Source organism: Phacochoerus africanus, chromosome 2 (genome assembly GCF_016906955.1).
Source record: "Phacochoerus africanus isolate WHEZ1 chromosome 2, ROS_Pafr_v1, whole genome shotgun sequence".
Taxonomy (NCBI): domain Eukaryota; kingdom Metazoa; phylum Chordata; class Mammalia; order Artiodactyla; family Suidae; genus Phacochoerus; species Phacochoerus africanus.
The window spans coordinates 118,754,609-118,826,697 of NC_062545.1; positions in this window are offsets into that span (position 1 = coordinate 118,754,609).

A 72,089-nucleotide genomic window follows, 5' to 3' on the forward strand; every position below is an offset into this window, starting at 1 on the left:
ATTTGCAAAGATTTTCTCCCATTCTGTGGGTTGTCTTTTCATGTAGTTTAGGGTTTCCTTTGTTGTGCAGAAACTTTTAAGTTTGATTTGTTTATTTTTGTTTTTATTGTCAGTACTCTAAGAGGTGGATCTGAGAAGATGTTGCTGTCATTTAGGTCAAAGAGTGTTTGGCCTATGTTTTCCTCTTAAGAGTTTTATAGTATCTGGTCTTATATCTAGGTCTTTAATCCATTTGGAGTTTATTTTTGTGTATGGTGTTAGGGAGTGTTCTCATTTCATTCTTTTCCATGTGGCTGTCCAGTTTTCCCAGCACCACTTATTGAACAAGTTGTCCTTTCTCCACTGTATATTTTTGCCTCCTTTGTCATAGATTAGTTGGCTGTAGGTGCATGGGTTTAATTCTGCGCTTTCTATCCTGTTCCACTGATCTATATTTCTGTCTTTGTGCCAGTACCATGCAGTTTTGATGATTGTTGCTTTGTAGTATAGTCTGAAGACAAGGAACCTGATTCCTCCAGCTCCGTTTTTCTTTTTCAGGATGTCTTTGGATATTCTGGGTCTGTTGTGCTTCCAAACAAACTTTAAAATATTTTGTTCGAGTTCTGTGAAAAATGTCCTTGGTAATTTGATAGGGATTGCATGGAATCTGTATATTGCTTTGGGTAGTATACTCATTTTGGTAATATTAACTCTTCCAATCCACGAGCATGGTATATCTTTCCATCTATTGGTGTCATCTTTGATTTCTTTCATCAGTGGCTTAGAGTTTTCAGAGTATAGGTCTTTTGTCTCTTTAGGTGGGTTTACTCCTAGGTATTTTATTCTTTTGGATGCAATGGTGAATGGGATTGCTTCCCTGATTTCTTTTTCTGCTGTTTTATTGTTAGTGTATAGAAATGCCATCAATTTTTGTGTATTAATTTTTTATCCTGCAACTTTGCCAAATTCGTGGATGAGCTCTAACTGTTTTCTGGTAGAGTCTTTAGGATTCTCTAGATATAGTATCATGTCATCTGCAAATAGCGATAGCTTTACTTCTTCCTTTCCAATTTGGATTCCTTTTATTTCTTTTACTTCTCTGATTGCTGTGGCTAGGACTTCCAAAACTATGTTGAAGAGTAGTGGTGAGAGCGGACATCCTTGTCTTGTTCCTGATCTCAGCGGGAATTCTTTCAGCTTTTCACCATTGAGAATGATGGGTAGCTGTGGGTTTGTCATGTATGGCCTTTATCATGTTGAGGTAGGTTCCCTCTATGCCCAAATTCTGAAGGGTTTTCATCAGAAATGGGTGTTGGATTTTGTCAAAGGCTTTTTCTGCGTCTTTTGAGAGGATCATATGGTTTTTATTCTTCAGTTTGTTAATGTGGTGTATCACACGGATGGATTTGTGGATATTGAGGAATCCTTGCATCCCTGGGATAAATCCCACTTGATCATGATGTACAATCTTTTAATGTATTGTTGGATGCGGCTTGCTAGTATTTTGTTGAGGATTTTTGCATCAATGTTCATAAGTGAAATTGGCCTGTAGTTTTCTTTCTTTGTGGTATCTTTGTCTGGTTTTGGTATCAGGGTGATGGTGGCCTCATAGAATGAGTTTGGGAGTATCCCTTTCTCTGCAATTTTTTGAAATAGTTTCAGAAGGAGAGGTGTTAGCTCTTCTTTAAATGTTTGATAGAATTCACCTGTGAAACCATCTGGTCCTGGACTTTTGTTTGTTGGAAGTTTTTTAATCACAGTTTCTATTTCAGTTTTTGCAATTGGTGCATTCATCTTTTCTATTTCATCTTGGTTTAGTCTTGGAAGATTGTGCTTTTCTAAGAATTTGTCCATTTCTTCTAGGTTTTCTGTCATATTGGCATATAGTTGCATATAGTAGTCTCTTATGATCCTTTGTATTTCTGTGAGTCCATTGTTACTTCTCCTTTTTCATATCTAATTTTATTGATTTGAGTCCTCTCTCTTTTTTGCTTGGATAAGTCTGGCTAGGGGTTGATCCATTTTGTTCATCTTTTCAAAGCACCGGCTTTTCGTCTCATTGATCTTTTCTATGATTTTCTTGTTTCTATTTCATTGATTTCTGCTCTGATCTTCATGATTTCTTTCCTCCTGCTAACTTTAGGTCTTATCTGTTCTTCTCTCTCAAGCTGCTTTAGATGTAAATTTAGGCTGTTTATTTGAGCTTTTTCTTGTTTCCTGAGGTGGGCTTGTATAGCTATAAACTTTCCTCTTAGAACGGCTTTTGTGCCATCCCATAGGTTTTGGAGTGTCGTATCTTTGTCATTTGCTTCTATGTATTTTTTAATTTCCTCTTTGATTTCTTCAGTGATCCATTGGTTGTTTAGTAGCATGTTGTTTAGCCTCCACGTGTTTGTGTTTTTTGCAGTTTTTTTCTTGTTGTTGATTTCTAGTCGCATAGCATTGTGGTCGGAAAAGATGCTTGATATGATTTCAATTTTCTTAAAGTTACCAAGGTTGGATTTGTAGCCCAGGAAGTGATCAATCTTAGAGAATGTTCCATGTGCACTTGAGAAGAATGTGTATTCTGTTGCTTTTGGATGGAATGTCCTATAAATATCTATTAAGTCCATCTGGTTGAATGCTTTATTCAGGGTCTGTGTTTCTTTACTGATTTTCTGTCTGGTTGATCTGCCTATTGCTGTAAGTGGGGAGTTAAAATCCCCCACTATGATTGTGTTATTGTCGATTTGTCCTTTTAAGGTTGTTAGCATGTTGAGTGTATAGATATTTAAAATTGCTATATTTTCTTCTTGGATTGATCCTTTGATCATTATGTAGTGACCTTCTTTGTCCCTTAAAATATTCTTCATTTTAAAGTATATTTTGTCTGATATGAGTATTGCTACTCCAGCTTTCTTTTGATCCCCGTTTTCATGAAATGATTTCTTCCATCCTCTCACTTTCAATTTGTATGTGTCCCTAGAAGTGAAGTGGGTCTCTTGAGGACACCATATATATGGATCTTGTTTTTGTATGCATTCAGCCAGTCTATATCTTTTGGTTGGGGCGTTTAGTCCATTAACACTTAAGGTAATTTTTGATATGTATGTTCTTATCGCCATTTTATTAATTACTTTGGATTTGTTTTTGTTGCTCTTTTTTCCTTCTTCTCTTGTTCTTTTCTGCCTAGAGAAGTTCCTTTAGTATTTGTTGTAAGGCCAGTTTAGTGTTGCTGAATTCTCTCAGCTTTTGCTTATCTGTGAAGGTTTTGATTTCTCCTTCAAATCTGAATGAGAGTCTTGCTGGGTAAAGTAATCTTGGTTGGAGGTTTTTTCCTTTCATCACGTTAAGTATATCATGCCACTCCCTTCTGGCCTGCAGAGTTTCTGCTGAAAAATCTGCTGATAACCTTATTGGGGTTCCCTTGTATGTTATTTGTTTCTTTTCCCTAGCTGCTTTCAAGATTTTCTCTTTGTCTTTAATTTTGGTCAGTTTGATTAATATGTGTCTCTGTGTATTCCTCCTCGGGTTTATTTTATATGGTACTTGTTGTGCTTCCTGGATTTGAGTGAGTGATTCCTTCCCCATGTTAGGGAAGTTTTCGGCTATTATCTCTTTGAATATCTTTTCTGTCCCCTTCTGTCTCTCTTCTCCTTCTGGCACCCCTATAATACGGATGTTGGTGTGTTTAACATTGTCCCAGAGTTCTCTGAGACTTTCTTCATTTGTTTTCAATCTTTTTTCTCTTTTCTGTTCTGCACTCATAATTTCCACTAATCTGTCCTCCACCTTACTTATTTGTTCTTCTGCCTCCTGTATTCTGCTGTTAGCTGCTTCTAGTGAATTTTTCATTATAGTTATTGTATTTTGCATCTCTTCTTGTTTTGTTTTATATCTTGTATCTCTTTGGTCAGTGTTTCCTGTAAGTTATCCACCTTTGCCTCCAGTTTATTTCCAATGTCTTGCATCATCTTCAGCATCAACAGTCTAAAGTCTTTTTCCTGGAGGCTGAGAATCTCCTCATCACTTAGCTGATTTTCTGGGGTTTTTTTCTTTCTCTCTCATCTGAGTTATAGTTCTCTGTCTTTTCATTTTTATATGCTTTTGGTGTGGTGACCTTTTTACTGAAAATGGAGTTGTAGCCTCTCTTCCTTCTGGTGTCATCCCCCCTGTGGCTGAAGTCTGTATGGGGGCTTGCTGTAGGCTTCCTGATGAGAGGGGCTGATGCCTGCCCACTGGTATGTGGAGCCGATTCTAATCCGTCTGGTGGGTGGGGCTTAGTCTCTGGATGGGATTAGAGGTGGCTGTGTGCCTGAGGGGTCTTTAGGTGGCCTGTTTACTGAGGGGCGGGGCTGCAATCCCACCTGGATTGTTGTTTGCCCTGTGGCTTCTCAGCAGCTGACTGATGGGTGGGGTTAGATTTTCCCAAAATGGCCACCTCCAGAGAAAGGCATGGCTGCTGAATATTCCTGAGAGCTTTGCTTTCAATGTCCTTCCCTCACAACAAGCCACATTCACCCCTGTTTTCTCAGGATGTCCTCCAAGAACTGCAGTCAGGTTTGACCCAGATTCCTATGGAGACTTTGCTTTTCCCTGGGACCCAGTGCACATGAAAGTCTCTGTGAGCCTTTTAAGAATGGGATCTCCATTTCCCCCAGTCCCATGGAGCTCTTGTGCACAAGCCTCACTGGCCTTCAATCCTGGATGCTCCAGGGGCTCTTTCTCCCAGTGCCAGATCCCCACACTTGGGAGTTTGTTGTGGGGCTCAGAGCTCTCACTCCTGTGAGAGTCTCTGTGAACCAGTTAGTTTCCAGTCTGTGGGGCTTCCCACCCTGGAGGTATGGGGTTGTTTATATCGTGAAATCGCCCCTCCTACCTCTTGATGTGGCCTTCTCTTTTTCCTCTGGAGTAGGGTATCTTTTTTAAGGTTTCTAGTCCATTTGGGTGAAGAATGCTCAGCCTTTAGTTGTGAATTTTGTTGTTTTTAGGAGAGAAGTTGAGCTCCAGTCCTTCTATTCTGCCATCTTAATCCGATAATGACCTTGTCTTTATTTACATCATAATTATGTCTATAAAAATCTATTTCCAAATACAGTCACATTAATGGATACCTGGGGTTGGGATTTGAATATACCTTTTCGGGGGGTGGGGTGGGGACAAAATTCATGATGGGGTGATACTGGTATTTAGTGGGTAGAGGACAGAGATGCTGCAATGCCCAGGGCAACTCATGAAAAAAGAATGATCTGAGCTGAAGTGTCCATGGTGATACAGTTGAAAAATACAGGTATACACTTATGTATGCTAAGGGGAATGGGATTAGGGATTTAAGTTGAATGGGAAAAGTAAAAGAGAGTGTTTTGGTAAGAATATTAATGCTATAATGCCATGAATTATATAATATGATAAACTCAATATTTATACTCAAGTTCCCCCCAGGCAAATACAAATTTCTTTTTTTTTTCTTTTTGCTATTTCTTTGGGCCGCTCCCGTGGCATATTGAGATTCCCAGGCTAGGGGTCGAATCAGAGCTATAGTCCCCGGCCTATGCTGGAGCCACAGCAATGCAGGATCTGAGCCGTGTCTGCAACCTACACCACAGCTCACGGCAACAGCGGATCGTTAACCCACTGAGCAAGGGCAGGGACTGAACCTGCAACCTCATGGTTCCTAGTTGGATTTGTTAACCACTGCGCCATGACGGGAACTCCCAAATACAAAAATTTTAGCCATATACCTTTGCTCTTTCAATGTCCTACTTTGGACCTTTTTAAGACCCATTATGTCTTTTATTTTATTTTTTTATGAATATACGAATCATTATATCTTTTATAAGATGCAGAAATGCACATGTTTTTCTCTCTAAGCCCATCTTTATTGAGGTATAATTGACAAACAAAACCTGTATGTATCTATTTAGGGTGTACAACCTGATGATTTTAAGATAAATCTACATTATGAAATAATTACTGCAGTTAGGTAAAATAACATATCCATCACCTAACATGGTGACTCTTTTTTGTGTGTGGTAAGAACACTTAAGATTTACTTTCTTAGCAAATTTTAAGTATATAGTATTAGTAACTATAGTTACCATGTTGTACATTAGTACCCCAAAATTTTAAACTTATGACTGATAATTTGTACCCTTTAACCAATGTCATTCCATTTCTACCACCCCCTAGTCTCTCGTTTGAACCACCATTCTACTATCTGGTTCTGTGAGCTTGACTTTTTTGGATTAGATATTCAAGTGAGATCATACAGTATTTGTCTTTCTCTGTCTGGCTATTTCACTTAGCATAATGTTCTCCAGGTGCATTCATTCATGTTGTTGTAAGGAAGGATTAACTTTTTTTTAAGGCTGAATAATACTTCATTGTATATACAAGAGTTATATATATATATATATACTTTTTCTTTAACCACTCATCTTTCAGCAGACCTTTAGGTTGTTTCCCTATTTTGCCTACTGTGAATACTGCTGTGGTGAACATGAGAGTACAGATATTTCTTTGAAGGAGTGATTTTATTTCCTTTGGATAAATACCCAGATGTGGGATTGTTGGATCATATGGTAGTTCCATTTTTGGTTTCTTGAGGAACCACTGTACTGTTTACTGCAGTAGTTGCCATGAATCACGTTTCTACCAACTGTATATGAGGGTTTCCCTTTCTCCACATCCTTGCCAACACTTGTTGTCTTTGGACTTTGATAATAGCCATCCTAACAGGTGCAAAGTAAAATCTCAATGTGGTTGTTGTGATTTACTTTTCCCTGATGATTAGTGAAGTTGAACATGCCTTTTGCTGTTTGTATGCCTTCTTTGGAAAAATGTCTGTTTAACTCCTTTGTCCATTTTTTAATTAGGCTATTATTTCTTTGGGTTTTTTTGCTATTGAGTTGTATGAGTTCCTTATACATTTTGGATATTAACTCCTTCTTAGATGGTGTGCAATTATTTTATCATTCTGTAGGTAGCCTTTTCATTTCGTTGATTATTACTTTTGCTGTACAGAGCTATTAAGATGGTGTAGTGGTACTTGTTTTTTGTTTGTTTTGTATTTTGTTGTGTTTTTGCTGTCATGCTCAAAAAAAATCATTTTCAAGGCCAATGTCAAGGAGCTTTCCCTCTGTTTACTTCTTGAATTTTTATAGTTTTAGTTCTTACATTTAAGTTTTAATCTATTTTGAGTTAATTTTTTTGTGTGTGGTATAAGGGTCCAGTTTCATTTTTTTTGCATATAGATATGCAGTTTTCACAGCACCATTCATTGAAGATGCTCTCCCTTCTTTCCCCATTAGCACATGGTATTCTTGATTCAGGCAATAGATTTTTATATTAGGGTAGTATAATATTTTATCTAGGTGTTTTCAAGATATTCCCCCAAATTTGCAATATTTTCTTGGCCTCTTTGTCAAGACAAGTATAATGAGCCACTTCCTTATTAATAGTGTTTTTAGCCTTTAATGATTCTTGGATTTCTTTCCTATTTAACCTCAATTTAGAGTTCATCATCTTATTGGTGTATATGGGTTCATTTTATTTAAAAAGATGTCCTTAATACTAGACCACATTGAGTTTCACTTGCCAATTTCATCCCTCTTACGTGATTTATTCCTATTGGCTTGACATTTCACTACCTGGAAGAATTTAATATCTTCTGCAAATTTGGCTATAACATTGTATATTACCTTTCCAGATCTCTTATAAAAATGGTACATAATAAAAATATATGGAGAAATCCACTGTTAAATTTCCCCCAAAGAAGGATCTATTTATTTATTTTAAAAATATTCTGCTGTAATATATTTTTTAGTCTGTCAATCATATGTCTATGCTGTTGAACTCATAAAATACTCTTTTTTTTTAAATGAATGTATACTTGAACTTTAAATTTTAGAGCCTTGATTTTCTTTTTCTTTTTTCTTCTTTTTGCTGCATTAGCAGCATGTAGAAGCTCTAGGGTCAGGAAGCAAACCTGTGCCCACAGCAGTGACCAGAGGCCCAGCACTGACAATACCAGACCCTTAACCGCTAGACCACCAGGGAATTCCTGTTGCTGTTGCTTTAAATAGTCTTTGACATGAAACGTTCTCAGAAGTTTCTTTAAATAAGTTAGGGAATTCTCTTTTGGTGCAGTGTGTTAAGGATCCAGTGTGGTCACTGCAGTGGCTTGGGTTGCTGCTGTGACATGGGTGTGATCCCTGGCCTGGGAACTTCTACATGTTCTGAGCAACCCCCCCCCCCAAAAAAAAAACCCCAAATAAGTTATACTTATTTTCTTGCTGTCCATGTATTTTAAAGACCCTGGTATTTGAGCTTTAAAAATAACAGTATTAGTTTTCATACTCTCTACAGCCTACCATATAATTTGCATTTTCCAGTAAGTTAACATTTCATTTGTATTTACTATTAGTCTAAATTCCCAGTTTAATTTGCCTATGAAATAGTCTGTTTTAAGGTCTAACATATATGTTGTTATGACCAGTGTCTGTTCTGACTGGCCAGGACCTAAGCCACACTACTTGTAAAATATTCTGAGTATTTCCCAGGCATATATAGATATAACTTATGCTTGTGAGTGAGGGAAACCAGCTGAAGGAAGCAAAATTAATAGCAACAAAACTATTACAGTAATATCTAATTTTTGATGAGTGATACATGCCAAGCAAGGCACTGTGTGCTTTAAATTGTATAATCTTGAGTTCTCAAAATAACTCTTTATTGTACCCATTGTATAGAATAGTAAAGGTAGGGAAGATGTGAGACCTACCCAATGTCACATAGCTAACTGGTGAGGAACAGATTTGAATCCAGTCTATTTATCTCCCAAATCTGTGCTCTTAAACTTTATGCTGTTGCCATTTATCAAGCTAAGCTATGTTAAAGAAACAAAGATGTAAAGACGTAGGAAGCACATGTTTCCTGCTTTTCTTAGAGGAATTGGAATAGGAAAATTCATTCATCTTTGGCTGAGTAGGAGTCACATTCTAATTTTTCTCAGCAGGCAAAACCTTACTAACCTCCCTTTCCCCTGCTTCCTATACCTAAGGGTGTAGCCTGATGTTCCAGTCAAACAGATGTTTTGTGTTCCCCATTCACATTCTGTAATTTTCTTCTTATGCATTGTTAGTCATGCCTCTGTCTAGAAGGTCATTTCTAACTACAAAAGTCTCCAATTCATCTTTTGAAGTCCATGCCAAGAGTCAGTTCTTCCATGAGAGGTTTTCTCTTATGATGATTTTTCTTGAGTGTCAGATTGTATGTCTCTGCTCAGTTTTTCTTTTTCTTTTTCTTTTTTTTGTCTTTTTGTCTTTTCTAGGGCTGCACATGCAGCATATGGAGGTTCCCAGGCTAGGGGTCTAATCGGAGCTGTAGCTGCCAGTCTATACCAGAGCCACAGCAACTTGGGATCCGAGCCATGTCTGTGACCTACACCACAGCTCATGGCAATGCTGGATCCTTAACTCACTGAGCGAGGCCAGGGATAGAACCCACAACCTCTTGGTTCCTAGTCAGATTCATTAACCACTGAGCCATGACGGGAACTCCTCAGTCTTTTCTTAACTCATAATTACTGTTGCTCTTTGTGTCAGGAAGGAACAAGACTACTGAATTTAAATTGGCTGCTATGAAAAAATACCAGGAAGCACTTACTTCACCAAAGAGAGAATAAGGGGAAAGATTTACAATGAATTTGCCTTTTTCCTGTCAACCAGCACCCTCTTAAGCAGAACCTGAGGGCATGTAAATGTGAAATGTTATTTCAAGTGACTAGACATTTATTTAAGAGTGATTTTTTGCTTTTAGCAGAAATGGTGAACAGAGTAAAGTACCTCCTTAAACTGTTGTAAAGTATTTATTGTGAAAGAGCAGCTTGTAAGGTGCCAGGAATTAACTTCTCAGGGAATGGCTTTGGAGACTTTCTTCTTTAATTATAGATTAAAGCAGACCTTGGCAGTGTCCTTTTGGATCAATATGAAATACAGAGCATAAATCAATACTAGTACACAGTACTAGTGTAGAAATTCTTAAAAAGAAAATGAAAATGAGAAATTGTCTTAAAGAAAAAATGATTTTTCCTTGACAATGAATCCATTTTAACCAAATTAAAAATTAGTGCTCTATAGGTGCATCTGTGCTTAGATTTCCTATTTGTTCATCAGGATGTGCTTATTTTTCTCTCTGCTAAAATAGCCCAGGATTAGAAATCAGGGTACAATTCTAGTTATGCTAATAATTAGTGGGAAATTAATTTCTTAGGTCCTGCTTTCCTTATGTTTAAGAGAGTTGGATTAGATGACTTCAAAGATTTCCCAGTTTTTCAAATGTGTTATGATCCTTTTATAAGAAAGATCTTTGAAATTTACTGAGTCCAAAGAGTTATATTATGATATGGGAAATCATTGAGTTGAGAGTAGGGAGAGTTAGTAATTAAAAAAAAAAAAGGTGTAAGTGTTAACTTCAGAGTAGGGAGGAAAAGTTGGTGTAGAGAAAAATATCAATCCAATTGGTGGAGATGTTGAAACTTTTACTTACACTGAATTTCATACTTGACAAAAAATTTTTGAAACTGATCAGGGCCCTGTGGGGCTCCTGGGCACAAAAGCTTTTGTGTGTCCCCCTTTTCTTGTTTTTAGGAAATGGGCCTCATTCAGCCTCCATGACCTTCCCTAGTTCCAAGGGGCAGATTCACATAGTTGCTGATCAGGGAAGGAAGGGGATGCAGAGACAAGGGAGAACAGTCATGAAACAATAGTATGGTCTTGGGGCAGGATCCTGATTCCCTCTCAAGGGATCACAAGATGACATAGGCTTCTTATACACCTAAGAGAAACGTTGTATTCCTTATGCTTCTTTTAGAAATGAATACTTTAAAAGTGAACAGTTTAGAGTCCTTTCTTGTCCTTCTCTCTGTTTAATTGCACCCTAAACACAATTGCCTGTAAGCTAAAGATTAGACACCCTGAGCACAATTGCCTGTGGGTTAAAGATTATTAGCACATGATGTTTTTCAGGAACTTTCTTAGTTTGTTCTAATCTCTCATCAATATGCCCTTTTCACAAGTACTGTTATTGTAGGTCTTAGGTGGAAACTAAAATGAAGGCCTAAAAAGGAGTAAGTCTGCATGACTCATTGACCCAGATCCAGACCTACAGTCTCTACTTTATTGCACCTCCATAGGTAGAACAACCAAGCCCATGAAGTGGTTGATTTCCCAAGGACACAGACAGCCCCAAGGAGAAAGTTAAATTTTTATACCATGATCTTAACTGCCATCCCAGACCTACAGAGCTCAGCACCTGACTCCCTGTCTATAAAACCTGATTTTCTCTCCCAATAGCGGGGGCTCTGAGTTCTTCTTGCTTAGTGCCTTTGGCCACTCTGCTGGTCAATAAATCTTGCTTGAAGATAGCACTGCTCAGGTCAACTGTCTTTCTTTCCCCAGCATTCTAACAGTAGGCAGTAACCCAGAAGACCATCACCAGGATCATGCTGAGATTTCCTGATGAAAACTTTGATAATTAAGATGCCCCCAAAGAAAGAAGAATGAATGTTTGTCCCAATCCTTATTCCTATCTGAAAGCCTGTTTTTCTCCTTTTTCCTATAAAACTCCCCACAATTCTTCTCAATGGAGGGCACAGTATTTAAGGCATTAGCTTGTTGTGGCCTCCTTTGCCTGACAAAGCAATTAAAGCTATTTTTTTCTCCTTCATCCAAAACTCTGTCTCTGACTTTCTATTTAGCACTGGTGTACAGAGGCAGAGTTTTGGCAACACTTTCAGGTAAATGTTATATTTGAAGCTCTTAATAAGGAGTTCCAGTTGAAAGGCAATTGGAAGCATTGCTGTTTTCTGAGAAGGATGACATTTTAGAGATGATGCTTGAGCAATTTAGTGACTTCTTAAGAGAGTATTTGTAAATCATTTAGAACAATGCCTGGCATATCACAAGTGTTTGTGAAATAAAACAAAATGGATGTTTTAGTGGGAAAAAGGGGATGCAGGGTCTGGAAGTCACTGCTATCAACTTTATGTTAGAGTAAGTGAGACTTGTTTCCTGAAGGTTCTGAAGGTACTTGTATTTCTCAGGCTCCCCCGATTTCTTCTCTTAATTTTCATTAGGAAATAAAACTTTTTTTTTTTTTGTCTTTTTGGGCCGCTCCCATGGCATGTGGAGGTTCCCAGTCTAGGGGTCTAATCGGAGCTGCAGCCACTGGCCCACGCCACAGCCACAGCAACACAGGATCCGAGCCACGTCTGTGACCCACACCACAGCTCACGGCAATGCCGGATCCTCAACCCACTGAGCACGGCCAGGGATCGAACCCGCAAACTCATGGTTCCTAGTCTGATTCGTTAACCACCGAGCCACGACGGGAACTCCCCTATTTTTTCCAAATTTCTTTTTGAAAAACACAATATGGAGTACAGAGAATTGTAGGGGACTGTGCATATACTGCATAAGCTTTTATTTTCAAATGAAGTAACTCGAATAGTTTTAGTGAAATTTATGTACTGTTTACACGAAGGCTGGATAATAAAGACATTTAACTATGAGTCAAGTGCCTTTGTTTAGTCCTTGCTTTGCCATCAAATGATTTAATGTGATATTGGGCAAATCATGTGATTTTTCTGAACCTTAATTAACTCATTTGTGAAATAGAAATAATAACTAGTCTCCTATCTCATGGAGCTGTTATTAGTGATTAGGATAGCTCTTGGCATAGAAAAAAATGCTTGGGCAAATATTTCTTGAATGAACAAATGAACTTTAACTTAAATAATGTGTAGATATATGCACAAATTTATAAGTAAAAAACATTATTAATGTAACAAAGTTCCTGTAACAAGAGATTCCTGACCCTCCTCTAGGAAAAAAGAATTCTAGGTTTCACTGTTTCATTTTAACTCCTGCTAGAAGCCTAATTTCAGGGTAGTATGAGATGTCAGCTTCTTTGCAAAACTGCCAGTTGCCTTAAGCAAGATGATATTTGCTGGGACAATAGGAGACAATGAGAAAGAAAAGAAGAAAGTTTTTGTGTGGCGTGTGGAATGTATGGAATGTGAGGGTGAAATAGTATTGCTTGTATTTGAGTCTTGGCTGAATCACATTTTTTTTTTCCTGTGGGACTTTAGACAATTTCTTAAACTTGCATGCTTTGGGTTTCTCTTTCTCATTTCTAGAAGAGGATAATAATCATATCTACCTTAGTGTTTTATGATAAAAAGCATTTATCAAGATAACCTGACATCTAGTAAAGGTTCTGTGTTAGATACTTTTATTATTTAAAGGAAGGAAAATTAAAATTATAGACTCAAGATAACAGAATTAATGTATCTTAGTGCCTAGGATTTAAAAGAGGTTAACAAGGAAGTGTTGATCAGGGACACTCAAGATGGGGACATTCTGAATTTGGGGCATGTCTCACAAGATGCTCAAGAAAGAAGAGAAGAGTTTGGACTATGTATCAATGATCTGTTTCTGTATCTTAGTCCTTATTAAATTTAACATAGCTTTGCTCTCATTAGTCAGGGAGTTGATATGTAAAGAACATGGAGAATTATGGTGGAAATGAAGATTTTGGATCTTTTGGCACATTGGGATGGTCCAAAAGGGGAGGTGACTCTGACAGGAAAGTCTGATACTGTAATTTTTATTATTAATTTTGTTCAGTTTCGAGCAAAGAAGCGATCTAAAGAGTAGTCATGTGATAGAATTTTAAAGTTCTCTTTGTGGGCTATTCTTTCCAATCTTGCCTCACTCTACCTACCTAGGATTAAAATAGTATCTCTACTTCATATATAACTAATTCATTCACTCATTTAACCATTATTAATTGACCAAGTACTGTTTATTTGGACATTTGTGATGCATCAGTAAACAAAACTCCCTCTTGGAAGTGACATTCTAGAAGATGAATTAGGACGTGAGAAGGTAGGTAATAAACAGTGTTATAATAAAAAAGTAAATTATACAATATACTAGGAGGTGGAATTATTGAACAGAGAAATACTATAACAGGGTAAGGGGTATTGGAAATCAGGGGGCAGTTTGCATTTTTAAACTGGATGGTCAGAGTAGACCTCAATGAACAGATGAGACATGAGTTTACTGAGTTAGCCATTTGTATATTTGAAAGAAAAGCATTCTAGGAAGAAGGAATAGCCAATGCAAAGACCTTGGGGGTGGAGCCTGCCTGGTATGTTTGAGGTATAGCAAGGAGACCAGAGCCATGGCAGCAGAATTAATGAGAGGGAGAGAAATATGGAATGAAGTAAAGTGCTGTAGATCATGAAGAGCCTTGTAAGGATTGTAAGGATTTTGACTTTTAATCTAATTAAAATCAGGAGGAAAATGATTTTGATTTAGGTTTCAAAATGTCCCTTCTATTTGCTGTATTGTATATATGTAGTCAAGAAGAAGAGCAGAGCAAGGATTCCAGTGAGGTGTTATTGCATAATCCAGACAATAGATGATGATGGTTTGAAGGGTGTTAGCAGTGGAGGTGGTAAGAAGTGGCCATATTTTGGATATATTTTGAAGATGTATCAATAGGTTTTGCTGGAATTCTCATTGTGGCTCAGTAGGTTAAGAACTCAACTAGTATCCATGAGGATGCGGGTTCTATCACCAGTCTCACTCAGTGGATTAAAGATCTGGCATTTCCGTGAGCTGTGATGTAGGTCACAGATGTGGCTTGGATCTGGTGTTACTGTGTCTGTGGTGTAGGCTAGCAGCTGCAGCTCCTATTTAACCCCTAGCCTGGGAACTTCCATATGCCATCCATGGGTGCAGCCCTAAAAATACCAAAAAAAAAAAAAAAACCAATAGGTTTTGCTGATAGGTTAGATATGGCAAGTGATAGAAAGTGAGGAGCCAAGAATGGCTTCGTGGTATTTAACTTGAACAACTGAGATGGGAAAAATTGAGGATAAAGCAGCTTTTGTGGCAGAAGAGCAAGGGTTCAGTTTTGGACATGCTCTGTTTGAGATGTCAATTACATATTGAAGAAGGCAGAATTCTAAAAATGTCTCCATCCTCCAGATCTCCTGCCTTGATTCCTGGCACTGTGAATATGATATCTTGCCTGTGAATATGTTACATTACTTGGGAAAGGGATTTTGCAATTGCAATTAACTGTACTGTTCAGTTAACCTTAAAACAGGGAGATTATCTTGGATTATCTCTCAGTGTAATCACATGAGCACTTTGAAATCAGAATTTTCTCTGGCCAGTGGCAGAAGGAAAAAGCAGAAGGGGAAGCCAGAAATATATGAAGCAAGAGAAGATTTCTACATGCTTGAAGATAGAGGAGGGAATGTTCATTGTATCACTATTTACAATAGCCAAGGCATGGAAGCAACCTAAATGTCCATCAACAGAGGAATGGAAAAAGAAGATATGGTACATATATACATGGGATATTACTCAGACATAAAAAGAACAACATAGTGTCTTTTGCAGCAATGTGGATGGACCTAGAGATTATCATACTAACTGAAGTCAGTCAGAGAAAGATGATTATCATATGATATCACTTATATGTAAAATCTAATAAAAATGATACAAAGAACTTCTTTTTAAAACAGAAACAGATTCAAAGATTTCGAAACCTAGCTTAAGGGTACCATAGGGCAAACCATGGTGGGGAGGGAGGAATTAGGAGAATAGGAATAGCATATACACTACTATATAAAAAAATAGATGATTAATAGGAACCTACACTATAGCACAGGGAAATCTACTGAATAATTCGTATTAACCTATGTAGGAAGCAAAATGGATGTATATATATATGTATAATGATCCACTTTGCTGTACACCTGAAACTAACACAACATTTTTTTAAGTCAACTATACTTCAATAAAGTTTAAAAGAAGAATGGAGGAGGTGATGCAATGATGAATGTGGGTGCTTTCTAGAAGCTCAGAGCAACTCCAGACAAACAATCAGCAAGGAAACAGAAACATCTAACAATTCTAAGGAATGAATTCTGTCAACAACCTGAATGAGCTGGAAACTAATTCTTCCCCAGAACTTCCATGTAAGAGCTCACCCCTGCCAACACTTTGACTTGGTTTTATTAGATCTCAGAGAACCCAATCCCAGTTCACACAGACTTCTGACCTACAGAAACTGTGAAATAACTCTTGTTTTAAATGGCTGTCATTAGTTATTTTTTCTGCTGTAATAGAAAGCTAAGGCAGACATAGAGGTGATGTCAGGTAAGCAGTTGGTTATATAAAAATGTTATTCAGGAGTATATTTGGATGACAGATATCCATTTGAATGTCACTGGCATAAAGATGATATTAAAAAATCATATGACTTTGATAACCACCAGAGTAAGAATCGAGTAGAAGCTTCGACTAAAGAATGAACCCAATCTATATTTAAAAGTTAAAAAATTTTTACTTTATTGTAGTAAGCACACAACATGAAATCTCCTTACTTAACAGATTTTAAAGTGTACAATACAAATTTAACTATAGGCACAGTGCTTTATGGAAAATCTTCAGATCTTACTCATTTTGTACTGCTGAAGCTTTGTGCCCGTTGATCAGCAACTTTCCATTCCCCCCTTCACTCCCCCTGGCAAACCACAATTCTGCTCTCTGCTTCTATGAGGTGGACTATTTTAGACACCTCATATAATTGGAATCATACACTTTTGACCTTCTGTGATTGACTAATTTCACTTTGCATATTGTCTTCCAGGTTCATCCATCCTGTTGCATGCTGTAGGATTTCCTTCTTTTTTAAGGCTGAATAACATTTCATTATATGTATAAACCACATTTCCTTATCCATTCATTAACTGATGGACATTTAACTTGTTTCTACATCTTAACTATTGTGAATAATGCTTCAGTGAACATGAGAGTGGTAATATCTCTTTGAAATCCTGATTTAGATTCTTTGTTGGATGAATATCTGAAAGTGGGATTACTGGATCATATTGCAGTTCTATTATTTATTTATTTACTTATTATTTTTGTTTTTGCTTTCTCAAATATATTGGATTTCTTTTTAAAATTTTTGATTGAAATGTATGTGATTTATAATATTGTATTAATTTCAGATGAGCAACAGAATGATTCAGTATTTTTATAGATTATACTCTAGTTATTACATATTAGTGGCTATTATTACAAAATTTTGGCTACATTCTCTGTTCTGTACAATATATACTTGTTGCTTACTTATTTTATATATAGTAGCTTGTATCTCTTAATCTTCTACCTCTATCTTCCTCTCTCCTGACTTGTAACCATTAATTTGTTCTATCTGTAAGTCTGATTCTGTTATATTCATTTGTTTTTTTTAAATTTATTAGATTTCAAATATAAATAATAATATTGAGTTTTTCTCTGACTTCTTTTACTAAGCATAACACCCTCTAGGTTTGAATGTTGCAAATGACAGTCTTTATTTTTTACGGCCTAGTAATATTCTGTTGTATGCATATAGACCATATCTTCTTTATCCATTCATCTATTAATAGACACTTTGGTTGCACCCATATATTGGCTATTGTAAATAATACTGCTATGAATTTCACAGTACATGCATTTTTTTGAATTAGTTTTTTTTTTTTTTTTTTTGCATATACCCAGCAATGGAGTTTCTGGTTCATATGGTAGTTCTACTTTTAGTTTTTTTTAAAAAATGATACTATTTATTTATTTACTTATTTAAGGTATAGTTGCCATATAGTATATAAGTTTCAGGTCTGCAACATAGTGATTCACAATTTTTGACAGTTATATTCCTCTTGTAATTTTAAAATATGGGCTATATTCTTTGTGTTGTATAATATATCTTTGTAGCTTATTTGTTTTATACATAGTCATTTTATCTCTTCAATTTCCTACTCCTATCTTTCCCTCCCTGCCCCTCACCCCACACTCTCCTCATCCATAACCACTAGTTGTTTTCTGTATCTGTGAGACTGTCTTCTTTGTTACATATACTAGTTTATTATTCAGATTCCACATGTAAGTGATAATGTACAGTATTTGTCATTCTCTGACTTATTTCACTTAGTGTAATATCCTTTAAGTCCATCTATGTCACAAGTGGCAAAATTTCATTTTTTAAATATAGCTCAGTATTCTATTACACACATACACACAAACACAAACACACAGACACATACCACATCTCCTTTATTCATTCAACAAATTCACCAAATGGGTAACTGTGTTGCTTCCATAGCTTGCCTGCTGTAAATAGTGCTGCTATGAATGCTGGGGTGCATATGTCTTTTCAAATTTGTTTTTTGTTTTCTGCAGATATATAACTTGGAGTGCAATTGCTGGGTCATATGGTAGGGTTTTTTTTTTTTTTTTTTTTTAGTTTTTTGAGGAACTTCCATACTGTTTTCTATAGTGGCTATACCACTATAGAATTTTGCCAACAGTGTACTAGAATTCCCTTTCTACGCATCCTCACCAGCATTTGTTATTTGTGTTCTTTTTGATGACAGGCATTCTGAAAAGTGTAAGATAAAATCTCATTGTGGTTTTGATTGATGATCAGCTATGTTGAGTCATCTGTATGTTTTCTTTGGAAATATTTATTCACGTTTTCTGCCAACTTTTTAATTGGGTTGTTTGCTTTTTTGATATTGAGTTTTAAGAGTTGTTTATATATTTTGGATATTGACTCTTTATTGATCACATCACTTGAAAATATTTTCTCCCATTCATTAAGTTATCTTTTCATTTTGTCAATAGTTTCTTTTGCAGTGCAAAAGCTTTTAAGTTTGACTGAGTCTCATTTGTTTATGTTCACTTTCATTTCCTTTTCATTAGGAGACAGATTCAAAATAAGATCATGGAGTTCCACTCCTAGCTCAGTGGTTAACAAATCTGACTAGGAACCATGTGATTATGGGTTCAATCCCTGGCCTTTCTCAGTGTGTTAAGGATCTGGCGTTTCCATGAGCTGTGGTGTAGGTTACAGACGTAGCTTGAATCCCATGTTGCTGTGGCTCTGGCACAGGCCGGCAGCTACAGCTCTGATTAGACCCCTATCCTCCATATGCCTACCTCCAAATGCCACGGGTGTGGCCCTTGAAAAGACAAAATAAATAAATAAATAAAAATAAAAATAAAAATAAAAATAAAATAAGATTGCTATGATTTTTGTCAATGAGTGTTCTGCCTATGTTTTCTTCTAGAAATTTTACGGTTTCCAGGCTTATATTTGGACCTTTAATCCATTTTGAGTTTATTTTGTATATGGGTGTGAGAAAATGTTCTAATTTCATTCTTTTACACTAAGCAGTCCAGTTTTCTCAGTACCATTTATAGTAGAGATTTTCTTTTCTCTATTGTATGTTCTTCCTTCTGTCAAAATTGACCTTAGTTGTGTGAGTTTATTTCTAGGCTCCCTATTCTGTTCCATTGATTTATGTGTCTATTTTTGTGCCAATACCACCATACTATTTTGATTACTGTAGCTTTGTAGTATACTTTGAAGTCAGAGAATATGGTATCTTCAGGTTTGGGCTTTTTTTCCTCAGAATTGCATTGGCTATTTGTGGTATTTCATAATTCCTTATTAATTTTAGGATTATTTGTTCTAGTTCTGTGAAGAATGTAATGGGTATTTTGATGGGGTCACATTAAATCTATACATTGCTTTGGGTGGTATGGCCATTTTAACAATATTAATTCTTGTAATTCATGAACATGGGGTATCTTTCCATTTCTTTGTATAATTTTCAATTTCCTTCATCAGTACTTTATAGTTTTCAGAGTAAGTTCCTTTTACCTCCTTGGTTAAGTTTATTCCTAGGATATTTTATTCTTTTTGATGCAATTTTAAACAAGATTGTTTTCTTGCTTTCTCTTTCTGATAGTTCATTATTAGTGTATAGAAGATTTTGGAGTTCTTATGTATGTATCTTAGGATTTTCATATGGGGTTACCTTGGCATACATATATGGTTGACCTATAACTATATCTAGCTATTTTAAACTAATAGTCTTTTAAGTTCCAACACAGTCTAAAATATTTACATTTTTTTTACTCTTCCCTCCATATTTTATATTGTTGATGTCATATTTTACACCCTTGTGTTTATCCCTTAACTTTTTTTTTTAATTTAATTTTATTTTCCCACTGTACAGCAAGGGGATCAAGTTATCCTTACATGTATACATTAAATTTTTTCCCCCCACCCTTTGTTCTGTTACAACATGGGTATCTTGACATAGTTCTCAATGCTACTCAGCAGGATCTCCTTGTAAATCTATTCTAAGTTGAAGATGTCATAAAAACACTCCCTACAAATAAAAGCCCAGGACCAGATGGTTTCACAGGTGAATTCTATCAAACATATAAAGAGGAATTGGTGCCCATCCTCCTTAAACTCTTTCAAAAGGTTGAAGAAGAAGGAATACTCCCAAAGACATTCTATGATGCCACCATCACCCTCATTCCAAAACCACACAGAGATAACACCAAAAAAGAAAACTATCGCCCAATATCATTGATGAATATAGATGCAAAAATTCTCAGCAAAATCTTAGCCAACCAAATCCAACAACATATCAAAAAAATTATACACCATGACCAGGTTGGGTTCATCCCAGGTTCACAAGGATGGTTCAACATACGCAAATCAATCACTGCCATACACCACATTAACAAAAGAAAAGTCAAAAATCATATGATCATCTCAATAGACGCAGAAAAAGCATTTGACAAAGTCCAACATCCATTCATGATCAAGACCCTCGCCAAAGTGGGTATAGAGGGAACATTCCTGAACATAATCAAAGCCATTTATGATAAACCCACAGCAAATATAATCCTCAATGGGGAAAAATTGAAAGCCTTCTCACTCAAATCTGGAACAAGACAGGGATGCCCACTCTCACCACTGCTCTTCAACATAGTGTTGGAAGGCCTAGCCACAGCAATTAGACAAACCAAAGAAAGAAAAGCATCCATATAGGAAGAGAAGAGATAAAACTGTTCCTGTATGCAGATGACATGATACCATACATAGAAAACCCTAAGGACTCAACCTTAACTTTATTGTAGCTGCAGTTGATTTTATAGTTTTTGTCTTTTTTTTTTGGTTTGTTTTCAGTGAGATTACTCCATATGCAGAAGTATTTTTGATGTGTTTGTTGGGGGAAGTGATGTTAGTATCCTCCTACTTCACAATCTGATCTCCTCTCCCTAATTCTATTTTTAATTTTGGTGAGAACTTCCATACTTTTTTTCTATATGTACTGTTTTGCATTCCCACCAACAATATGCAAGGTTTCTAATTTCTCTGCATTCTTACCAACACTTATCTTTCGTTTGTATTTTTTTTTTTTTGGTAATAGTCATCCTAATGTTTATAAAGTGATATCTCTGTGCGGTTTTGATTTTCATTTCCCTGATGATTGGTGATGTTGAATATTTTTTCATATACCTATTGGCAATTTGTATGTTTTCTTTGAAGAAATGTCTATTTACGTCCTCAGCTCATTTTTAAATCAGGTTATTAGTTTTTGTTTTTGCTATTGAGTTGAATTCCTTATATGTTTTATAAATTAACAAAACTATAGTAGCCAAAACAGTATGATACTGGCATGAAGACAAACATATGGACTAATGGAAGAGAATAAAAAGCCCCAGAGTAAAAATTAATACATATACAGTCAACCAATCTTTGATAAGGCTATAAATAACCAGAAGGGAAAGGATAGTCTCTTCCACAAAAGAACAAAATGGATATTCCTAGGCAAAAGGATGAAATTAGAGTCTTATACCATGTACAAAAATCATCTCGAAATGGATTAAATATTTAAATTGGAGATCTGAAAACTGTAAAAATCCTAAGGCAAAACTTCATGAAATTGGTCTTGACAGTGATTTCATGGACATGACATGAAAAGCATAGGTAGAAGCAAAAATAAACAAATAGGACTACATCAAAATAAGAAATTTCTGTCTAGTAAAATAAATGACCAACAGAGTGAAATGGCAACCTATGGAAAAGGAGAAAATAGTTTCAAACTATATATATGGGACCCTCCAATAGTAAGAGGTAAAGGAGAAAAAGGGAAGCCAGCAAAGGAGATTGAAAAGGAGGGAGCAGTGAGGTGGGAGGAAAATCAGGAGATTTTGGTGCTTTAGAGGTCATATGAAGAAACTATGATGGAATAAAGAGTGATGACTGTATCAAATTCTAATAAGTCAATTAAGATGAGGTCTAACAGTTACCATTAAATTTAGCAATGTGGAGTTCTTGGTAATCTGCTTAAGAGCAGTTCTGGTAGAGTGATGCAAAGAAGACTAACTGGAATGGGTTGAAGAGAGAATTGAAAGAGAAATTAGGAACACAAATTATGGAGCAGTTTTTTGAGTTTTGCTGAGAAAAAGTCAAAGAATTAGGCAATAACTTGGGAAAATGAGTTGATATAGACTTTTTTTTTTTTTTTTAGATGGGAGAATAATGGTGTGTTCGTGTTCTGAAAAGAGTCAAAAGAGACATAAAAGTTAATGAGGGGGAAATTCTGGAGAAGTATATCAATAGATGGAGTGGAGTTTAGTGTGAAATTGTAAGGGAAAGATTTGGATACGAATATATATGTCTGTCTTCACAGCTGAAAGGCAGAGGATGCTGGGATGATGCTATTATGTGGACTTATATCTTAGTTGGAGCTTGAGTATTTCAATAACTGGTAGCAACCTGGTCCAGCATATGACTGTTGGAATCAGTGATTGAGCTAGGATGAAGGACAAGATGATGGGGAAGAGAAAAGGGAGGGAGGAAGAATTAATGTGGCAATTAAGGGCAAGGATGACACCAACAGCATCCCTAAATCCAGTGGTTTGATGGCTATGGGAGAAAAAACAGGCTCCATTGTGAGAGCTTTATAGAAGTAGCATCCTCATGGAAGATAGGTTTTAGTCAGAACAAGATAAGAAAGGAAGAGGTACAAAGTGGACAGAGGGCATTTTGAGAATGACTGATTGGATTACAGAGAGCAGAGCAGATTGATTTCAGGAGTTAGGCAAGGGTGGAAAGCAGGGAGAAATAGGAGATGTGTAGAGCCTTAAGGATTAGACTGTTGGTAATAAGGGAAAATCTTGGAATCTGGGGATTCTTATGATGACATATAATCAAAGATAAAGGGTTCAATTGGATTAGTGTGTGTGGATTCAAGCAAATATCAACAGCAAAGCTATGAGTGTTGGGGAATAGAAAATGCAATTATTAACATATTTTTGTCCATATCAATACAGCCTTCAGCCAAGCTAAACACAGCATAATTTACAATAAACAAACAGCCCTCTCTTGCACAATAGGAGTCTGTTAAAAATGCCAGCTCCCCAGTGGAAAGTCACCAGTGGCTCAGCTCCCTAGCAAAATGTCAAATACTTGGCTTGATTCTAACTGGGAAAAAAGCAGGAGAGCAGAGTTTCCTCTCAAGCCATTTATCCCTCTGCCAGTTTATTATTGCCTGTGATGTTTAGACAAGATATGACAGGAGATGAAAAAGCCTTGTGGGTGTGAGTGATCCTCCATTCTCCTAGAGGAAGGGGATCATTTCTAGGCAGTGACATCCAGCCAGGTATGAGGTGCTGCAGAGAGCCCAGATGGATGCATTTCTAATTCACTGGGAAACCTTCCAAATTTAACAGTTTCCAGCAGCTCCATGAGAAGTTTGTAACAATCTTACAGCAAAAACTGAAGGTGAAAAACTTCCTTGGGTGTAAATGCTCTCGAGTGTGTTGATAGACCAATTATTAAGACCAAGAGAGGCCTTTTAGATCTTGAGAGATCGTCTGGCTTCATAGCATCCAATGCTTTATATTTTACAGGGGAAGCTTTATTATATCATATATTTAGATATCTTATGAGGATCCACACTGTACATAAAACAGATAAAATGAAACTGCATTGGGAGGTTTTTGAGATGCTTCTGAATTTCTACTGAATTTCACTTTCTGAGTGTTCATGAGCAACTTCGGGGAAACTTAAGGGATTATGTAACACACAATTTTGACAAACATTGATCCAAAAGCCTTCTCTTGGCTTGGGTTCCTTTAATAAAAAGCATACTCTGTCACAAAGATACAAGCACAAATTGTTTATTCAGGAGGTGATTCCAGGAAGTGCATTTAAAGTGAGACCAGTTATCAAAGACTGTTTTTCCTCAGTCACATTCAGCTGCACTGGGGTAGCCATAGTGTAGATGGCAAGTTGGATTTAACTGGTACTGTGGTTTTGGTATAGCAAATGTAATGACATAAGAGAGGGGCAAGGAAGATAAGAAGGATACAAAGGAGTGAATTGGTTATAATTATTTACCATAGAGTAAGGTGGGTAAGAAGGGAAGAGGAGATATCAATGGATGAGGGAGAATGAGATATTTGTAGCATCAATGAATCGAGGATTTTATCTGGGGTCTTAGTATTGTTGGAGTCTGGGTACCAGAGTGTGTGAGCTGGAAAGGTTTCACGGAATGAGATGCATGAAACTGAGTTCATGGAGGGGTTGCAGTAATGACAAGGTCATTATGCATATGGCCTTGGAGTGAGTGGCTGAGGCAGGATGGAAGGAAGGTCATTTGAGGACAAGAGTTTTAGCAACTGAAAGGTTAAGGATATTGGAATCATCTATGTATATAAGGAAATCTTCTTGAATTCAGATTGGGACAGTGTTGTAAGGAAAAGAATGTAGAGCAGAATATATCAATATATGTACAAGGTAATTTCTGGGTGACAGTTTATACTTTAAATTTATTTCCTGTACTTCATGTATTACTTTTGTAATCAGAAGTAAATGATTAAAAAAGATAAATTGTTTCACTTGGGCTTCAGTCAGGAAAACAGGAATTTTATATAATTTTATGCACATACTTGGATGCTTATAAATCACTCTGAGCCTAGAGGAGTCAAAGTCAGGGAGTCAGCCATCAGTTTTCAATTTTGCCATGCTCCTGTTGTCCAGGGTCAGAATTCTGGTACCTAAGATTCAGGAACCTGCAGGAAATTACTGCTAACTTCACAGCTTTTTCACATCCTGAGATGAATAAATGGCAAGGGAATGCACAGGCTCTTGAAAAACTTATTTGTGCAAAGCTGACATATCTGGTGCTACTACTGAGGGAGAAGAAAATGCCTCCTGTACTCTTCTCACATCTCATGTTAATGTATCTCACTGGCAGAATGTAAATCACATCCATCTCTCTGCAGGCAGGGGACTCTACAACCTGTAGTTCTGAGTGTCTTGCCCCTGTGATATGGGAGAGCATAGAAGAGGAACAGGAATGAATGCTGATTGTAGAACAAAACAATACAAAACAAGAGACTAAATAACATCCAGCATAGCAAACATTGCTTCATAGAGCTAAAATGCATTTCATGGCTCAGGTCGCACTGTCCTTTCTTCATCTTGGGACTACGTCTTTTTAAGTGAATTTCTCCCAGTCTTGTATTCAGTTGAGTCCAGAGAGAAGGCTCTTTTTCTTTCTGGCATCCATTTTTGTGACTGTAGGATCCAGCATCAATGAAGAGGTTTCTTAAAAACTGCATGTTTGGCTTTGCACCTTTACTGGAGTGCTGCGAACACAGATTGTAGGAGTCAGAGTGGGCAAAAAAGGATACTATCCTCCAAATTTTGTGGACAAGTGCTGTGATTGCTGATTAAAATTTTGATCTAAGAGGTGCAAAGAGGCAAGCAGCCATTGTTGCTCTACCTCCCCTGACTACTGCAAGCCCAAACAAAACCAACCCTGCATGTGTGTATGTATACATGTGTGTATAGGTGTGTGTGCTCATGCACAAGTGTCTTTACCTCATAAATATTCTCTAGGTTAGAAGAAAGGAATGTGTTGAGTGTCATTTGAAGAAAGTTACCAGTGTATCTAGATAGAGTTTAAAGGATCAAAGCAGTGACGTGAAGGAAGCCAGCAAACTGGGCCAGGATGTCAGGGGTACCTTTGCAAAGAAGGTAGAACTTATCTAGGCCTTGAAGGACAGGGAGATAGAAAAACAGATAAATAGGGTATTGGAAGACTAGAGTGTTAGTTTTGGTTCTGCACTTTACTAGCTTGGTGACTGGCTGTCATTTGGGCTGCTCACAACCACTGCCATTTTCTTCCTTTGGACTAAGCATGAGGATTGCATTTCTCTAGCCCCTTGAATTTGGATGAGGCCATGTGACTTCCTTTGCCAATGAAATGTGAGTGGAAGAGAGATCTGTCACTTGTGGGTAGAAGCATCAATTTGCTAGCGCCTGAGGCCTATATTCCTTTTCCTTGCTGTGGTCATCATGCAAGCATGAGGTGAGATGGGGACTCTGTGTGTCTGGGCCCCTGAGAGATTATGAAGAGATGTGTTGGGCAAGGAATGTGAGAAAGAAATATACCTCTGTAGTGTTCAGCCACAGGGAGTTTTGGAGTTCTTCTTGCAGTGGCATAACCCTGCCCATCTTACCTATTAGAGTGACTTTGGCCAAGCCCCTTCACGTGTGGGAGCCTCAGTTTCTCATGGGTAAGACGAAAAATTTAGAATAAATAGATTGTTTTCAAGAATTTTTCTTTTCCAGAATCAGATTTCAGAAGAAATTTGCCAGGAAACCTAAAGTATAAATGGATGCAAACTGAGCTACCTGACTCTCATTGAAAACCACTGGATAGAGACCTCTAATATTTTGTGCAGCTCTTGCATATGATAAGTCTCTTGGATAGCCCAGAGTCTGGAAATTCTGATCAGCCTGCCCAGTGTCTCTCTCATTGTCCCAAATCTCACCAGCATGAATGTGGGTACCACAAACTAATTTACTACAGCTGGGAAAGGTGAACATTTGTGATTCTGGTTACAGAAAAATGTGTGCAGTCTGACCTCAGTGGCTTTTTGGTTTCCCCTTGACACAGCATGACAGAGGCAGATAAGATGACCTATTTCTTGCCAGGAAACCAGGCATGTGACTGGCAGATAATGCTGAAGATCTGCCACTGAATTCCATGACTGATGCTAGCGTGGACTCAAGTGACATCTGCAGGGGAGAGGCTGAAAAGTCCTATCACTGAGCATGACGATATTTCAGAAGCTGGTGAAAGAACTGTTAAATAGTGCAGCCTCTAAGGGTATCAGTGATTTGGCTGGGTGAGAAGGAAAATGAATTTTGAACTTTTGGTAAAAGAAGGGGGCTGCATAACTCTTGACACCTCTCTTCCTCCACTAGTCCTCAGTGGTAAAATTATTGCTGGATTCAGACAACCTGGGTTTTAATCCTAACTCATCTACCACTTGACCATAGATGTATACCCTAATCACTCTGCCTCCAGTTTCTTCAGTTGTAAATTGGAATAATAATACCTACTTGACCAGGTGAGTGTGAAGATTGAATGAGATGGAACATGTGGAACCTACTTCTTTTTCATTTACCCCCTTGTTGTCTCCCATTCTCTTTAGTTTCCATCCCTTTGTCAATTCCTATGATGCATCTTTCCTGTTTAATATATCACTTATATCTTCAAAAGTGTTAGATGTTTATTTTTTGAAGTTCTGTGGCATCCCTTTGCACTTTTAGGTTCAGAGGACTTTGGAAATTTCTATCCTTCAATATTTTTTTATCTTTTAACAGCCAGGTGTGGCATATGGAAATTCCCAGGCCAGGGGTCAAATCGGAGCTGCAGCTGCTGGCCTATGGCAGAGCCACGGCAAAGCAGGATCCGAGCCCCATCTTTAAGCTACACCACAGCTCATGGCAACAATGGATCCTTAATCCACTGAGTAAAGTCAGGGATTGAACCCACATCCTCATGGATACTAGTCAGGTTTGTAACCCTCTGAGCCACAATGGGAACTCCCTCTGTTTTCAATTTTCTATAAGATGTTCATCAAGTTATACACTCATAGTTTAAATCCTGTTGGGATTTGTGTTGTTTCCATCACTGACAATGTCACTTGTCAAAGTATCACCCACTTGTGGTTTTATCTGACAAACATGTATCAATCATCTTCTGCACATAAATTGCTGTATTAGGGAGCCATGGATGTTTTTTTCCTCTCAACATTTTATTATGTAAATTTTCAACAGAGAAAAAATTAAAATAATTTTATAATCAACAACTGGCTTATACAATTACATGTCTAAACACATCTATTCTTCTATCTCTCCATCAGCCCCTCTCACTGTTGCCCTGAATACTTGAGCATGCATATCAGAAACCATGGAAGGTTTCTGAGCAGGAGTGTAGTAAGACTAAAGCTACATATTATATAAATGTCTCCTATGAAAATATGAATGTGATGGTGCTGGTCCTAGTGATCATGCCCTTCTCACTGCCTCTGTCCTTCTTTCTCTTCTTTTAGGAGACTCGGTCAATGTCTGATACAGTAGGAAAAGCAGAGAGTTTCCATAAACTGAATGGGAGAGAGAAGGAAGGTGCTGATCTGACAGCATGCTTTCACACATGTACTGTAAAGGTAATATTGGTATGAGATTGTGTGGCATAGGACTCAAAGTTCCTGGGCTTAATTTATCCAGGTCATCATTTTCGAAAGTATGTAGTTGCTGTGTTAGGAATTTTATCTCTATTATCTCTTGTTATCTTCACAGCAGCCCTTTGAGTTGGCATTACTTCTCCCATTTCTCTGATGTGTATACTGAGCATGACAATGTTTAAATCACTTGCTTGAATTACTTGGCTGGAGGTGGTATCACTGAACTTGGACCCTAGAAATAATGTTCTTCCTTTTCATTGGCTGTTGTCCAAAGCTAGCACTTATTCAACTTCTTGCAAACCACGGTGCTTCAGAAGGAAGTGTTATAGGAGCAAAGGAAATCAGCAAAAATTATGCCTCTTCTAATAGATAAATTATAGGAACTCACAGTCCCATGGTAGTGATTATCCAATGTTCCTTTCAATCTGTAGACACTGGTGAGGAAAGATTTCCCTCTTGGGCAGTCTACAGATTTGCTTTTGCTGGCATGGATATGTATCTCTCTCCTGGCCTGACCCCTGCTGATCTGATTGGCCTCTGTTCACCAACAGTATTATTTCCCATCCATCTAAGGCACTCACTGCCCTTCCTGATTAAACCATAAGAAGTCCTGAAGATTTTCAAACCTCATTGGGGACTATAGTGCTTTCCCACTGCTCATGTCCTAGTAATATGAGGTCAGATTAGAGACTTGCTCCTTGAGGCCAATCCTCTCAATTTATGCATCAACTCTATTTCTTTGGTGGTAGGAGGTAGGGAGAAATAAGGAGAGCTTGTTACTTTTGAGAGATTTACATATGCCTCTTTTAAAAAATGGTTAAAAACATATAAAATGAAATTTACCTTCTTGTACCATTTTAAAGTACACAACTCAGGCATGGAGTGCTTAGGGTCGAACCTATCAGGACAGAGGGACCTGCTTGACTAGCATGTGTGTGGTGTGTGAGGTGGAGAAGTGTTGAGAAGGAAAGAGGGGTTTGTGACTGAATGCCTGGCTTAAGGATTCCCTAGGTTCAGGTGGAGCGGAACAAGCCTAAATAGGCAGCTGCAACATAAGCAGTGACTTGGAGCTGATCCACTGTCTGGACTATTTTTAGCAATGACGCACCGTGACTTTGCATTCTTCCCTAATATAATTGACGGCCGCAGGAGCCCACTGGGAACAACAGCTACAGCTAAGGACTCTCTGCTTTCCAGATCACATCATCTCATAATCCTTTTGAGCAAACCATGAAGCATTTCTAGGCTTGTGAGACATTTCAAACTCTACACAATATTTTCCAAAATGTGAGGGGCAAAAGAAAAATGTGATTCAATATTTCAACATTAACTCTATATGGGAACTTTTAACCAGTCTCTTCAGTCCCCTTAAAATCCAGTAACTAAATAAACAAATGCCAAACTAGAGCAAAATCGCAAAATTTTGTGTTTGCCAGAGTTAATAAAGAAAGGAAAATAGTACCACACTTAGCATAAATTTATTAGCCTCTAGGCCCACTGTTAAAACTATAGGATAGGCAGTTACTAAATAAAACAAAATAATTAATTTGGTGTTCTTTTATAAAGGGATGCTGTATCACAGATATTGTAAGAATTCATATCAAGATTACTAAGAGATGATAGTTGCCTTAGCAACTCTAGCTAGTTCTCTTCAGAAATGTAATAAGAAAAAAAGATTACAGACAAGTTCAGGAACTCCTAGAATGCCAAATCTGATGAAAATGCAATGAAAATTTAATTGCAATGAATACTTAGAAAATGCCTGTGGGAATCACAGGTTAATCATAAAAGCTGAAAGAGCTCAAGATTTTTATTTTATAGGCAAAGAAATTAGTTGCCTGAGAGGTTAAATGTCCTGCCTAAGATCACATCCCATGTAAGTGGCTTCTCTTGAATTAATCCAAATCTTCCAACTCTTGCTCCAAATTGTTTATACTTCCTGGACTATCTTGGTACTCTCTATCCCTGACCTAATGCTAGATGCTACAGAAACCCCCAAAATGAATAAAACCCACTGATGGCCAACCAGGAACTTACTAGAAATCTCTTGCTAGGATGGCCATCCTTAGAGAACAAATTCTGAACTATCATCACCTTATTCCCCATGAAGACCTGAAGTCCAATAACCAGAATATGCAGACTTTAGAAAACACTTCACCAGTGGAACTGGTTGAGGACCACTTCCTGTTCCTAAGAGTCTCCCTTGCTGGAATCCTGTCACTCAAGGACTAACTAATGAGCTAGCCTGCTCTGGTAGCCCCAGTATGGATAAAGAGTTGACTCAAGGTAAAGGAAAGCCAAATATATGGAGAGGCAAGAGGGAAAATAAGTTTATTTCATTTTTGTTATAAACATGTACTGATCAAGGCACTAAGGATACTAAGTTGAATAGTACGTATTACCTGCCTTTAAAGATTTTTTTTCATTGTCTCAGCTTTTATTACATTTTCAATAGTTATTTCCCCAATGCAATTTTTATTCTACTGTACAGCATGGTGACCCAGATACACATATGTATACATATTCTATTTTTGCACATTATCATGTTCCATTGTAAGTGACTAGACATAGTTCCCAGTGCTATGCAGCAGGACCTCATTGCTAATCCATTCCAAAGGCAATAGTTTGTATCCATTAACCCTTAAGCTCCCCAACAACCCCACTCCCTCCCCCTCCTCCTTGGCAACCACAAGACTATTCTCCAAGTCCATGATTTTCTTTTCTGTATAAAGGTTCATTTGTGCCTTATATTAGATTCCAGATAGAAGTGATATCATATGACATTTACTCACTTCACTCAGTATGAGAATCCCTAGTTCCATCCATGTTGCCATAAATGGCATTATTTCATTCTTTTTTATGGCTGAGTAATATTCCATTGTGTATATATACCACATCTTCCTAATCCAATCATCTGTCAATGGACATTTGGGTTGTTTCCATGTCTTGGCTATTGTGAATAGAGCTGCAATGAATATGCAAGTGTATGTGCCTTTTTCAAGAAAAGTTTTATCCAGACATATGCCCAAGAGAGGGATTGCTGGGTCATGTGGTAGTTCTATGTATAGATTTATAAGGTATCTCCACACTGGTCTCCATAGTGGTTGTACCAGCTTACATTCCCACCAACAGTGCAGGAGGGTTCCCTTTTCTCCACAATCCCTCCAACATTTGTTATTTGTGGACTTATTAATGATGGCCATTCTGACTGGTGTGAGGTGGTATCTTGTGGTAGTTTTGACTTGTATTTCTCTAATAATCAGGGATGTTGAGCATTTTTTCATGTGCTTGTTGGCCATCTGTATATCTTCCTTGGAGAAATTCTATTCAGGCCTTTTGCCCATTTTTCCATTGGGTTGTTGGCTTTTTTGCTGTTGAGTTGTCTAAGTTGCTTATATATTCTAGAGATTAAGCCCTTGTCAGTTGCATTATTTGAAATCATTTTCTCCCATTCTGTAAGTTGTCTTTTTGTTTTCTTTTTGGTTTCCACAGTCATCAAGCCAGTGTGGTACTGGGACCAAAACAGACATACAGACCAATGGAACAGAATAGAGAACCCAGAAATAAACCTAAATAAACCCTGTCACCTATGGTCAATTAATCTTTGACAAAGGAGGCAAAAATATAAAATGGGAAAAAGACAGCCTTTTCAGCAAGCATTGCTGGGAATCCTGGACAGCTACATGCAAACCAATGAAACTGGAACACAAGCTCACACCATGCACAAAAATAAACTCAAAATGGCTGAAAGACTTAAATATAAGATAGGACACCATCAAACTCCTGGAAGAGAACATAAGCAAAACATTCTCTGACATCAACCTTATGAATATTTTCTCAGGTCAGTCTCCCAAAGCAAAAGAAATAAAAGCAAAAATAAACAAATGGGACCTAATCAAACTGAAAAGCTTTTGCACAGCAAAGGAAATCAAAAAGAAAACATAAAGATTTGAATTAAATAATAAATAGGTAAATGTAGGAGGTGATAAACCAGAGGTAGAAAAAGAGGCAGAGGTGATCAAAAGACATAATCAATAGAGTTAAAGGGAACCAACACGTGGAATGGGAGAGGTGGCCCCAGGGCCACCACCTCTGCTGGCTGCTCTGCGCTTTCACTTTACCCACCTCCCCCTGTATCCTCCATACAATACCACTTACATAAACACACACGCCACAAAGAAATCCCACTTTACCACCCCTCCAACACACACACACACACACACACACACACACACACACACACACACACACACACACACAGGTGCTGAGAGATATAATGCCTCACTGAGCATCTGTGTATGAAATAGGAGGTCCATTGGCAAGGGCAGCTAATTAAAGTGACTAAGGTGCTGTGAGGGACCTGTAGGCCTCCCTCACCTGTCTCTGTCCACCACCTGTCTCTGTCCATCACTTCCCTCCCTCCACATTTCCCCACATTTCTCCACATTTCTCCACATGTGCTCCTGCTTGTAGTATGTTCTTAAGGCCTTTGTTACTACAGTGCTCAGAGTTGACCACTGAATTGAGAATTACAGCGTCTTATTTTGCTGTAAAATACTCCACCAGAGCCTAGTGTAAATCATGATGTATTCAAGGGGTGGCCAGAGGCCAACTGAGTCCACTCTCCTTCTTTGATTCTCTGAATGCTGAATCTGGCTATAGCAGTGCTGCCTGACAATTTAGTTTTCCTTGGGTGATTGACATTCCTGCTAGGAGTTTCATCAGCCAGTGTTTCATCAGACATTCCTCTTAGGAGTTTCATTTTTTGTACTTAAGGGCAATATTTTAGGAGACTTGAAGAAGTGGATCCCTTCCTAGAAATTTTAACTCCTTGTCATTCTGCTCCAGTTGTCCTAGAAGGCCAGCTTTGTGGATTTGGGGCTGTGTGTGTAGGTGGCAGATGAGAGATTACATGTCACCTGTGCATGAAGTCAGTTTCATTTTGCATAAATTCATTCATCAGATATTGAGTGAGGGGTGGTGGAGACTCAGAGCACACTGGAAAAATCATGCATTTTAAAATTTCAACATTTTTATGCCCCCAAGGCAGGGGGGTTGAATGTGACAAAAACAGTTTGGCCTATTCTCTACAGTCTTGCATAGATGGTGTCTTGGCTTCCTAGGGCTGCTGTAAAAATTATTATAGACTGAGTGGCTTAAAACTAGAAAAACTTATTCCCTCACAATTATGGAGGCAAGAATTCCCCAATCAAGGTATTAGCAGGTCCACATTCTCTCTGAAGGATATAGGGATGATTTTGTTCCATTATTTTTTTCTTAGTTTCTAATGTTGATATCACTAATGGCCATCAGAGAGTACATTTGACCCTTGAACAGTGTGCAGGTTAGGGGCACCAATCCCCGAGTCAAATATCTTCATATAACTTTTCCTCTTTTCCATTTGAACTACTTATAGCCCGTTGTTGACTAGAGGCCTTATTGATAACATAAATATTTCAGTAACATGATTTTTGTATGTTAGATGTCATATTATACTTTAGTCTTAAAGTAAAGCTAGAGAAAGAAGTTATTAATAAAATCATAAGGAAGAAAACAATACATTGATAGTACTATAGTGTATTTATTGAAAAGTTCATATGGTTTGTTGTCAAAATGAATCATCTGTCAGTACTTACATCAATATTGTCTTATAAAGACACTGTAAGACGTTACACATATTACTAATACTAGACATCAAAACTGAAAAGATAATGTGAAAAGGAAGTTCATATTTATTTATAGGTGTAACAGTTCACGCATTGATAACAAAGAAGCATATGATTGCTCTATTTTAGCCTAGTATAATCTATATGATTGCTTCTATATATATTGCTAGGCTATATAGAATCCTAGACTCTAAAGTAATGAATGGTTATAAAATTTTTGTGGCACATGGTATTACAGTCATATTTATAATACAGTATTTGAAACATTGTTACATTAAAAAACACTTATCTACAATGGTAGACTGATACACATTTTATGCAATTATGAAAGAAAGGGCATACTGTACAGTAATGTAATTCTTTGAAAGTGAAGTTACAAAACAGAAGACCAACATGTTAATTTTACATTAATTTTGTGCCTATGTAAGGATAAGTGATTCTCTTCGATACAGGTTTTGCATGTGATGTTCTTTATGCTGACTACTTAGGTGATGATGAAAATGATGAGAGAAGAATACAATTCTTGCTGCATAGTTGTTAGATTTTCACTTAAAGACACCCATAAACATTCCAACAGATATGTTTATTAACTGTATGGCAGGATAATTATTTTCATTAAGTTCAAGTGGATCATTATAAAGGTCTTCTTTCTTCATGCTGAGTAGGCCGAGAAGGAGTGAGAAGAGGGGTTGGTCTTCTTGTCGCAGGAGTAGCAGAGGATAAAGAGGTGAAAGACATGGAAGGTGAGGCAGGTGAAGCAGGTACTCTTGGTATTACTTTGTGGAACTATATTGTAATTTCTGTCTGAGATTTTGCTTTTTGATTTCTCAAAAAATGTTTTTGTATGGTACCAATCCTTCTGCTCTTTGCTTTCGTTTCAGTGGCCGTATAATAAAAGGGTCCATATTGTAAAAGAAGCCAAAAACAGACTTGAATAATTGGAACTCTTCTGCCAAATTGTCTAATGTCAATTTGTTTTCTGGCACTGCTTCTTCTGTGTCTTCTTCCTTATTGCCTGGCACTGGTTTGGAGGCACTCATCTTTGTCAAGTTGTCTTATGTTAAATCTCTCTGGTGTGGTGTTTATTAGCTCTTGAATTTCTTCCAAGATTCTTATCTTGAAATCCTTCATCCCCACTTTTTTTTTTCCATATCCACAATATATTATGTGATTTCCTTGATTGGCTCTGTTGTAAATCCTCCGAAGACATGCACAATATCTAGACACAGTTTTCTCCAGCAGGATTTGATTGTTTTGGGCTTCATGGTTTTCATGGCTTTTTTCTATAACAAAGATGGCATTTTTCAATGGTATGATCATTCCAGACTTTAATGATGTTCTGTGAGGATTCTCTTTCATAGCAATGTCAGTCTACAGAGCATCATACATAATGAACCTTAACTTCCTGGCCTAGAGGCTGATCTAGAGACAAGTTTGGGGTCAGGTAGACCAATTTTCTGCCCTCATTGTGGTATTTATGGGGTTCTGGAAGGCCAGGGGCATTGTCCAATGTCAAAAGGCAGTCCCTCCTGGCAAGGTACTGCCTCACTTTAGGAACAAAACATTGATGGAACCAGTCCAGGCAAAGTGTTCTTTTTGTCCAGGCCTTCTTGTTGTACAACCAGTAGATATACATCTGGCATTTATCTTTTCCTGTAAAAGCTTGGGGCTTAGCAGTTTTATAGTTGAGGTCAATCTTAATCATAAACCCAAGGTATTTGTACAACACAGTAGTTAGCCTACCCCTTCCTGCCTTAAATCTTGGTGCTTGCTTCTCTTCCTTACTAAAAAATGTCCTCTGTGGCATTTTTTTTTTCAAGATTAAGGCACTTTTGTCTGCATTAAAAACCTGTCAGGCAGTTATCCTTTCTTCTTATTTGTTTTCTTAATGGTGTCTGTGAACTTGTCTGTTGCCTTTTGGTTGGCAGAAGCTGCTTTTCCTGTTATCTTGACATTTTTAAAGCTAAACCTTTTCCTAAAAATATCAAACCATCCTTTGCTGGCATTAAATTCTCCAGCTTTGGAAACTTCACCTTTCTTTTACTTTGAGTTGTCATATAATAAGTTCTTTTTTTTCTCTGATTGTATAAGTCTATAGGTATGCCTTTCTTATAGCAATGCTGCACCCACATGAAAGCTGCATTTTCAATACAAGATAAAATTATATTTTTTAAAACATGTAAGGTTTTTGTGCTTGGTAGTGTAGCTGCAGTGATGGCTTCACAAATTTCCTTTTCTTTCTTTCTTTTTTCTCACAATGGTCCTTATGCTGGATTCATTTATCTTGAAATGGTGGGCAACCACAGACGCAGACCTCAATCTATGGTGCATATCAGGCAATTCAACTTCTTCTTGTAATGTCAGATTTTTCTCTGCTTCTTGGGACCACTTCCAGCATCACTAGTGGCATTTCATGTGGGCCCCATGGTTTACAGTAATGCACTAAACATAATAAAAGTATGCAAGAAATGTGAGGTCATTTTTTACTGTGAGATGCAATTTCCTGGAGAGATGAACTGCTTTCATGGAGATGATTCATGTCACATGGCACCTGAAGTGGATACTTGGAACACCTAAGCTCTGTGCAATAGGGAGAGGACTTGGCTATGAAATTATTACAATAGTACAGTATGTCCTACAGTTAACTTATGCAGTTATGATTTAATACTGCATCTTTATATTTGTTTATATTCTCTTGATTGTGAATGGTGCCATATATGGTCTATTAAATGTTTGTGTAAGTTTTGATAAATTTTGACTTTATGTAATAGAATTGTGTGTATTTTATTATAGTGAATGATAAAGTAGACTTGCATCTCCATATATTTTATGCAGTCATAACATACCTACCCTTTCCTTAATTTTTTGATATTTCTAGGCTATGTGGTTCATCTGTGAGTTTTTTTCAAATTGTTGCAAATCTCCAAAAAATTTTCTAATATATTTATTGAAAAAAATCTACGTGTAAGTGGACCCATGCAGTCAAACCTATGTTGTTCAAGGATCACCTGTATGAGAAGATATCTGCTGGCTCATTATTTTTATACCCTGGATTTTGAATTGATTGTCTTTCTAGATCTAGAGAATGGATTGCCTTTAACTATTTATTAGTCCTCTTTTTGCCTAATGTTCCATCCTTGGCTTGGCTGGCTAGTGTGTGTGATCAAACTGTCATGACTTTGTTAAGCATGGTGGAATCCTTTAAACACTCTATGAAAAGAAACAATTGCTATTATTTTATATTCAGTTATTTGTCCTAGAGCATTGATTTTTCAGTACTTAGCACTTAGTACTAAGCTTGAAACATATAAATACTCAAAAATAGTTCTTGAGTGAATGAATGTACTCTGCATATTAAATACTAAGTATTTTATCCCATCACCCTTATTGTAAAAATAGCTTTTTTTAAAATCCACTTCTGGAGAAAAATGTGGAAGGGTTGAAATATTTACACTGATTATTTCAAAAGATAGAATGAAGGGAAGGAGATAGATTCTTTTTTTTTTTTTTTTTGTCTTTTTGCCATTTATTGGGCCGCTCCCGCGGCATATGGAGGTTCCCAGGCTAGGGGTCTAATCGGAGCTGTAGCTGCCAGTCTATGCCAGAGCCACAGCAACGCGGGATCCGAGCCGAGTCTGCAACCTACACCACAGCTCATGGCAACGCCGGATCATTAACCCACTGAGCAAGGGCAGGGATCGAACCTGCATCCTCATGGTTCTTAGTGGATTCATTAACCACTGCGCCATGACGGGAACTCCCAGGAGATAGATTCTTAACTCTTCCTTTTTTTTTTCATTGTTACAAAGGCAATTAAATTAAATAAATTGAAAATAGTAACAATGAAAATTCTCCAAACTCCAAAACAGACCTAGGATGAACCATTAAAGGCAGCTAGGTTCTAGACTGCCTGAGTTGATGGGTTCCAGATACTTCCTGAAGTTAAGACTATTGCTGAATAATAATCCTAAAAAGGGAAGAAGGAAAAACAAGGAAGAGAAAGGGTGTGGTGATGGAAAAAGTGTACTCATGGTTTTACCTCCTCAATGCTACCATTATAGTGAGAAGGGAGCCCAGACCAAATGTAGACAAATGGTTGTGGCTGTGTGCCAATGAAGCTTTATTTACACTATCAGGCAGCCAACTGGATTTGGCCCATATGCTACCATAGTTTCCTCAGCCCCTTTTTAGAGAAAGGAAAGAATTTGAAGTAAAATTGGCAGCAATCTGGAACTCCACCAGTCAGAACTGCCTTGGGACTAGAGAAGTTACCTGCATTCAGGTACCTCTGGTGATGTACTCTCTTGTTCCTCATGATGGCTCTAGCTATACCAGTGTGAGTTGCTGGGACTGCAGGTGAGGGTTTCTGTTAGCAATGGAGAATCAAGCATACCTTTTTTTGGGGGGAGATATATGACTACTAATAAATTCAGTCAGATAGTTAAAAATTTTAACTAATATTCCTTACTTTGGACATGTTATACAAAAGTGAATTTAGCTGTACCGATCATAACCTCCTCATACACAGCTGATGATCAGGTAAAGCCAAGCCAATCTCAGTTTAGCTGCTTTGATATCTACTCATTTGTCATTTTCCTGTGGGTCTTTTGAGGGGTTTATAGCATTTCTATGTAATGTCTTCGTGTCTGTGGCTTTGCTGACCTCCTTGCAGAACTCCTCGTTTGAATCTGCTCTGATGCACTCTTTATTTTGGGCAGTTTCTTGCCTGCTCTGTCTTTACTTGGGCAGCATCTCTCCTACTACTTTCGCTCTTCCTCCTGTTATTGTGATTTTAAGTTGACAGCCCATAAGCTCTCATCATCCACACCCGTGGTGCTATATTTGTGTGTGTGTGTGTGTGTGTGTGTGGCTGCTTTCTCATGGTACTTACTTTAGGTAGTCTTTCTTTTTTGCCTCGCACGACAACACAGGCATATAGATAATGGCTCTGGGACTCTCTTAACAAACTCCATAAAGAGTAAATGACCATTTATTTGTCCCAGTATAACCCATAATATGGGCTTCTATTAATGATCTTTAAAAGCAAAAGAAAGACTCTATATTGTTCTGATCTCCAGGATATTGCTGAGTTTCTTCATTTCAAAGCAACCTTGAAAGATAAGATCAGGAGTTCCCATCGTGGCGCAGTGGTTAACGAATCCGACTAGGAACCATAAGGTTGCGGGTTCGGTCCCTGCCCTTGCTCAGTGGGTTAAGGGTCCGGCGTTGCCGTGAGCTGTGGTGTAGGTCGCAGACGCGGCTCGGATCCCTTGTTGCTGTGGCTCTGGCGTAGGCCGGTGGCTACAGCTCCGACTCGACCCCTAGCCTGGGAACCTCCATATGCCGCGGGAGCGGCCCAAGAAATAGCAAAAAGACAAAAAAAAAATAAGATCAAAGGGGTTTGTCAGCCCTCTGACTGTTAGCAACTGTTGAAGAGCTGTTCACTTGTAGTTCCTTACTGCTGTCCTTACAGCTGCTTCTCCTCTCTGATGCTCCCTTGCAGGGGTGAATTTAAGAACATAATTGTTCTGACACTGATATGCTGAAGCCTGCTAGAGGGTCTCCAGGGTCTTGGTTTGTTTACCATATAATATATCCTCCTGCAAAAGAACCTCACTCACCCTGAGAAAGTCCTAACAGAGGTGGAAAAAACTTTGTTTGTAATGATGTGTTATAAGATGTTAAAGATGCTCACCTTCCAGTAGAGTTCCCATTGCTGATGTTATTTGTGTGGTTATTGGTTTCTTTGAATGCATTAAAATCACAGTGTCTTGGTTGCCAATATACACCAAAGAAGGAGTAATAATGAAATATTTACCAACCAGCTTTTTCATGCTTGTTCTCTGGATTGTTTTATATGTGGGCAATGCGATAAAAGGTCCATGGCATTGTGTTTTAGATACACTTAGAGGAGGATAAATATTTTACAAATGCAAAGCATTGGAAAATTTATGAAATGGTCTCCTTGGTGCTGATCCCAGAACATGACCAAAGAGAAGAACAGCCTAATCTGAAGTTTCTCTCTTATCCTAATGTTTGGAAATGAGCTAAGCAACTAACATTGGCTGAAAAGGAGTGTAAAACTCTGCCCAAAAGCAGAGTTCCCTCAGTCTTGGAAAAGATGTAAAGCTATTTCAGGTTTCCTGTGTTGACCACTGTACTCCATTTCATAGGCCTTGACTTTAAAAATTTGAGCACCGTGTCAGGAGTGTTTAATTTAGTCAGCTTCTTTAAGAATGGAGAAGAAATTAGAAATCATAAGAGGTAATAAGTGTGCCATATTTTTTGCTGTGGTCAGGAGCAGTCAGGAATAGGAGATGAGGACCCACGGGGACTACAGTCTGGTGAACTAAAAGTCTCAAGGAATGGAGACATCCCTTGAGAGGAGAGACCTACTCTTTATGGGTTTGACCTTACATGAGAGGTGTGGGTTGGCATGTTTTCCGGAGTGGAAGAGTAATCTTCCATCTAACTTTATAATTAGACTGTGAGTACCTACAAAGAACATCTAGGGGGATAACAGGTACCTAATTCTTGTAAGAATCATAGAAGAAGTCCATGGCATTTAGCCATGTGGATCCCTATGGTCAAATCTGTCCACTTGAGATATGCCTTCAAGTCCAGGTGCAGGATGCTATGGGACACTTCCTTGAGGTAAGGGTTTGCCTGATAAAAGAACTCCAGGTTGAGTGAGTTAGTAAGGGGCGTCAGTCTCACAGAATAGTGTAATGAAAAGCCACTGGACTCCTCTGATCTTAGAATTTTAGATCTGGCACTGCCTCATAGAAGCTGTGTGGCCTTGAACAGTTTACCTTTCTGGATCTCACCTTTATTCCTTTCCTGGAAAATGAGGGAGTTATATTACATAACTTACAAGATATTTTCTAAGTCTGGGGTTCAATAAATACTGAAATTTTGGATTTGAATAAAAAATTAAAAGTCAACAAGCAAAGAGAAGTATGACTCCTTGAAAAATGCCCCACAGGATCTCTGGTTAACATAACCCTTAAGGAGTTCTCTCCTTGGCTTTCCTGGTTGTTAGTTGAATCTTAAGTATTTTCTGTGTAAGTCAAGCCCTTCTTCTCTGAAATCTGGAGAATTGCTGAGCAGATAGCTCCTCTCCAGTCTCCCCAAATTATGATTTTAAATGAGTTGAGTTCCTATGGTCAAAACTTCCCAGTCAACCCTCATGTTACAACCTGTGTCAGAATTTGTCATTTAACCATTGTTGTCATTTGAGGTCTAATCAAGGCACAAAGTACAAAAGAAGCTTTTATATTACAGAAAGTATAAATGTGTAACCCCTGAGCTGCTGCTCCTTGCTTCTACATTCATGGTAGACACAACCTCGGAATCTTCCTCAACATAGCATCCCAATCAATCACTCCCAATTTAAGTTGAAACTCATGCATTATCCATATTCTTCACCTTAGTATTGCAATGATATCTCTGACAATTGCTTTTAACTCTGTATTCCTAAAACATACTGGTTGCTGACCACAGGGAACTTAGCCTTCTGCAACCCTCACTAAGATTTCTTTTATATGTATCACCACATGGCCAGCTTTGTTTTGCTGTTGTCTCTGCATAAGAATGATGCCTGTCTCCAACATGACTATTAGTCCCTACCCCATGGGGAAGCACACTACTTCCACTAACAAATATCTGTCTATGCCCAATTGATATATATCAGCTGGTGGGAGAAAAATTGCTGCCAAATGGTTTCTATGGTTTCAAAGACTTAATGAAATGCTTTGTTACAGAAAGATGGTGTTTTCAGTAGAACACAATGGCTTTTCTGCCATGTAGCCTGCAAATGCTTAGTAGTATTCAGATATAGCAATGAAAACACCTGAAACATTTTTTTTTCCATTTGGAGAAATTTCCAGATGTCATTTCAACATTGTTAAATGGATCAGAAACTTTTTTTTTTTTTTTGGTGGGGGGGACAGAAACTCAACTTAAGGTCATTTTTGACCTTTACTTATTTGAAATCAAGTCAAAAAAATATTCTAAAATTCTTTATCCAACAATAACAAATACAGAGTAGAAGATGTCAGTTGCTGAGATGGATAAAGCAACATTCCCAAACTATGTGTATTTTAAGTTTATCTCTTTCCCTATAGTCATAATATGTCTTTTGAATTATGTTTGTATGTTAATTTTCAATGAGCCATCAAGAAAAGAATAGTTGGTATGTTTTGGAGGAATAAAAATAAAAGTAGATTTTTCTAAATCCAGAAATTCTCTTTACAAAGGTAGGAATGCTGTCAAAACTCAGCCTCTGTCCACAGTACCAAATAGAAACACAGAGACAGAATTTTTGGTGAAGGAGAAAAAGATAGTTTTATTGCTTTGCCAGGCAAAAGAGGCCTTAAAGACTGTGCCCACTTTGGGAAAGATATGGAGGTTTTTTATAGTTTGGGGAGTGGAAAATAGGGCTGCAGATAACAATCAGGGTACAGGCAAGCTTGCATTGTTTTTCAAAGCTGGTGTTTAGTGGCCCCAGGACTGGTTCTAGTGGTCCTCCTCCTTTCTGTAATAAAGAATACTCCATCAAGTAGTTAACATCTTCCATTGTCGGGGGTTTTAGTTCTGCCTAATGGCTTAAAGGTATTGTTATAGTATGGTCTTTAAAGAGGAGCCAGGACCCTGCCCCAAGGCTGCATTATTATCTCTTTGCTCTTTCTCGGTCTCTGCATCCCCTCCCTTACCTGATTAGCAACTGCTTGCACCTGCTCTTTGAAATTCAGGGAAGATCATGGGGGCTGAAACTTATTCCCTAAAAACAAGAAATGGGGGCCACAGAAAGGCTTATGTGGCCAGGAGCCCCACAAAATCCTGCTCGGTTTCAATAAGAGAAAGAAAACACGTATTATTGAATAAGGTTAAACCAGAGTGTGCTACATGTCACAGGCAATTGGCTTAAAGAGACTGCAGAGAAAGAAAGGACTCACATCTCCTTATGGAACAAAGCAGATACAACCTATTACATACATGTTTTTAAGATAAACAATAGGTCCTCAAGTAAGAGGACTTAGAATGACATTTGTCACACAATTTATCCTAACTTTACCTGGTATTTAGGGTGACCATCTGTAAGCTAAATTGCTTCATTCAGAGGAAAAATAAACTTCTCACCTCTTTATGATGAGGTAATTTTGCAACTTGGAACAAGGTGCCCCCTGAAATTAGTCTCATACCTCCCAATAGAAACTAGGAGCTAGGAGTTATCTCCTTTGATATTTACATTTCAAACAGATGGCTCCTGTGTCCTTGAGAAAGATATTCTGGGTCATAAAATAGACAAAAGGCCCATCTGGTCTTCAAAAGGAAATATATATTCAGAGATGAGAAAGTACTTAACAATTCCAATTTTCAAAGAAAAAGGAGGGGAAATCTATTTTCAACAGGGAGAATTGTTTTATTTTTAATTTGTACTTGTCCTTAATCACCTCAACACTCCAGAGTAAGAGGACTCTAAGAAGGTTGAATAGGACTATTGGAGCTAGACCTGTAAAAAAAAAGAATCTACTAGAATATGAAGGTTTTGGGAAGAAGGAAGTGGATCAAGTCACACATGTATAGATCCAAATAGACTCCCTGACATAAAGAACTCTGTAGGACCAAGAAGGACATGGAAATGCAAGGAAGTCAAGGTGGTATTTCCAGGGGTGAGAAACCAATTTCAGTGAAGCTCAACCAATCACTCTTTCCATTCTTGTTCCCTTGCCTAAGAGCTGCAGCTAATATTGTGTAGTTGATGTCTTCCTTTGGACCCTGAAGATATTTCATTATGCAGCTTCCTTCCACCTTTTCTATTGTGGATGAAAAATATCACCTGCCATATAAGTAAACAAAGGATGTTGCAGCCATCAAACCACCAGCCACTGCATCCATTCCCAACTGTGAACCCTGAGGGGATTCAGGATGGAGAAAAGCAGGATACTGGCTCTGGGTAGCTAAGGTACATATCAAAGGAACAATTTCAATGAGCCCAGACTCTTTCATCCTCCCATACATAGAAAAGCACTGTATTCATTAACTTGAGATATTTAGTTTTCTTTAATTAACAGTAGTTTTTTTTTGATGTTCTGCCTACCTGGTATTTGTTGCAAAACTCTGTATATATCCTGGCTCCTCCCTTAACTCTTCAGAGCAGCCCCTCAGAGATATCCGAAAGTCTGTCTTCTGGGCTTAAGTCCTCAGTTTTGTCTGCCAGATAAAAACATAATCCTCAGCTTTTTGATTGTGCATTTTTTTTGGTTGACATTATGTTTATTCTTCTTCCTTTTGTCCCAGTTTTTCTTCACGTCTCAGTTTACCTCAGGTTTTAGCCAACCTCGCACTCTCTTTTTCCTAACTGTAAGACATTTTATGGTCATCCCTGATTACGCATCTTATTTCCAACTTTTGTACATTTCTAAAAATTAATGTGAAATTAATTTGTGAGAAGGTCAGCTCACCAAAGAACCTCCCAGGCACGTATACTTTCATTACATAGCCTTCTTTCCTACCTATTTCCATTTAGAAAAAAAAAATCCCATATAACACTTACTTGAATACACTTTTATCCTTTTAATCAGGAGATGATACTATATAATCAAAATTGTTTTAAAATCTTCCAACTTTGTTAGTCACTTTCTTTTATGGAGACCGGAGTGTGGAATCAGTCGTGCTTACCTTTTGCATGTCTTGGAATCTGGCTTCTCAGATGGTATATATTCTTGACTTGACCAACTTTCCCTTTTCCCAGCTATTGCAAAATCCAAGGTTATATGATTACTTTTCCTCAAGGTTTTGAAATTTTCATTTAACTAACTCTTTATTCCCTGTTAGAGAAGCAGTTTCCGCAGATTGCTCTATATGCTTTCAGAGAGGAACACATTCTGGAAGCAAAGTCCAGAAATTCTCACATAGGATTTAACACCAAATGAGGTGACTTAATCAAGATTGTTGATTTCCTAAATCACTCATGTAATTTGTGCCTACCAAGTTTATAATCTGCATCAAGTTTTAATAAGTCATATATTTTCTGAACTTGGTATATGATTGAATAATTTTGCAATTTTTCATCCCCCCTCAAGCCTTGTTTTTTTCCTAAAATCAAATATTCAGCAGCTTCCATCCACTCTCCAATATATTTATATTTTCTTATAGGTACATATTTTCTTGATAGTGAAGTTTATTACATCATTTATCTTAAGGAGCTATTTCTTTTGAATCTGGTCTCTCTTACCTCTGCTGTATTCTAGCTATGACCTCTCACCAAGTCTTAGTGAAATCTATGGGGCATATTTGCCACTTTCTACCTCATATAACACTTGTTTTCATACATTTCCTATCATGCTTCCATGAACACAGTGGGTAGAAACTGTTTTCATTTTAATTTTTCCCTGTGGTGCCTAGCATAAAGTTTGATATATAGGTGATTAATCACTGTAAGCAAATGAGTGATGGCATTAGCCTGCTGGTCTTAATAAATAAACATAAGACTAATGTTTGACAATCATTTTTTTTTCTCTTGTTAAGCCTTAATAGAGCAGAAAAAGAAACAGAATAATTAATTTAGTAGCAAAAATAGGGCAAGCAGCCCAAAACCAATTGAAAAATCAGAGACGAAGACCAAACAGGACTAATGTAGGTATATTTACAGAAATTAGGAGCAAATAAATATGGAAATAAATTCAGGGAAGATTGATTTATAAAGCAGAACTAGATTGGAAGCCTTTTATAATTGGTTATTTTGTTTGTGAATCCATGATTGAGTAATATATACAACAGTAGTGAGTAGAGTTCCCCTTCCTCTTCTTCCCCTTCTTCTCCTTCCTTCTCTCCTCCTCCTTCTTCTTTTTAGATTGGATTGGGCACTTTTATACATAATTTTAGAAAACAACTTTCCTCATATTTTCATCCTTTCTGCCTTTGGGATATTATATTAATCTTTTCTGTGGTATTTTGTTTTCTGACCTTATTTATTTATTATAGTTGATTTATGAATAGAGTTCTTATCATTTGCAGTCATGATTCTGAACAGTATAGTGTCTGATAGCCCCATGCTTTGATCTCTAGCTTCTCAGCCCTCGAATACATATTGTGCCTTATTTCTTAAATAGGAAAGAAAGAAGGTGCTTATCCCCTGCCCCCTACCACCAGAGAAGGAGGATGGGAAGATATCCCCTGGGCTTAAAAATTAATATTTGGAAAAAACAAAGCCAAAGAAAATTTCTACCTCTGAACATTTGTTCAGACTGAGGCATTACATAGTAAACCCTGTTTGACTTAAATTTGTTATGGGCACAATGGCCACTTGAATAGGGGAGACTTGATAATGTATTTTCCATTGATGGATAGGTTCTTCCAGGACCTCACACCTGCTTCTTATTAAAACAATTCCTAGAATAGTTTAAATTTAACAAGACACTTACAGAAAGTTAGAGGACATGAATGCATGTGAAACAAGAATTGTTCACTTTTAAAAGATTTTGTTCCTTTTTAGATGAAGTTCACTTGTGGGCAGTGGCTGGGGTGGTGTTTTGAAAGGCAAGGGCATCATCTCTCACCTATAAATCCTACATCATCAGTAGCTGCCAATTCTGCTCATCAATCAGGACAGCCTGGCCCTGGTAAAGAGGTTTTTCCAACTGCAAAAGTAGGATGAAAACATATTATGGGGAGAATCAATTTGCCTGGGCCATATGATGATGTCCCAGAATGAGGTGGGGGAGCGAGTGCTTTCTGTCAGTGAGTTCAGAGTAGACAGTCAATCCATGGAAATTGGCACTTGCAGGTGTTAGAAACACGATCCCCACTATTCTCCAGATGCTCCTGAGGCTGCCCTTTGGATGGAGTTTCTCCCTAAAAAACATGTGAGAAAGAAGCTTTTCAAATCCCTTAGGTCATGCTCCTTTCTAAGCCAATTTCTCATCCCCTTGTGGAAAACTAACTTGACTCACTGGCAAGATTGAGTGAATGCTAGTGATTCCACTCCTTGACTTATATTGAAATGTATACCACTACTACAAAACGCAAACATATGAAATTATCCCTTACCTTGTTAATGATAGGAAGTTTCCTGGGTGAGAGATGGGATCTTTTCTCTACCCTTTGTTACTTTTGACTTTGAAAGTTGCCGCCTTTTTTTTTTTTTTTTTCCTGGCATTCCTGTCATCTGATGGATATGTTGTCAGCTGTTTTTATATACCAGGAGTTTTGGTGACAGCTGTACGTGATCTTCTATTGAGAATCTGAGTGCATTGCATGTAGATGCAATACATAGTGCTCTACATGGAGTCATTTCTTTTTGAAGGGAATCTCTAAGAATTACTTTTAAATATCCTCTCTCAACAATCTGAAATTTTCACATTTGGAAAAAGTCCAAATTTATTTTAAACTGAGCATATTTTGGAGTTCCTGTTGTGGCTTAGTGGTAATGAACCTGAGTGGTATCCACGAGGATGAGGGTTCAATCCCCGGTCTCACTCAGTGGGTTAAAGATCGGGCATTGCTACGAGCTGTGGTGTAGGTCACAGACATGGCTTGGATCCCAAGTTGCTGTGTCTGCAGTGGAGACTGGCAGCTAAAGCTCTGATTTGACCCCTAGCCTGGGAACCTCCATATGCTGCAGGTGTAACCTTAAAAAGCAAAAATAAATAAATAAATAAATAAATAAAAATAAATAAAATGAGCGTATGTTAGCCTTTTTAGTTAATTAATTTATTAAACAAATATTTGTTGATGACGCACTCCATCCCTGGAGTTGTGGAGATGAGCAGATAGAGATGGTCACTATTCTCTGGGACCTTGCATTGTAGAAAGAGAGGGGGGTGGTAGAGGCTGCATATGAACATATAAGTAAATGCACAAATGCTAAAATATAATGTGGGGCAGTATAAATGCTCTGAAGGAAATAAAATGGGGAATAGGGTAAATGTATTGCTGGGAGGTGGAGAACACTGTAGAGTGTGTGATTTGGAAAGATATCTTTGAAGAAGTGACACCAGAATTAAGACTCCAATTATAAGAAAGAGACATCTATGTTGAGGTCTGGGGGCAGAGTTGTCCAGTAGAGGGACTAGCAATGGCTGAACCTGATGGTGAATGAGCTTTGTAGTTTTAAGAACCTAAAGGCCCCTGGGACTAAAACAAGTAAATGGAGAGTGGGAAGGGGTAAGGTTTGAGAGGTAGTGTCTCAATATGATAATAATTATAAGACACCAAGCATCATGACTCAGATTGGTGTATACAGTGAGGAAAATAATTGATCTCAAATGAGATGTTTGGAGATAGGGTAGACCCCAAGTTTAGCTGATTCAATAGCTCAATGACGTCATCAAAGATGTAGGTTTTCCCATCTTTTTGACAGTTTCCCTCTTGACCTCACACTGGTTGCTATATTTAAACATAATACATGCAGGAGAAGACAGGGGTCTGTGCCATCTTTTTAGGATTGAGGAGGCTCTCCAAGGAGCAACTTATCTAATCTCCTCTCATGTGTCGTTTGGCTGAGTTTGGTCTCATATTCATTTCTGAGAAAAACTGGTAACAGTGGAGTCACCATACTTGCGATTGCTCAGTGGTTCTCCAATTGTAATCCCTGGAGCAGCAGCATCAGTATTAACGGGGAACTGGGAAATACAAGACATAAGGAATCAGAAACTCTGGGAGTGGCATCCAGTTATCAAATTCTTTTCAAGCCTTCCAGGTGATTCTGATGTGCACTCAAGTTTTTTGATTTTGGTTTTGTTTAGCTTTTAAGTATATACATATTCAAAGTGGAACAAGGAGATCTATTGTCAGTGGTGCCATAGCCTTAAGTTTGAGAAATCTAAAGAGAAGTAGTCATCAGAACTTCTTCACATAAACACTGTCTGGGAAACTGCAGACCAATTTTACTATGCCTTTGGGGAGAAGGAGTGAGGAAAGTAGATTTTTATTTACATCTGGAGCAGGAAAGCTATGCTTAGTCTTAGTGGGTTTGTGGTGTAAATCAGAAATCACCTGGGATTTGAATAAGATTGACTGACTCATATTTCTATTTCTAGCCCTGGAGAAATCCACTGCCTTCTCAGAAAGTTTATAACTTCCCCAGAGGGTTTACCTTTCTTTTTTCTTAAAAAGCAACAACAACAACAACAAAAAATACTTTAAAAAGACAGACATTATTTTTTAGAACAGTTTTAAATTTACAGAAAAACTGAGTAGATAGTTTCTATATAGCACCCTCCAATGTGCTGTTAATAACCTTTTACATTCGTTTGCTATATTTATTATGATTAGTGAAGCAATTATGATACATCGTTGTTAACTAGAGTTCAAAATTTATTCATATTTTGAAATTATATCTAGTATCCTCCTGTTCCAGGATCTCATTTAAGATGCCATATTACAGGTAGTTGTTGTCTCTTTAGGTTCCTCTTGGAAATGACAGTTTCTCAGATTTTCATGTTTATGTTGATTGACAGTTTTGAGGGGCACTCATCAAACATATTTTAGGATGCCATTGTACTGGAATTTGTTTGATGATTTTCTCATGATTATACTGGGGTTGTGGGTTTTGGGAAGGAAGGTCACAGAAGTGTCATTTTCATCAAGGATACACACTATCAACATGATTTATGACTGTTGAAGTTGTCTTGATCATCTGGCTGAAATAGTGTTTCTCAGATTTCTCCTTTAGGGTGAAGTCTCTAATTTATTTGATATCCTTCTGGATTGTCTCTTCTCCCCATTTATTGATTTATTAAATCATTTCTTTATACTGGTATGGACTCATGGATTTTGTATTTTAGATTATAATGCAATACTACTTTATGTATTTTCTTTCTCCAGTTATTCCAGTGTCAGTCATTGGGTGATATTTCAGTTGGCTCCTGTGCCCATGTGACCTGTCTCTGTCAGTGTGCATGTGTGTGTGCGCATGTGTGTTAGAACTTCCTTACTTTATGACACTATAGGATGCTCCTGGCTCATCTCAAATATTTCCTGTTCTTGTCTAAGAACCAGCCATTTGACACTCAAGTGTGACAACCACTGGTTTATGCCAGTCATTGAAGGAAATAATGTATGTTAGGGGGAAAAGCATAAAAACCATTACAAGAATCAGACCATCAGAAATATAAACCAAATTATAGTTATTCTAAGTATAGTTAAATGGCCCTGGAAGTCTTAGTGGAGAGGGATTCTTTGATCTACCTGCCAAATTGAGAGTAGATTGTAAAAGGAGACAAGAGTAAAAGCAGAGAGGCAATTTAGAAGGCTATCACACTTAACCTGGAAAGAACTGACAATGGCTTGAACTGAAGTGGGAGAAATGAGGACAGTGAGAAGTGGCTGAATCTGGAATGTGTTTCAGAAGTAGAACCAAAGTATGAGCTGATGGATTGATGAGTGGCATGTGGGGGGGTGTTGGGTAGGGAGCTAAAGGAGGCAAATCAAGGATAAAGGTGAAGGACAAAAGAATCAAAAAATTCAGAGCAAAAGGTGAATGAATGGTAATGCTATCAAGTGAAATAGGGAAGCTTGCAGAAGTACAGATTGTGGGTTTGAAAATCAAGAGTTCTGTGTTGGATATGAAATTTGAAATACCTATTAAACATACAATAGGGGGACTGCTTGCAGTTTTGCAAGTAGATATGTAGGATTGGATGAGGGGAGAAGTCAGGGTTGGACGTAAATTTGGGAATGCTTAGAACCTAGAAAGTATTTGGAGTCATGTAAATACATGATGATGCCTTTGGGGGAGAATTTAAGTAGATGGTGGGTGAGGGATAATACTCAGAAGTCTGGCAGAGAGGTGGACCCAGGAAAGGAGACTATGAAAGAACAACCAATGGATTTGGGTGTCATAGAAGCCAAGGTTAGAATATGTTTCAGGAAGGAGGTAGTAATAATACTGTGGAATGCTGCTGAGGATTGAGAAAGATGAAAGTGGAGACTTGCCCATTGAATTTGGCAAGAAGGAGGTACATGGAAAATCTTGCAGAGGAGCTGTTTCTGTGGAATACTGGGATGAAAGTTTGTTGGAGTGGTTTCAAAGAAAAAGTCAGGAGTGACCATCTATAACTCTAAATTGATTTTATTGTACAGGGTGTCAAAAATGAGATAGTAGCTTTAAGAAGATATAGGCTCAAGGAAGTTTTTTTTTTTTAAGATGTAAAATATTTGAATATGCTTGTGGGCCAGTGGCAATGATCCAGATGAGAGATATACAATAATGTAGAAAAGAGAGCAGATAGTTGTTATTTAGCAGAGAATCAGGGGTTTTAGTATCAGATGGTTATTATTATTATTATTATTATTTTTGTTTTAGGGCCACACCTGCAGCACATGGAAGTTCTCAGGCTAGGGGATGAATCAGAGCTGCAGCTTCAAACCTACACCACAGCCACAGTGATAGCAGATTTGAGCGACATCTGCGACCTACTCCACAGCTTGCAGCCACACTGGGTTCTTAACCTACTGAGCAGGGCCAGGGATGGAACCTTCATCTTCATGGATACTTGTTGGGTTTAACCCACTGTGCCACAATGGGAACTCATGGGATGGTTACATTTTGATAGGGAAGGGGATTTGTGAAAAGGCTGAATAATGAGAGGTCCTAGAAACCAAAGAGAATAAGTCATGCATGCCCAAAACAAAATTTAACATAAATTAAATTTAGGACTTGGGAACGCCCCAGTTCCAACTCATATCTATATCTGAGTCTTTTTTATTAATATTAAAAAATGCTGATTAAATCAATGTTAAACACAGACATCCAATGCTATCCAAACTCATTTTTAAAATATTGGAGTATAGCTGATTTACAGTATTGTATTAGTTTCAGATGTTGATAGGCATCTTTTCTGCATGTCTTAAACTAAAGGGTTATATAGGGATGAGTATATTGAAAAGGTGCAAAGATGTACAATGAAAACCAGCCTGGATAATGAATTTACCAAGGGAGATTGTAGGAATTAACTACAGCAAGATAGAAGAAGCAGTATAAACAAGAGAGGAAATATATCTGAAAAAAATCAAGTGACAGTTGTAATTGGCTTCTGAAGGAGAGAGAGAGACCTCAGCTCAAATTGAAAGACAGGAAGAGTAGAAGGTTAATTGGAAATAGTTATTTATAGGTTTGTATCTCTTCCACCCTCTAGTTTACAAAAGTACAGACTACATTATGCTTGTGTAGGCAAGAATTGTGTATATATAAAAAAGCACATTCTGGTGATTTTTCAGATCTATACTGACAGTACCACCTTTGAAGAAGTGTGTTGTGACCTTCTAGAGCAGGACTGAAAGGCCTGCAATTGACAGTTCGCCTGAGGGAAGAGAAAGAGCAGCACAATTAACAGGATGCTGGTTGTACATGTGCCACACCAGGTCAGGTCGCTAAAGCAGTTATTCTCCCCCATCCCAGTGCGTCCTTTGCACCCCATATGAACACAATATTTGTCTTTCATGACAAGAAGGTAGCTATTTTAGAGAGGCAGTAGAATGGGAGGACTAAGAATTTGGGCTTTGGGGTTAGTGTGGAAAGTAACATAATGTCTTTTCTACCAAAGGAAATCTTGGTTACTCCATTTTGATTCGGGTTTCGGTTTTGGCTGAAATGCCCCTGTGACCCCCCTTCCTCTTTACCTCTTTTCCCAGCAATAGTTCGTTTCAATTAGCCAACTAGGAAGAATGTGCGCCCTGACCTGACCAACGGGAAGGGGACAGGTACATCATCTGCCTTAGGGATAAATAGGGGAGGGTCCTTTGTTTAGCGTGTACGCTTTTTGGAGTACCTGTGCCCTTCTGCAGAAGTAAAGAGCCTTGTGGAGATTTCTCCTTGTCCACGTGTCTCATTTTCTGACACTGACGACCTGTGCCAGAGTTATCTTAATTTCCAATATTAGGTACCCTGTGTTTGAATCTCAGCTTCTTACTCATTATTTAACCTTTTTTTTTTTTGATTGAGTTGACAGATGAGTTTCAGTTTTCTCTTCTGTCAACTAGAAAAACAAGTACTCCTACCCCATGGGGTTGGTGGGAGGTTTACATCCAATAGTACACAGAATTACACTTTTTAAAGAAAATATTCCCCCATATATGGAAGAGAAAGTGAATAGCATTTCATCGCTTACAATGTCTAAGGTGTTTTAGGTACATTATAAATAAACTTATTATTCTTAGAACTCTCGGAGTTAGTTGGCTTTATATCTATTTTACAGATGAGGAAACTGAGGATTATTAAAGTTTAAAAACTTGCCTAAATCCATTCATTCACTGGGTTAAGCCCCTGATTCTATCTGATTGAAAATCTACTTCTTTTCCTTACATGATGCTTCCATTTACTCAACTAATTTTAAGTTGTGGTAAAAAATAAATAACCATGATTTTAAAGCTAATACAATTTCGATTTGTATTTGTTTTGGAATACGTTAACATAGGCATGTCCACTGCTCACTCCTCTATTTTAAAGTGTTTTTCTACATTGGCTACAAATTGAAAAAATCTGGGTGGATTAGCAGTATCATTGCTTGGGTCCAACCCAAAGATTAGAGATTCTAAATTAAATCTTCTGTGAGATTTAGGCATTGAGATTTGTAAACTCCCCAGGTTATTCTAATATGTAGTTAAGATTGAGAAACATTGTACTATAGGAAACTACATTCCCCACAGCATTTCTGTGCAGCAGTGGTTGTGTTTTGGGTCATATAGTCCTGCAATACTCACTCTTTCCCCCGAAATTGAGTGGTTAAATGCCCGTGACATGCCTTGGTATTAAAAAATAAGACAGGTTAATCAAATGTCCTCTGTTTTTAAAGTTAATTGGGAAATACCAAGGAATGAATGTTGTAAGCTAATAGTTCCCAAAATTAATTGGACATTAGAATCACCTGGAAGCTTCTAACACTTGCAGTGGTTTATCTTGACTCATATACATCAAATCAGAATGTCTAGGGTGGGATCTAGCACTGGCCATTTTTAAACATCCCAGGTAACTACAAGATGAATCAAAATATGGGGACCATTGCAATAAGCGGTGGGAGCTTAAGCCTAACAGTCATGATATAGAGCCACATTTCTCAAATTTAAATGCTGATTCTGATACAGCAGGTCTAGAGTTGGGCCCAAAGTTATGCAGTTCTAACAACCTCCCAGGTGAAACTGATGATGCTGGGCCACAGACCACTTTGAGTAGCAGAAAGAGAGTCTCAGAAACCCTGGGGGGAGGCATGAACCAGAAGGAGGGAATGGAGAATATGAGATTAACAATAACAAAAGATAGAGAGTAGAATATGAGGTGGCTTGTCTATAGGAAGAGGAGAATAGAACAAGTTTTTCTTGAGTTAACCTTGGAACAGCACTGCCATCAAGATCCCTGAGCTCCTGATACTGGGATTCCTAGAGGTTGTTTCAATATAGAAGAACCTTTAAGTTCCTGCTGTTCCTTAAAATCTATTTTGGAATTTCCGTGTTTCTTCACATGTGTGTTTTTATTACTGAACTTTCATTAACTGAAGCAAGATGCACCAGACACTGTGGATTACTCAACATGGTTCTCATTTTCCTCTTTCCAGTTTTGTTCACTTATTGCATTTAGTTGACTATTGCTGCATAATAAATTATCCTCTAAACTTAGTGGCTTAAAAGAATAAATACTTATAACCTTATATTCCCATGGCCAGCCTATTTGGGGAGTTCTGGCTCAGGATGTCTCAGGAGTTTGCAGTTAGGATAATAGCAAGGGCTGCAGACCTATGATGCCTCAACTGGAGCTGGGGGATCTGCTTCCAAGAGGACTCGCTCACATGCTATTGGAGCCTCAGTTCTTCTTTTTTTTTAAACTTTCAAGTATTTTTCCCTTATAATTGTGGTAATCACTGCATTTCAGTCTTATTTGAATGAATTTGAAACTACAAAAGTGAAACATTTTTCGCATTTCTGTACCCTTTTTTTCACATGGCTGTTCAGCAGGCACTAGTGGCTTATTGGTTTATTATGAACAAAAGTTTTTAATAGTATTACATTTCATGGCTATTTATGGCAATGGTAATTAATCTTTGAATATTTGAAGATGTGTCTAAATGCTTTGATCGTTTATGACAGTAGATCTGATTTTGAACAAATTCCAATATTACTGATTTTCTTGGAACCAATATGTTTATTGAGAGTTTTAGAAAAGTAGATACTAATGTCGTTTATACTAATTCACATATTCATCTATTGGGAATTGTGAGCCTCAGTTTTTGACCATGTGGGTTTCTCCTTAGAGTGTCCTTACAGCATGGCCATTTGTTTCCTTCAGAGTGAATGATTCAAGAACTTGACCAAGGTGGAAGCTACAGTGAGTTTTATGACCCAGAAGTCATACACTGTCACTTCTATTTTATTCAGTTTGTTCGAAGTGAGGCACTATGTCCAGCCTAAAGTCAAAGAAGGGAAATTATAGAGTCCAGCTTTTGAAAGGAGTGTCAGAGAGTTTGTGGACATATTTAAATAACCACAGATGGTTATTTAAATATGTCCACAGAGCCACGCGTTTTAGGGAAAGCTGCTTACATTGTCAGCAGGTTCTCAAAACGGTTTTCAAAGGGCAGCAAAATCGCTTTGGGAATTAAGTATGCAAATACATGGGCCCTACCCTAGAAGAACTGGGTAAGAAACCCAGGGGGTTAGGCCGGTGATCTGTGAGTTAACAGGCTCTCCAGGTGATTCTTTTTATTTATTTATTTATTTTTTAATTTTTATAATTTTTTTATTTTCCCACTCTACAGCAAGGGGGTCAGGTTATCCTTACATGTATACACTACAATTACATTTTTTCCCCCACCCTTTGTTCTGTTGCAACATGAGTATCTAGACATAGTTCTCAATGCTACTCAGCAGGATCGCCTTGTAAATCTATTCTAAGTTGTGTCTGATAAGCCCAAGCTCCCGATCCCTCCCACTCCCTCCCTCTCCCATCAGGCAGCCACAAGTCTCTTCTCCAAGTCTATGATTTTCTTTTCTGTGGAGATGTTCATTTGTGCTGGATATTAGATTCCAGTTATAAGTGATATCATATGGTATTTGTCTTTGTCTTTCTGGCTCATTTCACTCAGTATGAGATTCTCTAGCTCCATCCATGTTGCTGCAAATGGCATCATGTCATTCTTTTTGATGGCTGAGTAGTATTCCATTGTGTATATATTCCACATCTTCCGAATTCAATCCTCTGTCGATGGACATTTGGGTTGTTTCCATGTCCTGGCTCTTGTGAATAGTGCTGCAATGAACATGCGGGTGCACGTGTCTCTTTTAAGTAGAGTTTTGTCCGGATAGATGCCCAAGAGTGGGATTGTGGGGTCATATGGAAGTTCTATGTATAGATTTCTAAGGTATCTCCAAACTGTTCTCCATAGTGGCTGTACCAGTTTACATTCCCACCAACAGTGCAGGAGGGTTCCCTTTTCTCCACAGCCCCTCCAACATTTGTTATTTGTGGATTTATTAATGATGGCCATTCTGACTGGTTTGAGGTGGTATCTCATGGTAGTTTTGATTTGCATTTCTCTTATAATCAGCGATGTTGGACTTCCCGTGTGGCTCACAACATAACTACTTGGCGTTGCTTCTGCAGGTGATTCTAACACACACTCAAGCTTGAGAATCATCACCCTCAGCTGGTCTTTATAATTCAATTACCGTTGTCAGCTTGTGCAATTAGGCATGAGTAGGTATATATTGAGGGCTTCTGGGTTTTTTTTTTTTTCCTTTCCTGGGAAGCAGGGGCTGCTGGTTGTGCTTCGGTGCATGGTGTTGAAGTGGCTGCAAACCAGTTTGCTGCCAGTCTGCAGAGGAAGGCATTTGTTGGAGCAGAAGCACAGAACTTCGATATACTTGGCAGAAGCCTGCATTGCAAACTTGTTACTGGGTGAGATGATCATTTCCATTATTATTTATGCCAGTTTGAAACAATGTTTTCTGTTAACTTAGTATTGCCATCCTGATTGACCCACTGTCTCTAACTTAAAGTGGTTGGTTCATTGACTTTTATCAGTCTTATCTGCACATTTGGGTGATATGAACAGTTTTGAAAAATACCACTCTTGGGCTCCCTTTTAGAAAGTCTAAGTAGTCCAGCCTGGATCCCTGGTCATGGAATTTTTAATAGGTGATTTTCAAATGCAGGCAGCATTAAGAGCCACTGGTAAAGACAACAACTGAAAGTCTCTCTGTCCAAGTATTGAAAACCATCTTTCTTTTAACACTGCTGAACTATCCCAGAATAAGAACTTTGTGAACTAAGGGGTCAGTATCCTTATAAGAAGTGGAACAGTGGTGGCTTTTTTTTCTTATACAGCTGATACTAAAATAACACTTGTCAGGTTAACATGACCATTTTTCTAAATTTACGAACTAATTTCTTCTGATTAAGTAACTTGTCCTGAACTCTAATACTTCTAGTTTATTTTCTCAGTCCCCCGGGGTCTGGGTGGTTATAGGAACACATCTATGAGGAAGCATTTCGTGTCAGTTCTTGAATAAATCATTTTTATTGCTTTTATTTTATTTCCCATAAAAAGGCAGCTCCAGTAACACTCTAAAATCACTGAAACATTTTTTTTCTGTGTAAATTTTGAATTTATGTTTTCTTCCCCACTTACTTCCCACCATCACTTCTCATTTTGTAATTATCATTCCGTCCTGAAATAGTCTACCAAGAGATATATCATAATTTTCACCATAACATTGCTGGACGTTACTGAGCACTGGTGGTGACCTCCGTGTTTATTGCTTGGGGAATGGAAAAAGAAAGTAGTGTGGATGTTCGTCACATAAGACTTTGCTGCAGTTAGAAGTAATGGACTCGATGTACATTTAACTCTGATTAGAATTTAGAAACGTAACATTGGGAGTTCCCATTGTGGCTCAGTGGTTAACCAACCTGACTAGGATCCATGAGGCCTCAGGTTTGATCCCTGGCCTTTTTCAGTGGGTCAAGGATCCAGTGTTGCCGTGAGCTGTGGTGTAGGTTGCAGACCCGGCTCAGTTCCTGCATTGCTGTGGCTGTGATGTAGACGGGCAGTGTAGCTCTGATTCGACCCCTAGCTTGGGAACTTCCATATGTCATGGGTGAGGCCCTGCAAAGACAAAAAAAAAAACCAAAACCTAATTTTGAAGAGAAAAACCTAAGTGGGGCTAGGTCCACAGCCTAATGCAATTTTGGAAGTTAAAGATACATTGACCTCAAAATAATACAAATACATTGTATTTAAGAGTTATGTATAGTTTTTTATGTCTCCATGGACGTACAGGTGCATTCAAATAATATCTACATATTTTAGTGTTAAACACAGTAAGCTTCCTGAAAGGAAGGGGAAAGGAGGAAAACTAGTGATGAAGAGGGAGAATAAAAATAGGAATCTCTCTAGGGGGTAATGATGAGAATATCTCTTGGACAGAGGAGTATGATTACCCAAGCTTTGTATCCGAGTTTCCTCTCCAACCTTGTAAAAGTCTCTAAAATCCTGAAACAGTCTGGGGATTTGAACACCCGTAATTGAGTTTAAGAACTGCAGATTAAATAGGAATAAACAAGACAAAATTTAAGTGTAAGGGCTTTGTTTAAACAAGTCTCAGGGTGACCGTTTATGCAGGTTATGTGCTGGACATCGGGCCAAGCCTGGGGGAAGGAGGAGCTAAAGTGTAGCCAGTGCTCCATGTGCTGTAGGGAAACTTTTTCTAAGTCACAGGAAAACACCATAGCGACAGTGGAGCCCTTGTTGTGACTTTTATTTGGGGAGTTTAGTGTTGGCTCCAAAAAAGGAGAAGCTGTTTCCTTTATACAGGGTGCCAGTGCTCAACAAATTACTGGGTCACCTGGTTAGTCCTGAATCAACATTTGCTGAAAGAACGAATTGTTAGTGATTGGCTTACTTTTGGGTGCAGGCTGAAGTTTCTGGAAATCTCATTTCTTTAAGTGGAGTATCAATCCTGGTGAGTCAGGTTCAAGACTTTCCTCAAATATACACATTCAAATTAAACATAGTTTTGGTATTCTAGAAAAACGCTTTAAGCAAAACTATTTTGGTATGGTAGGCAGTATGCTCTAGTGGTCAAGGCTCTGGGCCCTGGACATAGGCAGGGGTGATTTGAAAGCCTTAGCCCTTGAACACTGTCCCCACTGACATCAACAGCACCCAGGAACTGGCTAGAGTAGTGTTGCTTAGGGTTTTACCACAGTGTACGGAATCAGAAACTCTGGAATGTGTGCTCCTACAACCTGATTTAATAAGATTGCCAGGTGATTCTGATACAGCCTAATATTTGAGACTCTTACCTTGAAACTATTAATCTTGATACATTTCATTCCCTCTACCTTTTCTCTCTTTTGTGACCCATTTCCTTAGAGACCCAGAATAATCGCTGTTTTCTCACTCTATTTTTCCATTTACAGATAATGGGGAAACAAAAGTCCCCTATTGGTGTACCATATTGAAGTTAGTTTTGAATTTAATGGGGCCGTTCAATTTATGTACCAGAGTAGCTCATTTATGACCTCAAGACTAAAAGACATATTAGAAATAGGTGAAATAAAGTTAATTGCCCTTTCATTGTAATCAATAGTTCTCTCTACTCTCTTATTCTTGTGTTGTTGCTCATTGTGTGGTTTTTGAAAGATGCAAAAAAAAAATGAGTTACATAGGAAGAGAGAGCCAGTATTGAAGTCCTGAAAATTGTGATGGGAGGGAAGAAATAAATCCAGTACTTGGAAATAATAGTAGACAGTAATGGTAATTCAGTAGTAAAATACATGCCAGAGAAGGCTTTTGAGAAATAGTCTTGTTATAGTCATGGTGTTGAATGAATTTTTGAGTTAAGGAACATTGTTTCATCTTAGTGTGCTTTGACAAATGAAAGCAATGGCTGCCATTTAATGGTTCACACAACAGTTGCCTTTTACTGCCGCAGACCTAGAAACTTCTCTGAATTGAAAACTTAGTAGTGATAACACCAGTTAGTGACAAGTATTACACTTGTGTTATTGGCTCACATAAAGCTTCTTCATTTTCTTGTATATTCTCTTTGCTGCTCCTTCCTTCTACTCCCTCAGGTAAACATTCTGGTGTATTTTAGGTATATTCTTTTTTTGGAGTGAAATTTATATTTGGTATTCATTTAAAAATTGCACAGAAAGTTAAGTATACAAAAGTAGAGAGAAAATCATAATAGACTAAATGTACTCCTTGCCCATTTCAATAATAATTAACTCATAGCCCACATTATTTTATCTATAATCTCTCCCCATTTATTCACTCCTCCCCACCCTGCCTAGATTATTGTGAAGCAAATTCCAGACTTCATTTTTTTACTTGTGTTTTAAACTTAGATAAATGGTATTTTTAGAGTTTTTTTTTTTGTATATTCCTTGACACTGTTTATAGGTAGCCTATGTTGGTGGTTCTGGTACCTCTTAATACTTCGTGCAGTTTATCTGTGATCATGTGATCACATGTGTATGTTTTCCCTGGGGTAGAACCAAGGAGGTAGCTGGATTTATCTCTATATGATCACAAATAGAACTGCAATCAATACCTTTATACATGCACCTAATGGACATGTGTGAATTATGATAAATCCTCATGTGTGGAATTTTAGGTCAAGTGTATATAATTACTTCACTTAAGTGCTGCCAGATTGGTGCAGACCTTCTTGAGTTCAGTCTGCATGCTGGCAGGAACACTTAGCATTCTTTAACAATTTTTTCCCAGTTTACTAGGCATAAAATTATAATTCAATATTGTTTTAATTTGCATTTTTATGATGGCTAATAGGTAAGACCATCCTTTAATATGCTTATTAGCTTTTTTGGTTTTTTCCTCCTATAAATTGTTGATATCCTTTGCCCATTTCCCATTGGACTTTTTATCATAGTGATTTACAGGAGTTGTTTCATTTTAAAATAGACTTTGGATATGTTTATACATTGAGAGTGCCTTCTTCAAATTGTCACCTCTTCAACTCTTTTCATGGTGTCCTTGTATAGAAGTTCTTAATTTTGGTACAAATTCAGCAGATTTTCCCTTGTAGTTTGAATTTCTGTTTTTCCAAGAAATTCTCCCCTGCCTTTATTTGAGGATATCTTTCTATATTTTCTTTTGTTGACTTAGTTTATCTTTCTTGTGTAGGTCTTTATTCCATTTGGAGTCTACCTTTTTGAGTTAAGTAGGAATTCATTTTAATTTTTCTCAATGCCTGAACCAGCTTCATCTAAATTATCCTTTGACTACATTTGTGGTATCATTTTTTAATTACATACCAAGTTCCCATATGTAAATGAATCTATCTCAGTTCTTTACACTATCCTATTAGATTATTTCCGGTTGTGTGCTAGTACTAGCCTAGTTTTGATTGCTGTTTACAGTATAGCTTGATGTCTATTATGATAACATCATAACATTTTCTTAATGTTTCCTTTTCAAGGTTGTTTGTACTTTGATTTTCATACACATTTTAAAATAAATGAGTTCCTTACATCCAGCTTGAGTTTGGATTATGGCTCCATTAAATTCGATTAATTTGGGGGATGAAACAGTATCTCATACTGAATCTTCTCACCTGGGATTATGGAAATACCCATCTGTTTATTTCAGTCACCTTCTATTTTTTTTTTCCCATAGAGGGATTAATTTCTTTGAGATAAAACATGGGTACTCTGTTTTTGTTGCTATTAGAAAGAACTTATTTTTACATTTCCTGGACAATCATCTCTGATATAAAAGAGAAATAGTATTGGGTTTTTGTTTTTATTTTTTTGAGTAGACAGATTTTTGAATCTAATCTTTCTAAATATTTTAATCAGGTACCTTCATTATTTCTCCACCTCCTCCTCAATATTTTATGCAGATTTTTTTGTACTCTTAGTCAGACTTGGGAAATTATTCTTTATTCTGGTGTTTTTCTGTTGAATTCATGAATGGATTCTGAATTTTAGTGAAAATAATCTTGGCACTGTTAAGAATTTTTTCTATTATTAGTCCATTGTTGGCACTTCTGTCTTCCACATGCTTTCTTTTCAAACTTGATCCTAAATTCAACTTTTAAGTCTTTAGCTTTTGCCATACTACTTATGCCAAATACTTTGCTTTTAAAAATTTGACCTATTGTCACAAAGCTTTTTTTAAAAAATTATTGTTATGGTAAATACTCCTAACATGAGAACTACCCTCTTAAAATTTCACATATGCAATATAGTGTTAACTGTAGGCATGATATTGTACAGCAGATCACTAGCACTTACTCATCTTGAAAAACTGCAACTTAAGACCTGTTAAAACAGCAACTCATCGTTTTCCCTGCTCTCCAACCCCTGGAAACCACTATTCTATTTTATTTATGTGAGTTTGACTATTTTAGATAAGTTTTAAGTAGAATAATGCAATATTTTTATTTCTGTGATTGGTTTATTTTACTTAATGGTGTTCAAGTTCATTGATACTGTTAAATACAGCAGGATTTCCCTTTGAGGCTGAGTAATGTACTATTGTGTATATATACTACATTAAAAAAAACTACTCACTTGTTAATAGACTTTAGATGGTTTCTATATATTGGTTATTGTGAATAGTACTTAACAAATGTAGGAATGCCGCAATATCTTAGAGATCTTGATTTCAATTCTTTTGAATATATACCCAAAAGTGGGATGAGTAGATCCATTTTTATCTTTTTGAGGAACCATCATACTGTTTTCCATAGTGGCTTCCCCATTTTGTATTCCCACCACCTATGTGTGAAGTTTCCAGTTTCTTCACATTTCCTACCCCATCCCCCAACTTTTTGGGTAATAGCCATGCTAACAGGTCTGAGGTGATAACTCATTATGGTTTTGATTTGCATTTCCCTGATAAGCATCTATTCATTTATCTTTTCACCATTAAGAAAAAGGTCTATTGAAGTCCTTTGCCCATTTTTTTAAAGTCAAATTGCTTGGGTTTTATTTAGGCTTTTTTTGTTGTTGTTTTGTTTGTTTTTTGCTAATGAGCAGGAGTTCTTCATATTTTGGATATTAACCCCTTTTTAGATAGAAGTTTTGGAAATACTTTTTCCCCGTTCATAGGTGACCTTTCACTCTGTTGGTTTTCTTTGTTGAGTAGAAGGTTTTAGTCCTGGAGTCCCACTAACCTATCAGTTCTAATAATTCTGTTTCATATGGTATATATTGGTGTCTTAAAAGTTTACTTTGAAAGTTCCTGTTGTGGCTTAGTGTTAACAAACCCAACTAGTATCCCTGAAAATGTGGGTTTGATCCCTGGTCTTGCTCAGTGGGTTAAAGATCTGGTGTTGCTGTGAGCTGTGATGTGGGTCACAGACACGGCCTTGCTATGGCTGTGGTGTAGGCTGGCAGCTGCAACTCCGATTCAACCCCTAGCCTGGGAATTTTCATATGTTGTTGGTGCAGCCTTGAAAGTACAAAAAACAAAAAAAAAGTTTATTTTGCTATCCTCCTCAGAGTTAGCTGCTTTTCACTTGTGATCTCATGCTTTCTTATGGCTATTAGCTATGATGTTTAATCATGTATATTAAAATAGGACCAAAGGCTAGTTCATAATCTGCATCCTTCCCTGTGAATTCAGAGGCTAGAAGAGGGGAGAGGTGGGCGAGAGTCAGGGCAGAGAGCTCCAAACACTGCAAAACCACTTTTGGCTACTACCAGCCCTCCAGGTCAGGCTTTTGCCTTTAAACTCCAGGGATAATGAAATTAGGATATGAGGGGATTGGGATATTTCAGATAGCTCGGGGTTTTAGAGAATGGGTAAGTAATGAATGAATGCTCAAGGATGGTTGACTTATGTCCTCTGCTCATTAAATCCTCCCCTCAGGAGGTCTTGTGTTGCTTTGGTTTTATTCTGTCCATGCTCGCCCCAGTGAACTAGTGACTTTTTAAGATGGAGAGGCTGGCAATTCTTCCTTCGGTGCAACCTTGGGAGAGAAATGACTTGAATTTAATTTCAACTTAGCTTTTCACTGACACCCTAACCCAAGACACTCATCCTGAGAGAATTTGACCTTCCTAGTAAACGGCCATGGGGGAGAAAGAAATAGTAAATTCATGATAGTCCAAGGTTCACAATCTTTTTTTTTTCTTTGTCTTTTTAGGGCTGCACCTGTAACATAATGGAAGTCCCAGGCTAGGGGTCAAATTGGAACTGCAGCTGCCAGCCTACATCACAGCCACAGCAATGCCAAATCCAAGCCACATCAGTGACATATACACCACAGCTGACGACAATACTGGATCCCTAACCCACTGAATGAGGCCAGGGATTGAACTCATATCCTCATGGATACTAATTGGGTTCATTACCACTGAAGCACAATAGGAACTCCCCAGGATAAGGATCTTTTACATGAGGCCAATAGTGAAAAAAAACTCAGTGTGGCTTTGAGTTCTATTTAAAGAGGAAAGTATATTTGTTCCCTCAGGAAATTGTATTTCTATCAGTAAATTGTATTTCTATCACTTAGGCATTGTATATTGCCTTTTTTGGCCAGAAAGTCAGGAACAATATATTCAGCAAATGGCAGAATTTAACTGATTCTAAACAGACTTTTGGGTGACATGAGATATGGTGGAATTGAGTTAAAGAGAGGAATTTGCGGATGAGGAAGAGAATTGGGAGGAAAGCCAGATCTTGAGAGACAGGCAGGAGTTAGGCCAGGGAAACTGCTGACTAGAGGGATCACTGTGTAGGAACAGAGGCCACACACTGCCCTTATCTGTTGAGGAAACCACATGTAGTCTAAAGAAAGAGAATGTGACTTGGTGAGAAATGATACTGAAGAATGAAGTTGGGACCACATCAGGATGGACTTTATATAAATGTACTAAGGACTGGAGGTTTGTCTTAAAGACAATGAAGAATATTGCATTATTGATAAAAAGTGAAATATATTATAAGAGACAAGAGGAGTTTATTTGATTAATATATATGGATAATGTACCTAAGTGGTTTAGACTTAAAAATGATAGTTATTTTTATTTTCCCATAGGTGGATTTTTATCTTTTTTTTTTTGGTTAGTAGGTATTTTCCAAATCTTATAAGGGGGCATACATAAATATTTTTCATTGTTTATATGAAATGCATGGTTCAGAATTGGGGATTCCTTTTTTATTTGATCTGAAAACCCCATGAGTAGGATGCATTAAATAAACAGAATCGGTGAACATGACCCAGGCAGTAAGAGAACACCTTGATCAGGAAGATAAAGGATGCTGGTTTGATGCTTGTCGGTTGTTTTAGACCACAACAGAGAGAGGGGTTGGAGTTTGGGAATGAATTTGTACAAAGGACAGTAATCAATTACCTGTGGACAGGGGCTTAAGTTGCGGCTGAACTTGGGGCTGTGGGTAGGTGGAAGCCTGTGGATAAGTGCTCTCCTGCTTCTTGCACTGGTTGTATGGCTTAAGATGAGTTCTGTGAGCATCGCACAGGATGGAGCAACCAGTTACCTGGTGGCAGCTAGTGCTATAGATCCTCGTCCTGGTTCTCCTTCCTTCTCTGTTTTCACTTTTACTTTTTGTTTTTTGGCCTTACAGTGCCTAATAAAGTACTCTTAATAAGGAAAAATGGCACAAGGCAAAAAATCTCCACCAAAATAGGGAACAAAGTAATATGGTAGAAGTAAATCAAAATAATTTATCTCTAGTTTCAATAGATAGTAAAATCACCAAATAGATACTTAGACGAGGTTAAAACAAATCTCTGTCCTATTCAGGAAGGATGAAATAGGCCAGATGTGTACTAAACTAAAAGCTATGGTAGCTACATCTCAGACAAAAAGCAGTTTAAGGGATATAGACGATGCCTACAAATTTAAACTTAAGAGAACCTAGTAGCCCTAAATACTTAAAAGAAGATAAAACCAAGAAGATTGAGAACCACCATAGTCTAACTGGGATTGTAGCAAAACGGACAGCTTTAATTGCTTTGAGTCCCGTTTCTTATGTATTAGGATCATCAAGGATTTGTGAGATAACCTGGAGTTGCAGGTTGAGGGGGTATTTATCCACAGTCAGCTGTTGACAAATGGTCAAGTAGAATGAACATTGAAAACAAATAGAATAAATAAAAAATCTGCAGTGACCTATTTACTCTAAGACTGAATGCAAAGTGACAGTATAGCCCCAGGGAACTCCTGAATCTCTTCCATGCCCCTGGCAGCCACAGACATTTTGGTGTGGTAATGAGCTGCCTTCATTCATACTTCTTTTGCTATTGCCCTTAATATGCTCAGAAAGGGGCTTCCCTTAGAGGTAGTAACTCTCAAAATTCCAGCCATAATTAAGTCACAAGTCCACTAAATTCTAATTTATAAATTTAAAAGGGAATTTAAAAAACTATCTTCTTTCGTTTAATCACTGGACCAAGAGTGATAGGGTAGAGTGGTTTCAGTCAGTCTATCAAGGAAAACAACCCACACCAGATCATTTAACAGAAACAATTTAATATAGGAAATTCGTTACTTGGTGACAAAAGAACTAAAGGAGCACCTAGGGGTTCTCATAGAAACTCAGGGCCATCCTGGATTGGAAGGAAGCAGGAAGGTGGTGCTGCTTCCAGAGCCAGGAAGCTGGTGGTGTCTAGAATTGTGGAGGGGACTGCCTTAAGAGGGCTAGGACTGCAGAGGATAGGCTATTCGTGGCATCTGCGGCCATGCATTAGGGAGAATAACTGCTAGAGGCATTGCCTGAATTAGAAGAAGAGGCAGAAAAACACCTTAGTCTCTCATCTGTGCTTCCAATTAACAGAGTACTTGGGAGGCTGATGGCAAGGGAGATGAGGCAGGAGGAGAGTGGGAAATAGGTCTGAGAATAGCCAGGCAAATAACAGCCTGAGTAGGCAGGAGTGGGGCATATGCCTTCTTCCCTCTGTTGCCTTTACAACAACTCTCTTCCTCCCCAGCTAATCAGGAAATGGAGAAATCCTTTCTATTCTACTGTTTAGTAAGTGATACTTGAGGTCTTTGTCTTCTATAGCCTTTCAAACTTTGGAGATGAGAACATGGTATCTTTTTATCTGAAGTCTATCCCACAGGTAAACTGCTGTATTACCTATATAGGGAGAAAAAAGGAGGGATCCTTAACACATTGAGCAAGGCCAGAGATCAAACCTGCATCCTCACTATGGAGGAGGATGAGCCACAATGGGACATAAATTTTTCTTTTTATGGCTGAGTAATATTCCATCACACACACATGCCTGTATATACAATTATGTCAGATAGTGACTACACTTAATGGTAACAGAAATTTGAAAATCTGTGGCTTAAATTTGGAGTTGTTTATCCTGGTAATATCTGGTGTCCAGAGCTGGCATGGTATTCCACGATGCTGTCAGACAAACTGCTTCTACTGTTCTGCTCACTACATTGTGGTGGGATGGCTCTTGAGCCTTTAGCCATGTGTGTACATCCCAGGCAGGAAGAAAAAGGATATGCCCAACTTCCTGGCATATGGGAGGGAATAAATAGGGTCTCGGCTTGCAATAAGATTATATAAAGGATCACATTTGGTTTATAAATCAGAAAATGGATGCTCCCTATCTTGTGAGGCAGGAAGCCTGGGATTCAATTGTAGGTTTCTAACTCCCAGAGTTATGTTATTTCTCATATTTTATTACCATTTTAGTAGCAATGGTTGAAGTTGCTCTTTGACTTAAAAGAAATTATCAAAGACCTTGTTTTTGTAACTCACACAAGAACTAAATTTAATTATCTCATGTGACTCCCCAACCCCCTTCTCATTCATAACCAGAATGTCTCTTCCCAAGAGCAATATCTCATATAGTGTGGTCTGGGAGCCACCTCCACTAGGATTACCCAGCAGGTGGTGGTGGCGGCGGCGAGGTTTTTTCAGCACAGATTGCTAGATTCAATCTCAGACACAGCAAATCAGACTTGGGGGGCTAGGTCCCTTGAAAATGCACTTTAATAAGCTAGGCAAGTGAATATCATAACCATTAAACTTTCAATCACTGTACTGGAGGATAATTTTTTGCTGAGAACAAATTTATTCTCAGAGTTGCAGCTGCTTCCATGTCATATAGTACTTTGGGGTAAAATGAAACAGCATCATCGTGTCTTGCAACAAAGGGTTTCCTACCTCTGCTGTGGGAAATGGTCCCACACCTCCTAGAAGCTATGAGGAAATGATTTCTGCCAGCAAATATAGTTGACGAGATTGGTGAGTGTGTGTTTTGGATAATAATGCATTCTGGTTAAAATTTTAGACTTTGGAGCCAGAATGACTAGGTTGATTCTACCCACCCCTGAACTGGCTGTGTAAACCACGGGAAGATTACTTACTTCTGTGTGTCTCACTTTCCTTCTGTAAGGTGGGATAATAATACCTATCTCATTATTGTCATAAAGATTAGGAGAGTCCATTCATATAAAGCACTTAGAGCAATATCTTGTTCTCAGCACTTTTTTTTTTCTTTTCAGGGATACACCTGTGGCATATGAAAGTTCCCAGGCTAGGGGTTGAATCAGAGCTACAGCTGCCGGCCTTTGCCACAGCTATGCTAAATCTGAAACACATCTGTGACCTATACTGTAGCTTGTGGCAACAATGGATCCTTAATCCATGGAGCGAGGCCAGGGATCGAACTCTCGTCCTCATGGAGTCTATATTGGGTCCTTAAGCTGCTGAACCACAGTGGGATCTTGAGCATTAGCTATTAATAATGCTTTTGTGGTGTTCTGGTTAGAGTTTGAATACTTGCATGGGTGACATGTCTTTGACTTATTTGAAGGCTTCTTATCTCCTGGGTTCCTGATAATCAATTTCCTTTGAAAAGGGTGTGTATGTATATGTGGGGAAGAGATGGGGAGGATCTGCATGATTACACAATACTGGCCAAAAGCTTAAAGCTCAGAGCCTATTGATGAAAGGAACAGAGCTTGCAGAGGTTCTCAGGCAGACTGTCGTAGCAGAATGCAGTTGAGATTAGTTGGCTGACTCTTTAACTGCCTCCTCAGAGCAAGCAGGAGGGTTGAGAGGTGGGTCATGACTTTGCTGAACCTCAACTCTTAACTGAGGAATACTTGATAGCATGTCTCCTACCTAAGAGGAAGCAGAGACTAATTAAGCTATTTCTGTGGCTCAGCATTTTAAGCTCTTAAGAGAATGAACTATAACATTATCATTGCAGCCTGTGGTTTATGTAACTATGATCCCTGAAGCTTTTACTCCTTCTAGTTTGGAATGTGGACAGCAATCCAAAATGCATTAGGATTAGTTAATAATCAGGTGGTAGGTCACTTTGACACATGTGTAGGAAAGAAAAAAAAAGCAACTTGACAATTTGTGTCTGTGGATGTGGTTGGGCAGAAGACAGAATTAGAGGCCTTAGTTCAAATGTCTACTGAGATATGTTAAAGGAGAGACTTTGTTCTCTCCTTAATGATGCTGAGGACAAAGGAACATACAATGGATCTGTCACAGTCATGAAGAAGGGCTGATAGGTGAATGTTTATTTCTGAGGTAGAAAATTGCTTTTCAGGTATTATTCTCCCCTATCTCCATCCATACTGTGCTTTAATTAGATAAAATCTTCATTTATCATGGAGCAGCTGAACGATCCTGCTTGTAACTCCTCATGACAATGGGTTAATAACCTCAGTGCTGCTATGGGGGTTGGTATAGGAAGAATCATATGGTAATTGACTCTACAATGCCCTCAGTCACAGCTTCCTTTTATTGTCCATCTTACTGTGTGTACTCTTAGTCTGGGTTCATTTCTCCCCAGTTTCTTCTCAGGGTCTTTGAAGCATCTTATTCCCTACCCCTCCTTGTTAGTAATTGATGAAAGTTTCCTTTTCATTTGGATGATTTTAGCACCTGATTTACTGTATTTTTATTGACTACTACTTCTGTTACCATGTTTTAGAATTTCATTATCCATGCGGATGATCCATCAGTGTTCTGGCCTCTTAGTTCTTTGAAGTTTTCACCTCTATTTCTTCTGCCTTCCAGTCTACCTCTACCACTCTTAGGTCATACCAGCCTAAAGCATCCCACTTGGACCATCATCTCTTGTCTTTCCAATTTACTCCCTAGGATGACTGACTCTTCCAATAACTTACTACCCAGAGCCTCCTACAGTTGACCTTACCACTTTATAAGTGTTCATCAACTTTAGTCCCTCAAAGGGCCTTGCTACCATTATTTTTCCAGCTCAGAGTCCATCTTCCATTATTACTGCCATCTTTTGCAACTGTGCTCGACTCCCTTGAGACCCTCTTTACCTCTGTTCAATTTCCTATTTTCACACAAACACCTGAAGGAAGCTGGAAGAACAACCCACAACCATGCTGACTACTCTAATGTTGAATTGTTTTTTTTTTTTTTTGTCTTTTGTTGTTGTTGTTGTTGCTATTTCTTGGGCCGCTCCTGTGGCATATGGAGGTTCCCAGGCTAGGGTTCTAATCGGAGCTGTAGTCACCGGCCTACGCCAGAGCCACAGCAGCACGGGATCCGAGCCGCGTCTGCAACCTACACCACAGCTCATGGCAACGCCAGATCGTTAACCCACTGAGCAAGGGCAGGGATAGAACCCGCAACCTCATGGTTCCTAGTCGGATTCGTTAACCACTGCGCCACGACGGGAACTCCTGTGTTTTTTTTTTTTTTTTTTTTTTAAAGAGTCAGGTCATGGATTTATTCATTAATTGAACAATTTCCTCACTCAATATTTACTGAACACCATACATACCAATTGAATAGACAGAACCTGTGCAGGAACGGTCAGCACTATTCTAAGTATTGGGAATAAAGTGATGAGTAAGACAAAATCCTTGCCCTAAGGAACACACCAGTAAGGAGACAAACAGGGATTATAAAAGAGTATCCTACTGTACAGCACAGGGAACTATATCTAATATCTTGTGATAGAACATGATGGAAGATAATATGAGAAAAAGAATATTCTGGGTCATTGGGTCACTTTGCTATACAGCAGAAATTGGCACAACATTGTAAATCAATTATACTTTAATTAGTGGGTAGTTATAGATAATATTGAATTCTTATATGATTAAATAAATAGGCAAGTGGGCTTTCAGTGCTGCCAAACAATCCTGTTGGATTTTCTTTGTGAGTTCACTCTTCTGCCTCTTTTTTTTTTTTTTTTTTGTCTTTTTGCTATTTCTTTGGGCATATGGAGGTTCCCAGGCTAGGGGTCGAATCGGAGCTGTAGTCACCGGCCTACGCCAGAGCCACAGCAACGCAGGATCCGAGCCTCGTCTGCAACCTACACCTCAGCTCACGGCAATGCCAGATCCTTAACCCACTGAGCAAGGGCAGGGACGGAACCCGCAACCTCATGGTTCCTAGTCGGATTCGTTAACCACAGCACCACGATGGGAACTCCTGCCTCTATTCTTCAATACAATCTCATACCTCTACTTTCTCAATCTTCATCCAATACTACCTCTCCTCACTCTCAGTTAATGCCCTTGTTGGACTGTGAAAATAGAAACAGAAGAGCATGCCATATCTTCAGTATAAAATCTACTGCCATGTATGCATCTGTACCCTTAGACTCAGCTTCATATCCAGTTGATATATAAGGCCAGCTCTCAACTTGTGTATTGGGTCTCATTCCCTTCTACCTGCTTAAGGACTTCACTCACTCATGCATTCATTCTTCTTTGCATTATTTCTCTCTAATGCAGTGTTCCCACCAGCACACAAGCTTATGATATTTCCTGTCTTAATCTTTTCTATCTGACCTACACTGTTGAAGTAACTACCCTATTTCTCTGCTGCCTTCACAACAAACATCCCAAAGAGTAGTTTATGGAAGTTCGTTTACCTCCTATCCTCTCTTGCACACACTTGTAGGATGTTCACTATGCTGAAATGCTTCTTTCTGAAGTTAGGGTCACTCTAAATCAAATGGTCAATTCTCAGTTCTCACTTTTAATCTTGATGTATTATTTTACACT